Source organism: Capricornis sumatraensis, chromosome 7, assembly GCF_032405125.1.
Source record: "Capricornis sumatraensis isolate serow.1 chromosome 7, serow.2, whole genome shotgun sequence".
NCBI lineage: Eukaryota > Metazoa > Chordata > Mammalia > Artiodactyla > Bovidae > Capricornis > Capricornis sumatraensis.
The window spans coordinates 107,596,878-107,668,012 of NC_091075.1; the positions used below are offsets into that span (position 1 = coordinate 107,596,878).

General features: G+C 53.4%; 1 protein-coding gene across 1 annotated transcript; it reads right to left on the reverse strand.

The window, feature by feature from the left end:
* Positions 1-3,919: 3,919 nt before the first annotated feature.
* On the reverse strand, positions 3,920-44,883 carry WDR1 (WD repeat domain 1). Its single transcript, XM_068975118.1, has 12 exons — positions 44,764-44,883; positions 44,149-44,270; positions 18,393-18,470; positions 17,930-18,010; positions 17,380-17,613; positions 14,216-14,303; positions 12,566-12,722; positions 11,083-11,170; positions 9,144-9,254; positions 7,943-8,116; positions 6,103-6,247; positions 3,920-4,994 (listed from the first exon to the last, which is right to left on the reverse strand). Exons 1-12 carry the CDS (start codon positions 44,777-44,779, stop codon positions 4,888-4,890), a joined length of 1,401 nt encoding a protein of 466 aa, XP_068831219.1. The 5' UTR covers positions 44,780-44,883; the 3' UTR covers positions 3,920-4,887.
* Between the last annotated feature and the right edge of the window lie 26,252 nt (positions 44,884-71,135).

The window sequence follows — 71,135 nt, forward strand, 5'->3', positions numbered from 1 at the left end:
AACACTGCAGTCCCAGGTCTGCCTGAAAGCAAACCAGAGTTAGCAAGGCAAGCAAATGCCTGACATTAGAATTTGGCTGGGCGTGGGGTGCCTAGCCTGGACTACATCCTCCACCCACTACTCCAGCCACCCAGGTCTCTGCAGGTAGGTATGGTCAGAGGACTAATGTTTCCCCAAAGTGGGAGAAGAAATGATGGGTGTTTGGGCCCTAAAGACCACTTGTGCGCCTCCTTCCTCTGAAGGTGAGTCCACAATACAGAAGCAACTCTACCTTAACCGGGACAACAAGACAGGTTATGGAAGGGCCCCAAGGACACCCAAGGACCTAGAATAATCATCTGGAGTTCTTAAGTTCCATAAGGCCAAGAGCCTCCTTCTCAATAGTTAATGATGTTTCTGATGAGGCTGGTGAGGTGAGGAGCGGAACAAATGTGATTTTTTTTGGTATTGTATAAAATGTTAACACTGGAAAGATCTGCATAAATTAATGAACCAGTATTTTTCAAATAGTCAAAGAATGATATAAAACTATGCATAGATCAAAGAAGCATTGAGTGAATTTTAATATAGCAGACTGCATAAAGTTTACAATGGTTTCGATTCCACCTTTCAGTTAACCTTGGAGAAATTTCTACTTCTTGAGTTTTGGTATAGTGTCGAAGATGAATATCTGCAATTCTCTAAAAACAAGTAATTGTCCCTTTTCCAAGTGTGTATCAGTGCATGGCCACATTTTCTTTATAAATTTCAACTAAAAGGTGTATTTTGTAGATTGGAGAACCCAGACATTAAAGAAATTTTCCAAAGTACTGATACAAAGCAATGTCATTCTTCTACTATTTTTATTTGTAGGTTTTGGAAAATATAATTATTTTTCTTAAAGATGTATTAACATGGAATGGGTTTAAAATTGTTAATACTAGATTCATACATCAATAACCATTTTCCCCTTGGTTTTCCATTTCTAATCCAGTGTCGATAGATAAAATTTGATAGATAGTTTTGTTGATAGATGAAGCTAATACAAGCAAAAGCTCTTTGGGGGTCTCTAGTAATTTTCAAGAGTGTCAAGAGACCACAAGTCACTGCTCTGGTTTATATTCCAAGGGGGCAGCTGGGGGTCAGAAGTCCAGGCAGGCGATGTGAAGCTTTAACAGGCTCAGGGTTGCACCCATACTGGGCACATTCATATAGGATGGGACCCAAGACCCAACACTTCTCCCAGTAATTCTTGATTCCAGTACAGGAACTACTGAGAGAAGTATTTTCATACCACTGTGGGCTGGTTTGGTGATCAATACAATGATGTAATTGCAGTGATCAGTGGTCAGCAGTAAACATGGAAAAACAATCTTTTGTAGCAAGGAACTCCATTCCAGCACATTCCCATATATGCAGCACATTCTTATATGCACACAGATGCACTTTTATTAAGAAGAGAAATGCTCCCAAAGAGCCTCATAGGAGCCAACATTCTTCTAATTGAACTTCATCCTACCAACTGAGAGGAAGGCTTGGAGAAGATGCTGACTTGCCCCAAGGTTATACCGTTAAGCCCCTCAGAACTGGGACAGAATCCCGTCGCTTAGTTCAGCTTTCTCCCCACGTCGCCTCTCTAGGGCCAGTGCAAGTCCGTGCTCAGCCCTGAGCTGGCAGCTGAGCGATCGGGTGTGTGCTGCTCCCTCCAGCTGTGGGTCCTTGCCAGCCATTGCTGATTGATTTTGGATCAAGTCAAAGTTCTAGATTTTATTCTCTAGGTCTCCAAATACACTGCAGATGGTGAGTGAAGCTGTGAAATAAAGAAAAAAACACTTGCTCCTTGGAAGAAAAGCTGTGACAACCTAAACAGCGTATTAAAAAGCAGAGACATCACTATACCAACAAAGGTCCGTACAGTCAAAGTTACGGTTTTTCCAGTAGTCATGTACAGATGTGAGAGTTGGACCACAAAGGCTGAGCACTGAAGAATTGATGCTTTTGAATTGTGGTGCTGATGAAAACTCTTGAGGGTCCCTTGGAATACAAGAAGATCAAACCAGTCAGTCCTAAAGGAAAGCAACCCTGAATTGGAACCCTGAACTAGGATTGATGCTGAAGCTGAAACTCCAATACTTTGGCCACCTGATGTGAAGAGCTGACTAATTGGAAAAGACTTTGATGCTGGGAAAGATTGAGGGCAGAACGGGCCAACAGAGAATGAGATGGTTGGATGGCATCACCAACTCAATGGACGTGAGTTTGAGCAAACTCCCGGAGACAATGAAGGGCAGAGGAGACTGGTGTGTTGCAGGGTCAGAGAGTTGGGCATGACTTAGTGACTGAACTACACAGTTCCAGGCAGCTCAGCAAGGCCCTGGGATCCTTATAACCCTCCCAGATGACCAGAGCTGGTCTGCAAGGAGAAATGACACTGGTGCACAAAGTTATCACCCCTGCCCTGCGTGGAGCCCTGAGGGCAGACCCCACACAAGGAATGAGATCTGGAGCTGAGGCTGTGAGCACACATCCTATGCTAAGCTCACAAGGCCTAAGCTCACTGTAAGCTCACAAAGGCTACCTACACCCACCTTCTCCCTCCAAAGATTAACAGAAGTGGCTTCTTATTTCCACATTCAATTGTCTTGTGAAGGCCTCTGAATACAAACACCTCCTGCCTTGAAATGAGTTGGATATTGGGTGTACTCAAGCTCTGCTGTAAAATGTTCTAGTTTCATGAGTGAAGGGACTGAGGGAGGGAAGGAGCCCCAAGGCTGGCTGGCAAACACCCTCCTCCCTCCCTCCCTCTTCTTGGCCCTCTACACCTGAAAGCTTCGTTTTAAATTCTGAGCCTGGTGTCTTAATGTCTGCAGTCTATATGCATTATTCTGTTTTTGGTCATATGTTTGGAAAACCTTCCCACGTGTGGACATAAAAATTTCCATTTATAAAATTACACCAAGTGTCAAACATACTTAGACATGCTTTTGCCTAGCATGTGCTGAAAATATGGATGCCATTCACCATAATTTAACATTTTACGGTGTCCCCCCCACCTTCAATGCAGTACCAGTCTTCTCTCCTTGACCATTATTTTTGTCATTCTAAGGAACACTCAGGCTTGTGTGTACTGTATGAGATTGCATGTTTTCTTCCAGCACTCTTAAAACTGCTGCTTAAAATCCAAAACTTGGATCTACTTTTAGACCCTGAGTCTGGATCTGATGACATGGCAAGAAATTCTTTTTTCAGACCGTTAGCCAGTTTTATCCAGCTTACTTAATAGTCACTTCCCCACTGATGAGGGTACCTGGCCTCAGTCCAAACTCATACCGGAACAAAGCAGTCCTGTACTTGTGTCCTCTGGTGACCCTCATTTCAGTTATTATAGACTAACATTTCTCTTCCACTTTTAGCTCCTTTTTATACATGAACTGTAGAAGCAGTAAGAACAGAAAGGGAAATTTTTTTATTGGGTCTGCAAATTTATAAACGTCTTTATGATGCTGTCTTTCTAGCCAAGAATAAGATAGTCTTTCCATTACTAATTTAAATGCTTGGGAATTTAGTTTTTTTCAACATCGGAATGCATACTATTTTTTACTTCTCAAGGCAGTACCAGAAACGTCACGAACTGCCACAGAACTTGAGCATCAGGCAGGACTGCACTCAACCTGTAGGATACTTTCAGTACAGAGAAATTCAGGTACAGAGAAGTGAGGTGGTCCAGGACACATAGTATTGGGGAGTTGGGGCAAGAGGGGATCCTGAGGTTCTATGCCTTCCCGAACTCCCCAGAGGCTGCATGCCACTGAAGACACCCAGGCCATGGGGGTCCCATGTAGCTTTCCATTCCCCCACCTCCACGTGTCCCCATCACACAAAGTCAGCGATCCACAGTGAAGAGAAAAGATATTTAATAATTTCTGTCTAATCTCTTAAAGCGCTCAAAGTATTTTCACAAGTGCAAGGGGAGGGCCTGCTCTCAGCCAGCATTTTACCAGTGATTCCGACAAACGCAAAGAGACTCCAAATCACCGTGCTTTATATACTTATTTTAATATCCGCACTGGAAAAGAAAAGGAAGGTGTAAATGAGGACGAGTTAGTTTACAGTGACTCCATCTTTGCCTTTTAAATTAATCTGTTCTCTCGAGGGCAGAGAATAGAAAGACAAGAAAAAACATCAAAGCACAAGAGTGAACTGGTGAGCAGGATGCCTCCCGTCCCGTTAACAAAGGATCCGAAGGCCTGGAGGCAGCGCAGTAAACACTGACAGGCATGGATTAAGATATACCGGAAAAAAAAAAAAACAAAAAACAAAAAACAACCCACGATTCCATTCTCAAAATCAAGCACAGAAACTGACAGTGAAACGCGGAGTTCCACGTGCGCCCGTCAGCCTGACACCTGCGTCACTTCCTCCACAGCACTGGCCCTGCTGGCCCCTCTTCTTGCAGGTACAGAAACCGGGAAGGACCCCGCAGTGGGGTAGCACGAGGGGCTGCAAACACCCCGGGAGCCACGGGAGGGTCTGTGTGCTTTGGAGGCTCTGCCTCTGGAATGTTCTGCGCGGCAAGCGGTGGGTCTGAGTCAGGCGCCACACGTGGTTGAAGGTGCCCGCTTGATCTCCCATGTGCAAATGGTCAGGGTCTAAAGCTTTCAGAACTTGGGACAGACGGGATGGCCCAGCGAGCTGGCAGGTGGGCGGCGGGGCCCCCTCCCTCCAGGGGGCGGGGCCGAGGGTGGGCACGAGGTGAGGCCCCTCCCCCGGGAGGCAGGGTGGGGCGGGACCGAGGTGAGGCCCCTCCCCTGGGAGGCGGGGCCAGGGCGGGGCAGAGAGGAGTGACAGAGGCGGAGCTGCGTTCACCCCGCGTCCCTGATTCGGTCTCCGGTCGGTGAGGAGGGCTCCTCAGTAGGCGATTGTCCACTCTTTGACAGAGGCGTCGTGCGAGGTCGTGACCAGCGTGTGCTCGTCCAGCCAGGCCAGGCTGCTCACATGGTGGAGCCGGTGCGCATCTAGGGAGGAGGAGGAGGAGGCGGCTTTAGAGCTCTGCGGCCACGGGGACACCCTGGGCCAAGATCACCCGCAAGGGTCACGGGAGAAACCCAACACGATCCTCCTGCTCAACCAGACAGACCCCTTGCCCTCTTAGCGGGGGAGAGTCTAGGTGATGGGAGGGGCAGTGGCTGGGCTCCTCAGCACCTACACCCGTGCTGGGACCCCTGACACCTGGCGATTAGCAGCCAGCCACCCCTGGCTGCAGCTTTCTGGTACCAGCAGAGTCCTGACAACCACGAACCTCCCATCGGGGGGTGGAACTGCCCCTCCCCCCAGGGGTGCAAGTCTGTCTTTCTGTGCCTAAGGCAACAATATACAACAACACACAGACAGTACACAATGTTAATTCTGGTAGGACCAAGGCCACAATGAATAAAAAGGCTGAGAACACAGGCTAGGGAACCCTTGCACACAACAGCCTGACCTCAGCCCAGTGCACATTCAGTGACCTGTGACCCGCCCCCTGCCACAGCCCAGACCCAAGGACTGGACTTCCCACCCTCTACTCTGAGAGCTCCTTGCTGCATCTTGAACTTGAGTCTTCCTACAAAACCAGCACTCCTTCCTGCAACCTGGTTTTGTTCTGCTAAGTCTGCTCTGCTCCCCACCCCCATCCTGAACCAAGGAGTACGCCTGCCCGCACACCTGAGGACAGCCCACTGGTGCCCCCCCCCCCCGCCCCCTGAGAAAGAGCTCTTGATGGGGGGTGGGGATGGGGTCTGACACAGAACTTTTTTGAATAGTAGAAGATCCCATTTACATTCAACATAAAAGGCTCCCTGTTGGGTAGAGACTGAATGGAAAGGGACGAGAGGCCACATGAGGTGGTGGGAGGTGGGGACATGGGGATAGGAGAACTGAGATCCACCCTGGATGGACATGGTTGCTGGATGGATGCTGGGAACACAGGTGTCCTCTGCATGTCCACCTGGACCAGCAGAGATGTTTGCTGGACGGCCAGGCCTCCCAAGGGGGCCACCTCCCCAAAAGCACAGAAGGGACCCTTAGGCCCTGGGGATGCCTCTCTGGAGCTGCTCGGGGAGCCGAGGTGGGTGGGAACATCACCTTGGATCTTGACCCTGGTCTCAGGGTCACTCAGGGTCCACACATACACCATCATGTCCATGCCACCCGAGGCAAAGTGCTCGTTGTCTGGAGACCAGGCCAGGCAGACGATCTTCGCGTGGTGTCCATAGAAAACGTTGTTCTCCTGGATGTAGATTGAAAAGAGGTGGCAGGTCAGGGTCTGGGCCAGAGTGAGTGGGCTTCATCTCACCGAAGTTCAGGCTTCTCACCAACTCACCAACCCCTCGTAACACCCCCAGGCTGCCCACTGCTCAAAGGCACAGACAGGAGCAGTCCAAGATCAAGCAGTAGCCACCGCACCCCTCCCAGGATCCTGGGACCCTGGGGCTGTCCTCCTAACATGTATCCATGGGCCACACGTGCCCACTTGCCTGCAGAGCTCTCTGCCCTAGGGAGGGGACAGTCAGAAAAGAAGGAATAGAAAGCACGAGAAGGTCCTACTTGGCATGGACCGGGCCCTACGTGTGTATGCACAGAGGAAGTGGCTGCCCCCCAGACACACACCACTGCCCTGGAGCCCGAGTCGGATAGTGTGGTCTGCAGGCAGACGTCTGTCCAGAGGAGCACGTGTCTACAGTGTGTTCCAGCCTCAAGCCGCTATCTTACCAAACAGGTCAATGTGAACAGAAAGTTAATGCTCTCTAACTAAAGGAACGCTTCTACTTCGAGTATTCTACCTTGTTCTTAATTCCTAGATTGACCATGATTTTCAAGTTTGCCTCTTTCATTGTTTGTTGAGTCTACTCTGCAGATTACTCAGCATGCTGTAAACCTGTTATACGCAAATGAAACCACTTAAGATGTGATAAACGCAGGATTTGATAAATGTGCTACTCAGGTGCAAGGAACCTCCTAGGAGGTGGAATGTTCTTTATGTTGACGGAGGTGTGGGTCGCAGTCAGAAGCAAAGCACGAGTATATACTTATGATCTCATTCATTCTTCATTATATGTAAATCTTACAGCTAAAACTAAGAAACCACCAAACTCTAGTCAATATGTGGGCTGATATACTTAATGGCAAAATGTACACTAACAAATTAGATTACTAGATGGGTAATGTGACACAGTAAAACGGTAACGGTAGAATCTAGGTGGCAAATTCTTTGGACTCTGCTCTAAGTTTCAAAGCTGTCCTAAGGGTTGGAAGTTGGGGGTGGGGGGAGGTTGGCTTGGTGGGGGGACTGGAGGGACCCCTCCCCCAATCTAGCCTGCGGTCCAATCACGCCAGCTCCCTCACACCCAGAGGGTGACCGGAGCCCTCTGGAGTGCAGTCTCTTGTGAAACGGGTCTAAGGCTTCCTCATGCCTCCCAGGCCAGTGCCATCGGCTGTCTTACTCAGGGCCGGATGAGCTTCTGGGGTCCTGGCAATGGGGTCCTCTTTCACTCATCCACTGCCCAGGGACCACCCCCTACCCCGAGTGCAAGGCCACGTCTGGATGACCAGCACTCACACTTGGCAGGACTTTAAGTGGCAATGATATCCAAGAAAAAAAAAAACCACCTAGCCTAAGCCCTTTGACAGACAAGGTCCCAGAAGTCACTGGGCAATACCGCCGAGGTGAACCTACCAGCCCAATTTCACAGCAGCCTCGCTCCCACTTGGGCCCCTAACTTTTTGGCAACTTTGCTAGGAGCCCACAAACTGCTGGACAGCAGAGGAAGTCTCCTTGGCCCACGTCATTCATGCTCCGGGAGCAACAAAACCGCATGTCCTGTGCACCCGCCCCATCAGTGATGACCGGGGAGAGAGGCTGTGGGCCCCTCCTGCCATCTGTGCTGCCTGGTGTGGGGCTGGGGCAGGCGGCCCGCCCACTCACCGAGTAGCCGTCGGCAACGCTGAAAACCGTGACCACTTTGCTGGCGTCGCACACAGCGAGGAAGGCGCCATCGTGAGAAAACGCCAGGTCGGTCACGGGGCCCTTGGCCTCCAGGAGCTTGCCCTCGTCCTTCAGCGTGGTGCCCAGGATGGAGTAGAGGCGGACGTTCCCATCCTGCGGGAGGACAGAGGGGCTGCAGGTCACTCCCCTGACATGGGTACCTGTGCCCACAGACAACACGTGCGCCCTCCCCACCCAACTCCACCCCACCCCCGACTCTCCCGAAGCCCATCCTCCTGGAGGGAGGGGCCCAAGTATCCCTAAGAAGCAGTGCTTTTCCTCCCCACCAACCGCTGCCTGGCTTGGCCACATGCCAGCTCAGGTGCCAGGAGAACCACCCCTTTGTCCCCAGGTACCAGAGGACACATCCTACAATCCAGCAGCAGCTCTGGTGGCTGGCTTAGCATAGTGGGCAGAATTACATGAAAAGAGGTTTAATTATCTTAAAATCACATCAAACTGTGGATCCCAGCCTCCCCAACCCCAATTGTGACGTGGGTGTTTGGGTGCTCATGAGACTCCCCTTTTTACAAAACTTCCAGTATGTTCCAATCAAGTGTCCACAGGCTGAGCTCTGAGAAGCATCTATACAGGTGTTAGGTCTCCAGCGAGGGCCCCTCGTCCAACCTGACCGTGCACTCAGCCTCACCATCTGTCCCGTGCCCTGTACCCCATGCCCCTCCCCGGCCCAGCAGATCCCCTCGGGCACCAGGCTTCTCTCCCTGTTCTGTCCAGCCTGTCCTAGCAAACGCCCCATCCTTGTGGGGTCCTGGCACTTCTCTTCAGGGGCCAGGAGGTGAGGGGAAAGAGTGGATGTCAGGAAGTCAGACTCGGGGAACCTGAAGCCCTCTGGCGGGTGCTGCACTGCACAGGTGTGAAGGCTCCCCTGTCCCCTCCCTGTGCCCACAAGGCTCCCCCAACTGCCCCCAGAACCGACACCCAGGCTGAGGGCTTCCCTGCCCTGTGCCCCCAGCACAGCCCGCTCACTGCTGGGACCCTGGTCTCCTGGGGAGGAAGGGGGCAGTCCAGAGAGATTCTCACTTGGGTGGCAGGAGGTAGCCTGGAACCCACACAGCCCTGACCGCCCTCCCCTAAATCACTCAAAGACCCCAGGGCAGAGGGTGTGGGGACAGGGCCTTACCGCACCCCCGACGGCCACTGTCTCACCGCCCGGGTGCACAGCCACTACTTCGGGCTCGTAGCCAGGGTTGTCGATGCTGAAGCACTTCCTCTGGTCCTTCAGCAGAACGATCTGGGAAACAGACAGCGGTTGGAGCAGAGGCCGGGGACAGACAGCCCAGGCCCCATCTGGGGGTTGGGGTTGGGGGGCGGCGGCAGGACAGCGCTGGGGGCCAGGACAGGGCTTCAGCAGCACTAAGTGGGACCGCCCGGGGGCCCCGCGGTGTTACTCCCTCATCAGCATCAATGGTGCTGTCCCCAACACCCGCCCGGACGTCTGTGTAAGCCATCTGCTGCTTCTGAACTTGAATTCCTCCAACTACACACCATCGGGCGTAATGACAGAGCTCTGCTGAGCAGACTGTCGGCGGTTTGTTGTGGGCTCTGCTGTGGGGTGGGGGAGGTGAAGGAGCCCAGGCGATGGGCGGCAGCACCCCCCTAAAATCTGCTACTGAAAACGCACCTGGACAAACATTCACCTGAGTCATCAGCCCGACTCAGGAAGCACCCTTACTGCCCAGCGCCCCCGACAGGGAGAGATGGAGGGCCTCTGTCCAGACTCTGGTTCCAGTCTCAGGGGTGAGACCTGAATGTGGCTGCTCCCTGACAGAGAACTGTGGGCCCCTCCAGCACAGTCTGCGGACCCTATGACTGGCCGTGGGGAGTTCCGGTCAGGATGCCCGAGAGAAGGAGGGGAACAACAGAATGCAAAAGGGCAGTCATCACATCCGATCGCATGGGCCATGGACTCCTGGGAACCTGAGGACGCAGGACTAGACCCTCTACCCACAAGCCCCTTCTAAGCAGAGCCTCGGGTGGCTCTTCCCCGAACCTGTGAGCTCTTCCCAGTGTGACCTTCTAGAAGGGCCCCGTCCAGTCTTTCCCACACTCGCTACGGCGCTCCCAGCACTCAATTCCTCGTGCACCCTCACTGGCCACCCCGCTGTCTACCGTAATTGCTTGGCAGGAGGGCTGTGTTATCTAGGACACACAGGAATCCACGCTTCCTGAAGCAATTAAGCTCCCAGGACAGAGGAGGGGTGGTGGACCCGAAAGACAGCTCTCCGGAGTGGGTCTGTTGCTCGTGCCAACAGGGGCTCCGTTGCACCTGCCTCCTCCACCCTGCATGCTGGGACGCCCAGCCCCACCGACAGACGGCGTCTGCTACAGAGCAATGTTCTGGATAAAGTGTGTCAGGCCTGGGTCTCAGTCAAGGGCGGTGTTTCCGGAAATTTCAAGAAATGGCATGTAGAGACAGACCTTCACCGCCCTGAATGAGAACCCAGGCTGCCGGGGCTGGATGAGCAGAGGCCTCAGAGGCCCGGGTGCCACCCTCCACCATCAAAGGACCTCGGGGAGGGAGGCAAAGCCACTCTCAGCCTCCTCATTTGCAGAGGCAGTACCAACAGCCTGCTGTGTACTTCCTCGTAACCCTCCCTGTGAACTGTAAGGGACGAGAAAACTAAAGCTCAGAGAGGTGAGGAAAACGCCCGAAGCTACACAGCCAAGTGCTGCAGGGCTGGGATTTGCAATGAGTGGACTGAGCCACACTGGCTGTGCCTCTTGTGGGCAGCAGGGGTGAGGGACCACCCCATGCAGGGCATCTGACCCTGAAGTGTGGGCTCTGACCAGGCTGCCCGGGTTCAAATCCCAGCTTTGCCCTTTGCCAGACGCAGCCCTGGGGCAGCTTAGCTTTTGTGCCTCAGTTTCCCCACCTGTGAGGTGGGGATGATGCCAGACTGATAGCACTGCTGAGGATTCAGTGAACACGTGGGAGGCCCTCAGCACATGCAGCAGAGCTCTCAGTAAAGAGGGGGAGAATGGCTGTGGAGGGACATGGGGACCAGACACTGTGCAGCGTCAGTCCGGACCTTCTGGTCAGACCCGGGTGGGAGCCGTACCTGGCCAATGCACACGACCACGGTGTAACCCCCGGGGCCGACGGCCAAGCACTTCGGCTGGACGTCCAGTTTCACGACGCCCTGTCCGCTGTGGAGAGAAGGACGCATTAGTTTCCAGGGGTGCAGGGCAGGCATAGACACACACTCAGTGAGGACCATAGCCTCTCGGTGACGGGTGGGAATTCCACCCGATTGCGGCTGAAGGAGCCTCTGCCGAACAAGACGTGAGAGGGAGGAAGGAAAGACTCCCCGACTCTTAGGAGAGAGAGAAAGTCGAGATGGGGGGCTGGGACGAGGGGTGGCGGCGGCGAGAGATGAAAGCAGCACGTCCCACGTCTGTGCCAAGGGCCGCCCCCCTGTTGCCCTGTCCTGGGTCGGGCCCCACATGCACCGGCCACAGACCCTGCCTGGCACTCCCTGGGTTCAGACAGAATTCAGTTCTGGTCCTAACCTCCCAAAGAATCTGGCTCGGGTGGTGAAGGATCTGCCTGCAATGCGGGAGACCCAGGTTCAATCCTGGAGAAGGCAATGGCACCCCACTCCAGTACTCTTGCCTGGAAAATCCCATGGACGGAGGAGCCTGGTGGGCTGCAGTCCACGGGGTCGCTATGAGTCGGACACGACTGAGCGACTTCACTTTCACTTCTCACTTTCATGCATTGGAGAAGAAAATGGCAACCCACTCCAGTTCTCTTGCCTGGAGAATCCCAGGGACATGGGAGCCTGGTGGGCCACCGTCTATGGGGTCGCACAGAGTCGGACACAACTGAAGCGACTTAGCAGCAGCAGCAGGTTCAATCCCTGGGTCGGGAAGATTCTCCTGGAGGAGGGCATGGCAACCCACTCCGGTATTCTTGCCTGCAGAATCCCCATGGACGGAGGAGCCTGGCAGGCTACAGTCTATAGGGTCGCACAGAGTCAGACACGACTGAGTGACTAGCACTTTCCCTTACCCACCCTTCCACGGTCTTAACCATTCTCCTCCACAATGTAATTAAACAAACAAACAAACAAATATATATATATAACTGGTACTTTTAACAGGATGGGTGAAAATTGTCGCCTTTACTTTTGGTTAATGGAGAAGGACATGGTAACCCACTCCAGTATTCTTGCCTGGAGAATCCCATGGACACAGGAGCCTGGTGGGCTACAGTCCAAGGGGTTGCAAAGAGTCAGACACAACTGAGGGACTTAGCACTTTTGGTTAAAACTACAGAGACATCCCAGAAAAATCTGCACGCACAAACCACTTCTTAACAAATGGTAAACTGAGGAAAACGCCACAGAACTGAGCCAAGCATGGTGCCTCCCAGGCTGGGTCAAAGGGTTCCTGCAGTAGGGTGACCAGGCCGTGGCTCTGCCCTGGGTGCGCTGGTCAGCCCAGGCTCGGTAGCAGCAGCATGGGTCCCCTGAGGGAGACTCTGCCACCAATGGGCTGAAGGGGCAGGGGGGGGCGCATCCGGCCCCGGGCAGCTCTCACCTGTAGTCCCGCAGCGTGAGGTTGGTGTACCGCACCGTATCGTCCATGCTGCAGCTTACCAGCTGCCCATGCTCGTCCACAGTCATCCTGGACACCTGGTTCGTGTGGCCCTTCCCAGCAAAGGAGTCGTTCTCCCCCGTCTCAGAATCCCAGTAATGTGGGGCAGGGGGTTAAGGAAGAGCCTGGCTTCAGGATGTGGTGTGTGCCCCACCCTGGGGAGGCCACGGCCCGTCCCCCATCCTGGGCAGCACATTAGGGAAGGGACAGTGGGCACCAGGCCGAGTGGACCTCTTTGTGCACATTCAGCTCCACATTTCAGGAAGCAGACGTTGTGATCAACCAGCAAGAGGGCACGCAGTGGGAGAGTCCACCCATCTCTAGAACGAGAATTGGGCAGGTCGCAGGACGGCACTGTCCTGCCACCATGCAGTGGCGCCTCTGTCCGAGGGGGCTCAGAAGAAAGCCCTGCGGGGACCCCGCGTACCCAGGCTGATGCCCCCCGACCCCCTCGCTCTCTCTTGCCTGCTGTCCAGCCCAGCACCTTCAGAGGGAGGCGGCCTGCGCCCCAAGGACTGGCTGATGGCCACCCAGGTGCCATCTGGCAACCAGTCCCAGGCTGACCGTCTGCTCGGGGTGCCCGGGTCTGAGCTGTTTTTAAGTTATGAGGCTCTCTTTTTATATCAACAAAGAAGCGTCTTTGTTTGCACTGAGGACAGTTCCCCAGGAAGCTGCGGGCATCTTCTGCAGCTCATAGGTCTCAGGATGGGAGGCCCCCAACGCTGCCGTGGATCCCCCAGGAGGTCAACATCGTGGTGAGTGGACACCAGGGCTGGCTGGGGACAAGCAGGGAGGATGGGGTGGTGCCCGGAGTTGGGGGACACAGGGCAGGACCCCAGTTGTACCCTCTTTTCCTTCTGTTTTGAGGGAGCAGAGGGGGACGTCTGCCCTCCTCCCTTGGGGCTGCGGGGGACTGTTTCCAGGAGGGAACCCTATAAACCAGGCAGCACCATGGAGGTGGGGGGAAGGGCGGGGCCTGGGAAGCCCCTCCAAGGGCAGGGCAGCCACGGGCCAGGGGCTGGGCTGCACAAGGGCAGGCCTCTCACGCAGCCACGATGCCTCGCCGAGCCAGGCCCTGTGGACCACCCTTCCAACACTGGCCATCCTGGAGCAGGGGGGTTGGAAGGGCTGCCGGGAACATCTCAGGGGGACCCCAAAGGCCCGCACCGGGGAACAGGGCGTGGGCTCTGCCCAGCTCTGCTGTCGCCGAGTGGAAGCCACTTGAGGTGTCTGAGCTTTGCTTTTCCCATTTTTAAGACAAGGGGACTCCCCCCAACAGGCTCTAAGTCCTTCCGGATCCTAACGCACATGGATTCTGCTGCTCATGAGGGGTGAGGCCAGGACCAGGTCATGAACAGGGAAGTTCAGCAACCAAGCCCTCAAGGCTGCACAACAAGTGACCCATCAAGTGAAGGCCGTGACCCAGAGATGGAGGGCCCAAGTGTGGACCGGGCCACCTCTTGGCGACCCGGACCAGGCAGAGGAGCCCCATGGCCGCCACCTGGCCAGCCTGGCTTCTGGCCCCATGGCAACAGGAAGCTCCCACATCTCCTGCCAGGGCCCGTGGAGCCAGCGCTGTGAGTCAAAGGATATTAATGTGTCCGTCGTGGCTCCCAGAGTAGATGTAAGACTTGCCGCCGTTTTTATGCACCGTCAGGCACTGGATGGATTTGCTGTGACCCTGTGGAGGAGACAGATGGGCGGGGTGAGCTGAGGACACGCCTGTGTCCAGCCAGTGACTGTCAAACACTCGCCGCCGGCTAAGCCCCAGGGAGAGGCCACGGTCCTCCTGGGCCTGAAACACCACCCGCCGGCCTGGGTCAGCCGCCTCCTGCTGACCCACCCCCTTGATATCTGGGTCCCTCCCCACCCAGGCACTTAACCCTGACCTGCGTGGAGGATGGGGGTCTAGCAGGAGCCCCAGCAGAGTGCCCGGGTCTGTGCAGACTGATCCAGGCAGCCGCCCCTTATTCCCAGCCATAGAGGACAAGCCCCCACCCGGGGCTGGGTCTCCACGAAGGTGAAGGGGCAGTACTAAGGGCCCAACCCTCGCAGAAGCAGAACCCCAGGGCCACTGGACGGCCCAGAGAGTCTCCAACCAGAGACCCAGCTCACGGCTCCAGCTCCGTCCCTGGCTCGTGAGGATTCTTCTCTCCTGAGTCCCCTACCCTCACCAGGGCTGTGATCCCACAACCAGGGTGGTCCCAGGGTTGTGATCCCTCCCTGATCGGCAACAAAAGGCCCAAAACACTCGTCTACAACCAGACGCCTGCTTCAAAGGGGGGCATTTAACCTCCTTTCAAACTGCTTCTGAGATGGAAAAAACCTAAGAGGTGGGGTTTAATCACAGCTCTTTCCCCTCCTCAGAGGTAGCTGGGGCCCTCTGAGCATCGCTGACTGTTGCCACGACATGATGTGTGTACTATAAAGCAGAGACATTACTTTGCCAACAAAGGTCTGTCTAGTCAAAGCTTTGGTTTTTCTAGTAGTCATGTATGGATGTGAGAGTTGGACTATAAAGAAAACTGAGCGCCCAAGAATTGATGCTTTTGAACAGTGGTGTTGGAGAAGACTCCTGAGGGTCCCATGGACTGCAAGGAGATCCAACCAGTCAATCTTAAAGGAAATAAGTCCTGAATATTCATTGGAAGGACTGATGCTGAAACTAAAACTCTAATATTTGGTGACCTGATGTGAAGAACTGACTCATTTGAAAAGACCCTGATGCTGGGAAAGATTGAAGGCGGGAGGAGAAGGGGACGACAGAGGATGAGATGGTTGGATGGCATCACCGACTCGATGGACACGAGTTTGAGTAAACTCCAGGAGTTGGTGATGGACAGGGAAGCCTGACGTGCTGCGGTCCATGGGGTCGCAGAGTTGGACACGACCAAGCGATTGAACTGAATTGAACTAACTGCTCCTGGGATGGAAATCTAAGAGATGGGCTCCTTCCCCCTCCTCAGATGCAGCCGGAGCCTCCTGAGCACCGCTGGCTGTTGCCACAACGAGACATGTATCATCAGAGAAAGGTACACACAGTCCTCAGGAACCCTGAGTTCTTTCTACAGGGCAGTGACCCACCAGGCCTTACCGGGAGTCTCGCCCCATGCAGCCTAGGGACCTAGACAGAACCTGTGAGCAACGAGATGCTCGAGGACTTGGCCCACCCAGTCTCGGGCAGCAAGAAGCCTTGCCAGGAGCCTGTGAGCACTGGGGCTCTCCCGCGCCCCACAGATGAATGCTGTGAGCACTGTGCGCCGCCCAGCAGCCGTGTTCTAACAAGCGGGCCCGCTCAGGTGATTCGATTCTGATGTAGCTTCCAGCTTGAGCCACAGGATCACTTGGGTGCACCTTAAAGTACTGGCCCCTCAGAGCTTCCTATGGTCTCTGACTGCATCCCGACGGGGCTGGCCAGGCATCAAGCCCTTTATGGAAACTTCCAGATGACCTGAACGTGCACTAGGGTTGAGAAGAGCTCATTTAACTCCAGCCCAGTTCCTGGGCTCTCACCCGTAGCCTGATGTCGGCACCAAACACCCCTCGGGATTCACAAGCTAGCCACACAAGGCCTAAGGAGGCAGATGGCCTGGCCTGACCCCTGCCTCATGGGCACGGTCACCAGGAACCCAAGCCCACGAAAGCCACCAGCTCACAGACTGTGGGGTGCACACACGCTGCAGGGTCAGGCAGCTGGCAACCCACGGACTACGGAGGACTGGGCCCCCGGGGAATAATCCCAGCCTCGTCTACACCCAGGCTGCGGGGCCCAGGCGCCTCCCAGAGCCTGCCTGCATGGCCCGAAAGCAGCTGAGCGAGCGGGGCGTGAGGAGGTGCTGACGCTCAGCCCCAGGGCTCAGCCGCAGGACAGGGAGCCTCTTGAAGCCTTGCTGTGGAGGCCCCTCCCTTGAAAGCATGGCTCACCCAGGGCTGCCAGGGCAGGTGAGGCCGACCCTGAGCACCCCACCCCACAGCAGAAGCAAGCCCGTGGGTGGCAAGGGGGTCAGAGGGGGGCCCCGGGACACAGAAGTTCCCAGTCTGGCTGCGATTTCCTGAGATGCCACCATTTCCAGGGCTGAGGGAGAGAGAAGGCACGGCCCCACCTGGACGGGAGACTCAGGGCAGATGCTGACGGCCAGCTGGCCTGGGTGAGCCGTCCCGATGAGATGAGGATGGGAGGCGGGGAAGGGGGTCCTCTCCGTTGCCCCTAGTATCGCTCCCTGCTGCTCACACCGTGGGCCTCTGCCCCTCAGGGCTCCACGGGCTTCTCCAAGTCCACGTCCACTTCCAAGTGCCCACCCTGCCCCAACCACACGGGACAAGTGCCTCCCCACGCATTCTCACGTTCACACCCTGCACATCATCCTGGCCCAGCTCCAAGGCCAGCTGGGCCCCTCACAACTGTGGCCACACCCCGCCACATGCCTCGTCTCGGGGCTCAGCATCTTCCTTGTCCTGCCTCATGTGGGGGACACAGCCGGTGGGCTCCTAACTGAGGAAGGCTGAGCCCCTCGGGACAAACGAGCCCCGTGAGCAGGGGTGAGGGCCGCTGCCCTGAACGTCCAGCTTTCACAGCAGCTGAAGGGGATCTCGGTGTCTGGCCTCTCATTTCTGCTAAATTCACATCCCCAAAGCAACCCACGTCCTGCTGTTCCACTGGGCCTCCACCTCGCCTCTGCTGCCCCTTCTCCGGCCAAATGCCCGCCCTCCCCCCGGCCAGCCCTTGCAGGCCAAGCTGCTCCGTGGCCTGGCCTTACCTTGATGACCCGCAGGGGTTTGCTGGGGTTGTTTTTGTCCAGGTAGTTGATGTAGCCAGACAGGGAGATGCTGAGGAGGTGGTCCTTTTGCCACAAGCAGCCCAGCTGCTGGTCCAGGACGTTGGAGCCCATGGTAAACGTGTTGACGACCGAGTTCACGTTGACGTCCCAGATTTTCGAGGTTTTGTCTCCGGAAGCAGAGAGCAAGTGGGTACTATCAGGACTCCAGCTGATCTACTCAAACAAATGGTGGTCACGGGTCAGAGCATTCCACCGAGGGGGAAAGAGACTCAGATACCGGTGCCTGAGCAGGGAGGACAGCCCAGGAGGTGGTGGAACACGCAGGGCAAGGACAGGATGAGCATCCCGGCCACAGGCCTCTGTGGGCCATGGCACCCTGTCCCACGCGACCTTGAAGGTCTCTGCCAGCGCCCCCGCTCCTGACCCCTCATCTCAAGCTTCCAACTTCAACCCGCATATGGATGATGATAAATGCAGACAGGCCCCACCATAAGCGCAGAGCAAGCTGTTAACACGGGTCTATACTCACAGCATAAATGCCGCCGTCGTGAGCCTTGCTTCCTCCCAGCGCACACACTTTCTCTCCCGTCTTCCCATCATAGATGAAGATCTTTCAGGAAATACAAACATGCGAATCACGTATGTGTGTATGAACACACGTATCATGCGTGGGTGTGTATGCCCGGACGTCAGTACACTGACTGAGCTCCTTCCACTCATCCCCGCTCCACCATCAAGAGGGTTGACAACTGTGACTTTACAAGAATTCATCAAAACTGGATGAACTTCGAGCTCCTTTAAAAGGAGACCGACAGAGAAATGGGACTATCACGCTTTGCGGACACAGCCTCAAACTGAGTCGCATCCTAGGAGGAGAAGGGAGGGAGCTGCCCGCTGAGACCAGCTTCACTGAGTCTGTCTATTCTGAACAACCAGAGGCCCAAGAGATGAACGAACGCCCCTCGCTCCCCACCTCCCGGCCCGGACCTTACCTGGCCATCGGCACTGGCCGTGGCAAATCTGTTCCCGTCGGGAGAGAATCGCACGCAGTTGACGAAGCGGCCATGGTCCTGCAGGAAACGGGATGGTTAACCAGGGACAGGCAGCTCGGGAAAGCCCTCCACGAGCTCTGAGGCCCAGGACCACCGTGCATGCGAATGCCCATCCGCGGGAGCCCTCCAAGCTTGGCAGGAGCCCCAAGTGGACACGCCAGAAGTCTGGCTCAGCCCCTGGCCTCAGCAGGGCCCATCTCTGCCTGCCAGGCCTCCCTGTTGTGACGTACACGCTCCCCAACCTCTGCCGACAGAAACGTGGCCCTCCTTTCGGCTCTGAAGCCCACTCAAGCTCAGAACCCCTACGCTTAGTGAGGCGGCTACTGTGAGGCCTCGGTCCTGAGTCCCTGGAGCCTGGCCCGGGGCCCAGCACACAGCAGGCGCTCATCTGGGCATCTGCTGAACAAACGAGGTTTTAAAGAAATTAAACAGTGGTGATGACCTTCCTGGCAATAAGAGTCTGAGGAGATGTGACCTCCAGAGGTGATTCCATTACCTAAAGGAGTAAATGAAGTCATTCTTTCCTGGGTCAAAAAGGGTTTGCATCAGAGTGATCCTCTGAAAACCCCACAAGCCATCAATCCGAAGTCCACCCCCCCGCCAGCACACATGAAGCAACAGGTGTCGTCCGTTCTCCTAAAGGTGCACAGGTCACCTGCCCCTGGGCCACAGCTGCCCCACCTGCAGGAAAAGCAATTCAACTTAACGCAAATCCCGCTGAGGTAAACCACTGATAGTTTTAAAGCCTGAGCTGCTGGGTTAAAAGGAGTTGCACGTGTTTGTGTATAAAGTTTATGGGTTGACTTGTCCTGAAGAGATGGCTTGAAATCCCAGGACCTGTGAACATGACCTCACTGGAAACAGGGTGAGATGATGGCCCCTGAGGGTGGGTGGGCCCCTACTCAACACCACGGGGGTCCTCCTGGGGGGAGGGAAATCTGTACTCAGCGCAGACACTGGGGGACCACGTTGAAAGCTGTTGCTGAACCACAGAAGACGCCGGGATTCTTGGCCTCTGGAGAAGAATTCAATCTGGGCCAGAGATGAGGCTTGATTGCTCAGAGCTTTTGTGTAATAGAGTTTTATTAAAGTATAGAAGAGACAGACAATGCTTCTGACATCGACATCAGAAGGGGGGCAGAAAAAGTACCCCCTCGCTAGTGTTAGCAACGGAGTTATATACTTTTAATTACTTATTACAGTGAATCAAAAGAATGTCTGGAAGTTATAAAGACCTCACTAAACCCACTCCCATAATTTACATTTTAAGATAATAGGATTAGCCAGGTTTTTTTCCAGAAACTGTCCTTAAGCAGGATACATTATTGTTATATAATGCTAAGGAATGTAGAGGGGAAAAAATTTGTCCTTTTCTCCTCCTCGAGAATTCCAGACCCCTCTCTCCTTGGGGTCCCCTGGACTTATCAACCTGCCTAGGAACTGACTCTCAACATGAAGATGGGGGCAGAGACTGGGTTGCGCACCCCCCCACCCCAGGATGGCCTGTGTTGCCTTTTTTATCACGTCCACTTATCTTGCTTCTCAGGCCAACCTTTCCGGCTCTCAGGCTCGTGTTCTGAGTTAGTTGGAGAACGGCCGTCTCCCAGCAGGCTCGCGATCCATCAAAATGAACGAACTTTCCAAACTGGGCCCTCTGACTGCCCTTCCCCACGACCGCGGCTCACAGTCAGCCCACCACTTTGAGATGCCCTGGGGAACCTTGGGTACCCTTCTCTCCCCAGAGGACAACCAGGCTCCGAGCGGCCCGGGTTCTGGGAACCCAGGTCTCCGGTTTCCCGTGCAGAGCTCTGGCTCTCGGCCCTGGACAGGAGGCAGGCAGGCCGGCTGGCCAGCTGGGCAGGGAGCCCGGGGGTCAGATTCTTAACTCCCCAGGCTCACAGCCAGCGGCCTGCCATCCCCAGGGCTGTTCAGGACGAATGTTGGGAGGGTGTCTCTCAGTCCTCCCAGAACCACCCCGTGGGGATGGAAGGATGGACAGGCAGAAGCTGCTCCTCCTGCACGAGGTCAAAGGAAAAGCAACCCAACCACTGCTCTGCACGCCTGCCCACACGTCTGGTCCTCTCATCCACACCTCTACTGGCTGACCCCGCCCTGCTGTTCTGGGTTCCTGGGTGGTAAGGTGGACGAGGGAGAGGGGTAGGCCAGCCCCCCGGGTCCCTGTGACTGACCCAGCATGCCAAGAGTGCCCCACGGTGAAGCAGATCACGGGGCCAAAGTGGGGGCTACGCTGGGGGGGGGGGCGTGAGGAACATGCTATGAACCAGTGGGACCCTGGGTCACCCTGCAATGCCATCTCGTCCAACTCCGGGTACCGTGGTTCCTTGAGACAACAGGACTAACCCCTCACACACCCAGCTCAGAGGTCAGCACAGTCACCAGGCCTCCCCGCCGCCTGCCTGCCACCCTCAACACCCCCGGCCCTACAGGGACATCACACGTGTGGATCTGTCTGTCATCTGTCGTCCCACCCCTGAACCAGGCAGGCTGCCGGGCAGGGGTCAGACTGGACAGAGCAGACATCCCCCCGCCCGGGGACCAGGCGCTGTGGCTTTAGAAAGTCTCCCTGTCAGCTTTTCCTGCCACTGGAGCCAAGAGACCAGATGAGTGGGAGACTGATGTCTGCTCCTGAAAATAGCCAATTTAAAGGGAGGAACAGTGAGCAGACCATTAACCAGAAAAAAAGGGGGGCTAAAAATAGCCCGTTTCACGGGGAGGGGAGGGGAGGCCAGAGGACAAAGGAGGATCGGGCTGGGGGAAACATCATGGAGGGTTCAGAAGACGGAGCTGGGCTTGGGGGCCCCAGACCCCCGAAGGTCCTAGAGGGGCGGCATCATCCTGCAGGCTCCTGGGGTGCGGGCCACCCAGCCTCAGGCGCGGCCAAGCCAGAGCTCTGGTTGGGGCAGTGTCAATGGACCCTCCCAAGAACCTCCCCACCATAATTACCCCCCACCCACCCTGCTATTACCTGTGCCCCATCATTACCTCCCCCACTGTCATTATACCCATCATTATCCCCCCATCATGCTGCTCCCCCATCACCCGCCGCCCCCCCCCGCCCCCGCCACGACCGAGAAACCCGAGACGGGAGCCACCAGCAGTCGTTAGGTAATGCGCCGAGTCCAGCCACTGACAGGGACACAGAGGCCCTGGGTTCCACAGAGCTGACCAGCCCACCAGCTCGGGTGTCCCCAGAGCCCGCCCGGGCTTCACCGGCCTCAGCGGGGTCTGCAGCAGGACTCCTACCTGCACGCTGAAACCCTGGGCCACCTGCCCCTGATCCACGTCACAGGCTTGCAAAGGAGCCAAACAGCTCAGATGCCCAGGCCCACTGCCCCCACACTCCCTGAGGGTAGCAGGTGTCTCTGTGGTCAGCACCCCAGGAGTGGGTGTCCATCCTGACCTGGAAGGCTGCCTTGCCCCCTTCAGCCCACTGCCCCCTCCCAAACCTGGTTCCCTCTCCCTCTGCGAGGTCAGGACCCTCTGCTAAGTGCCCGGAGGGGCAGCACCACGTTCCTCACCCGCCTCTCCAATCGCCCTGCACAGACCTGCCCAGAGTGACCACTGGACCTGATGGGAGAACGAAAAGGCTCCTTCGAACCCTTAGGCCCCTGATCGTCCATGGAGCTTGGCTTGGTCACCCCCTGCCCCACTGACCTTCCGGCATGACCCCCATGGACACGCACACAGCTTTTTGAAAAGCTGGCATGAGCGTGTGGTGGTTAAGGACAGCTCAGCCAGTGCAAAGCAGGCACCTGAGACATGCTTGAATGCAAAGCTGTTTCCTGCCCTGTCATAAGAACACAGGAAATCACAATAGCCCGGAAACCTCACACATTCAAGCTCAAAGTTTACGTGTCTAGGAAGGTGATACTCGCAATCACAGGAGACCGAGGCTCTAGAAGGAAGTGCAGCTCCTCCCACTGGGTGATGTGTGAGACACTCAGGTGCCAGACTGTGCAGCCCACCTGGGCGAAGGGGAGGCCAGGCGTCCCCTCCTCAGCCAGGGTGTGCTTTACTCTCAGAGGCCTGGGGAGATGCAGTGGGCAGTTTCCAGTCCCAGATCACACAGCCACAGTCTGACAAGCGGGCCTGGGGCAAAGAAGGCCCCCAGTGCTTCCTGCTCTGAGCCATCATTTCATCAGGCACACATACTGTGGAATGGACCGTGGACACAGTCACAGAGGTGTCTGCTCCAGGAGTGCCCACCTGCCCATCCGATGGAGGCAGAAGTAGAGGCTGGAGAAGCGTGGAAACTCACCAAGGCCACAGGTGGCCAGGTGCAGACACACGGGAGCTAGAGATGCTTAGCGGGCCTGTGACCACACATCCAGATGCACCTAGCTCAGGGATGCCCTCAGCAGGCAGAAGGCCCCGTGGGAGAGGCAGGGATGGGCAAGGGCCACCTGCCCTCTTTTCAGGCCACCCGGAGGGCCTCGAAGGGGAATCTAAAGTCCTGGGCACAGGATACTGCTACCCACGGCCTCTGTCGCACAGCTGGTCCCCTGGACTCTGGAGCCACTTCCCCAGGTGGGCTGGGGTCAATTTCGGGGGGAATTGGAATTGCAGCACCTCCACCCCGTGCGCCTGCAGCCTCTCAGCCCATTTCAGGTTCAGACAAACAAGGACGGCGGGCCGGGTGGGAACCTGGACTGTCTGCCTACAGTTGGGCATGACTCAGCTTTGTCTCCACTCTCGCTCTGCCAACAGGAGAAGGTGGTTTAAACAAACCCTGAACAAGAAGGAAAAACAACAGGACCCCTGCGCTGCAGGTGGACGGGCGGCCACCCCACGTGTTCTGTAACACTGCTTTCCATCCACCCGGGTCCAAGCCTCCTGGGAGTTGATCCGGAACACTAGTTACTCCTTTTTGAGGCAGCAACTTGAACTTGACCCCTCTGGGCTCCTCACGCCCACAGCCCCTAAATGTGGTCAGGAGGAAGATGGCAGGAGCTGGAACGTGGACCAATGGGCGGCCTTCATGTTACAGATTCACGCTGGAGCCGTGAGGGTCGAGGCCAGGTATACACGGAACAGTCACAGGCTGACCTGCTGTCAGCCCCTTAGAAGACATTTTAGGAGAGTGTGGGGGACCCCAAGCATCTTCCTATCCTTTGTTTGAGGCCAAGTGAGCCTGTTAGAATCTTCTCCAGCAGAAGCCCAACAGCTCCTCGTGGACACTCACACGTCCACCAGCGCCTCTCCTTTCGCCCCAGCCCTGGGGCTGTGGACGAGGGCTGGCCTCACCCTGTTACCAGGGGGCGCTCAGAGGCAGGGCCAGCCTGCTAGCTGCAGAGCTGGCCAGCTGTGGTGCTAGGCTGCCACCCAGGATCCCATTCTTGGTCCGCAGCCCCTTCTGATCTCTGACAGGGGTGAGGAGCACAGGCTCGGGTCAAGTCTGGAAAGAATCCTGGGTCCACTTACCCCTCCACCACCACTGAGCTGCTGGGTCTAACGTACATCTGCAAAGAGCAACTAAATCCTTGGGTGGGTTGGGGCGGGGGTTGTGGGGGGTGGAGGGAAAGGAGCCCTGTCTACCCATAGCTCAGCCAGGTAAAAACAAACACAATGTGTGTGCGGGGCGTGGGGAGCTGGGCGGGCTAGCTCCACGGGGTGAGCTGGGAAAGCCTCTGGTTGCCACGGAAACCTCCCTCCTTCCTCCGCTGGGCACTGTGCAGGAAGCCCAGCTACTTGACTCAGCATGACTCATCCGTGCTCCAGAGCACCTTATCCCGCTCCGGAAGCATGACCTTGAGCACCACCCCACCACGACCAGCAGCCCCGGGGGCCAGCCTCTGGGAGGTGATGGGGGGTGTCATGAGGGACTCCAGGTTGCCCACCCTGAAGGGCAGAGGAGCCGTGCCCACTGTGCCTCCCAGGCAGCCAGCCAGAGACCCTACCCGGGGGCCCTGGGATAAAACTGACCTGCTTTACCACGAACAGGGAACCTGGAGAAGCCCCTCTGCAGCTGGGCCGAGACCCACATACAGAAATGCTGCCCACGGCCCGGGTCCTGTCCCCAGGACACCCCAGGGGCCCGCCAAGAACCCCCACCACCGTTGGGCCACGCCCTGCCCGCTCTTCATGACTCACTGCGCCATCATCAGAGTTTACAGGACTGCTCGGCGAGCCACTAACATTCTGGACATGTCCCTGGACCTTGGCCAAGCCCAGCTCAGCCGCCTCCAGGGGACACAGCCGGCAGTAAAGGGCCGAGTGTCCTCCACTCTGCAGCTCAGCGAGGTCACGTCCACGTCTACCACCAGGGCTGACGGCCTTGCAGTGTTTTCACAAGAGACCCTGGGAAGGCAGGTCTGGACCGCCCATGGGTGGTCCGTGAGACTCACAGGTGGGCCGTCCGCAGCCAGGTGCCCTTCCTTCTATACTCCAGCCTCAGACTCCCAGGGCAGGGAACGAACCTCGTGGGCCACTCTGAACCAGGGAGGGCGCTGTGCACAGCCCAACTCCATGGCTAAAATGCTCTCATGCCCATGTCCCATGCCCATCTTGCAGATGGATGAAGTGAGGCTGAGAGAGGGTCAGGCCCATGTGCAAAGCTGTGGGGACCAAGGCCCTGCAGTCATTCCTACAGAAGTCTGTGTGATTCCACTCAGTGTTTAGAGCACGCCCCCACAGGCAGAGCACCCAACTCTGCTCACCACGTGTCACCCTTCTGGTGTGACCCTGCCCTCATCCATCTCCCAGGAGGTGCCGGAGGGAACAGACCCAGACATCCCTGGAGCTCACCTCCTCTGCCATACTGGTGGGCTTCACACTGGCACAACCAGAGGGCAGGCTGCCTCGGGCCTGGGCTCCCCTAACAGAGCCCCTCTGGGCCAGGACACTCGCCTGGTCAGAGGTGTGCCCCCTGCCCAGTACACACATGGTCCCAGGGTGAACCTGCTCCCCGCCCACCCCCGAGTGCTGGAACCATCATCCAGTGAACCTGGCATGAATGCTGTGCACGCGTGACCTTCTGCCACCAGCATCTAACAGGTCTAGATTCTGCTGGCTTCATGCACAAGCCACAAAGCTCCCCCTAAAACCACCCTCCAGAGACGCTCACTTACGCCGATCGTGAACTTGAACTTGAACGGTGGCCCCTCAAAGAACGCGGCGCAGTTGTCGTCGCTGCCAGTCACCAGGCGGTACGGCCGGCTCTGCTTGATGTCCACGCTGTTGATGACTTTGTTGTGGCCCGTGATCTCACCCACGGAGGAGCCGCTGTCCCACAGGAAGACGGCTCCGAACCTTCACCCAATGAGAGGAACCACAGGAGAGAAAGGTCAGGCCTTGCCAGGTCACTGGGACGGGCAGCTGTGTCACTAGCGACCAGGGGCAGGGATGCCGGCGGGGTAGCCCTGCTCACGATTGTGCATCACACGTGCTCCCAGAAAGAACCAACACACCAGCAACCCGGCTTCATCTGAAATGCGGGAGAGCTACTGGGAGCGGCCCCAAGGGGCCCCGGGTGACTGTGTCTTACAGCCCAGACTCAAGGAGCCCCCCACGTGAAGATGCCTCAGAAGCACTGGCCAGCCGAATGGCTCAGGGTTCACCAGTTTCACGGCTGATTTAACGAGGGGATTGGGGGAGTGATGGGGGGTGGAGGTTGGAGGTGGGGACCAGGAAACACACCAAGTACCAGCGCCTGCTCGAAACGAGACGCCGCCCTGCAGTCAGCGAGCAGTCGGCAGTCAATGAAAATGTGCTGTTTGCACTGCGAGCTATGACTCAGTGAAGAAGGAATTAAGACCAACAGGGATGACATAAGAGAGGATGGAAGGATGAATACCTATCAGGATACCCGTTAAGAGAAAGCCTGAGGAAGAGAAATGGAGACAAGTTCAAAGTGCTGGACTGCAGCAGCGGGGCTGAGGACGGAACCCCGCCTGCGCCTGGAGCCAGACGCCTGGAGCAAGGTCCAGACCCTGCTGGTCAGCGGCGCTGCGAGGGCAAGCAGCCGCCCAGGGCCACCTGCCCGGCATCCTCCTCCCAAGTAAGGCCGTGTGGGGTGCGCCCACCTGGCGATCACATCTAGCCTTCCCTCCTTGGCAGGTGTGGCGGTGAGGAAGCTTAGGGGAGGAACCCCAGTAAACACTCTAAGGAGCCCCCAAAGTTTGACCTGCTCCGTCTCCCTGTATCTAGAACGTGTGTGGGACAGCACGGGTTCCAGGAGGCGAAGGGCCGAGGATGTCGGAAAAAGGAGGTGCCTGGGCCCGGAGACAAACCCAGGGGGGCTCCCCGTGGTGACACGTGGTCTTCGGATGTGCACTGCTAAAGCCAGCCCTGTATCGAAGGCCCAGCACCCACAGGACTCATCACGCACCCTGCCACCCCCAGTCCGAGCCGCACTGACGTCACCACAGCCCTCCCACCGGGGTGCCCAGGAGAGAAAGCCAAGCAAGGGACATGGACGGGGAGAGGGGGCCGGGGGTGGAGGCCAGACTCACTTCTCCCTTCCTTCCCCGACCACGGCGATCCTCTTACTGTCTTCTGTCCAAGCAATGTCCTTGATCTTCCCAGCGAAGGGCTGGTACTCATACTTCAGCAGGTGCTCTTTCTGCGTGGTGTCCCAGATCCTCAGCTTCCCAGACACGTCTGCGGGCACAATGGGGCGGTGAGGGCCACGCTTACCTCGGGGCCAGGGCTGCGTGGGCTCCGGGCACACCATGTGGCGCTGCCCGCGGCCCCCAGGCTGGTGGGCTGGCCAGAGGCGCAGTCATCCATCAGGTAAGCAGCACTCAGACGCCATCACTTGAGCCCGCTGCCTCTGTGAGGACCAGCACAGGGTCCCAGCGTTTCCCCAGGGATCATGGGCCCTGCACAGGCCATCAGGAAGCCCAGGGACTCACGGTGGCACCCCCTGAACCCTGGAAGCAGTCTGATTTATGACTGTATTCCTTTCCTTGAAGAGGGTCGAACTGGCACACGGACTCAGAGCAACTTCCTTTAACACTTAGGAGCTAAAGATCCTCACTTGCAAAACAGGACAGAGTGAGGCTGTCTCTCCTGTGTGGGCGCTGTACTGACCAGTGGAAATGAGGGGTGCTCCTGTGCCCTGCAGGCCCTGCTCGTAGAGACAGGCACCCTGCCAGCACCAGTGGCTGAGAGCCTCCCGGGAGACACACAGGTCAGGACTGGCAAGGACGACACTCCAGGCGGAACCTGATGCCAAGCTGGTTTCTCACTGCAGTACTTGCGGCTGATCAGTGATAAAGCATCACCGCCTCCCTGCCCGCCTCCACCCTGACACCCAGTTCCCAGCACCAACCCTGACACGCCCCTTCCCAAAGGAGCAGCAAAAGTGGAGTGTTTTACAGGAACTCTCACGGCTAGGAGCTCAGCCCCACGTGGGTCGGGGGTGGCGAGAGAAGTCCCATCCCCCCAGCAGTTCTGTTCACCCTGCTTCCAGGATCCCTTCACTGAACATGAGGTCCAGGGGAACAGCTACTGTCTCCTGTTTGGGTCCACTTGAGGGTGGGCATCCCCTGCAGACGCGACCCCTGCCCCTTGCGGCTCTGCAGGTCTAAAACGCCTCCTACGACTGAACCCGAGGTGGGATAACCAGCCACCAGAGAGCTGTTGTGCCGACAAAGTGAGCCAACACGTGCGAAGTCTCAGACCAGCCCCCAGTCCGCTGCAGTCTAGATGAGTTAGTCTTTAACTGGTCAGTGTGTTGCCTAAGGCTCTGCAGAGGTCACTGGGGACCCCGCCTCTGCGGGCGCACACCCGGGGCTCCCGTCCAGCCGTGGGACAGCTGGAAGGGAACATGGGCTTCCCTGTGAACAGCACGGATGAGGGGGCCCTGGTCTTTGGACTGGTCCAGCCGGACAGCCTGGCACGCTGCCCAAGGTGAGCGCAAAAGCTGACCCGAGCGAGTTAAGCCCCTTAGCTGAACTAACGGGCCGGCAGGGAAAGGCAAGAAAGGGGCAGAGGCCGGAGAAGGGAAAGGTGTACTGCGTGTGCAGGAAGGACACGTACACCAACGCCCGTGCTCACGTGTACGTGTGTGCTCAGATTCACCCATCTACTAGGCCGTGCAGTCCCCGCGCTCAGGCCAGCCCAGGGTGCTACACGGAGTTACAGAGAACACAGCAGTGTCTGCAGCACACATCAGAAACAGTCTCACCCCTGGTCCCCAAGACAGCAGAGCTGCTTTCCCCCTCCCCAGGCTCAGGGGGGCACCGCCTGCCCTGCCCTCAGCTCACTCTCCCCTTAACAGGCCTGGCATCACAGTTCTTCTCCACCACCTGCCCCCCGACCCTGACCTGGACCATCAGCCTCCTCTGATGGGCCCTGCTGGTACATTTAATTCTTTTCAGGAGCACTTGGGCTGGAAACAGACAGAGGGGTTAGAGAACAGGCGTGGCCCCATTGGCTGAGGGCAGCCCTAAGCGGGTACCCCTGGGGACCAGGCCCCTGCTTGCAAACACAAGCACGCATCCACGTGCTGTGCTCACAGGGCCCCAGAGCAGAGACCCACAGTGCACAGGGGCAGACAGGGCCGGGGGAAGGGCTCCCTCTCTCCACATGGCCTCCTTCCACCATCCAGAGAGGGTCTCTCCCCAGACAATAAGCTGCATCCAGAAAAGAAACAGGATCTGCTCATGGTGAGCCTGTGCCCCACACTGTGTGGGGCTCACACCAGCATCACTGTGGTGTCAGGGGTGGAAACCCCTATGCAGCAGCCTGGGAAGATCCCCTAGAAAGGTAAATCAGGCCCTGGAATGGCTCTTCCCTGAGGACCACCAGCCAGGAGCGAGGGTCCCCAAAGGCATACGCTGCTGTCTGGTTTAGGGGCTGGGGGACTGGGCCCCTCACCCAGGCCTTCCGGAAGGTTCGATCCTTTACCTGAATGTGGACCAGCCAAACTTACGGGGATCTAAAGACTCACAGATCTGAGTCTGGATCCCCGACTGGGAGTGACCACAGGACTCCTGAGGTCCCGGGACCCCCAACTCCACCCTGGACATAGCAGGTGCTGGGTAACCCACTTTAGCCAGAGAGCATGGCACCTCTCCAGCTCCATACTCTACACACAACACTATCTTTAGCCCAGAGCACTAATCTCCGTGCAGTGCATGTTTCCTGGTCTTTGCTCCATTCAAAGGACCAGCTTGCTAGAAACGTAAAGCACACCGCCCACGGCCTGCCAGCTAACAGCCCCACTCCACTCACTTCCCCACCAAACCCGGGAGCTTGCACGAGAGGGAAAACGTGAGATGGAGCCTTTACTTCTGCGGACTGTCCTCTGCAACGGCCTCTGTACCAGCAGGCGAGGACTGTGCTTCCTGCTGGTTCAATGACCTGCCCCAGGACCGGAGGGCAGGCCTGGGCTCGCGAGTGATTCAGCAGCCGGGCTGCGGCTCCCAGCACCATGCTGTTGAGCTGCGCCAACCATACTCCTCTCCCGAGAAGACACATTTTAAAAGGCACCAGGGCCAAATCTCGGGCTTTAAATGAAGAGGCATTGTGCTGGCAAGCAAAGCAGGGCCAGCGGGGGCGGGGAATCACAGGGCTAGAGTAAATCATAGGATATAAATTAGAGCAAGTTTTACAGATGGAATTAAGAGTAGGTCTAAACATAAAAATCATTAAGGGCCCACTTCGTGCCAGCTCCTGGCTGAGCCCCACACACACAACCCTGGGCAGCTGGCATCAGCCGTCAGCGAGCACGCCTCTCACCCCGGAGTGTCCCAGAGTTTCAGGGACAGACACCCAAGCACACGCATTGCTGCCTGGGGTCCTCCCCAAACCAACCTGGTAGGAACTAAAGCTCCGGTTTACAGACAAGGCAGTTAAATCAAGGCCCAGGAAGGTGAGTTATTTTAAGGAAGGTTTGCACAGGTAGGAGGACTTCCCTGGAGGCTCAGCGGTAAAGGAGACTTGGGTTTGATTCCTGGGTTGGGAAGATCCCCTGGAGAAGGAAATGCCAACACACTCCAGTACTCTTGCCTGGGAAATCCAAATCCCATAGACAGAGAAGCCTGGCGGGCTACAGTCCATGGGGTTGCAGAGATAGACAGGACAGAGCGACTAACCAACAACACAGCTAGGAAGGGGCAACCCCTACAGGAACAACTCGACGCAGCCTGCCAGGCACGGAGAGGGCAGTGCAGACGAGCGGCCACCGGTATGTACGATCCCTGCCCTTCTCCACTGGCCATTAGTCCGTTCAGCAATTTGCTCACTTCCATCCCTCTCCGGGGGGGAACTGACAAGGCTCACATCAGCTCATCCACTCGGCCCTTCCTGGGGCCTGAGACCCGGCTGGACGCAGGCAAGGCTGCCCGTCAACACCTGCTGAGTGTACGAGCCGATGAATGGGAGACGCGGGGGGAGCCAGTCTACGTTGTGTGCCCCGCCTTCTCAGCTGTAGACATGACCGCATCGGGGTGAACCCGCCTCCTTCACCACGGTCACCTCATGTCCCTCCTCTTGCCCAGCCTCCCACCGAGTCACACGAAAGTCCGGCTGGAGGGAGCCAGGACCCCGACCGCCCAACAGAATGAGTGCTTGCCTGAGGCCAGAGCTGTGCTTGGTACAGGGCAAGGGGCAGCAGAGAAAGGCTACACAAGGCAAGGCTACAAGTCAGAAACACACACACACACTCTCATACATAGAAACACACACACACTCACACAGACACACACACTCACAAAGAAACACACACACAAAGAAACACACACTCACACAGAAACACACTCACACACACACGAGGCAAAGCTACAAGTCAGAAACACACGCACACTCACACACACGAGGCAAAGCTACAAGTCAGAAGCACACACACACATTCACAGAAACACACACACTCTCACACACACAGAAACACACTCACAGAAACACACAGACACACACACTCAAAGAAACACACTCGCACACAGAAACACACAGAAACACACACACAGAAACACACACACACTCACACAGAAACACACGTGCACACTCACAAACACACACACACGAGGCAAAGCTACAAGTCAGAAACACACTCACACACTCACACACACAGAAACACACACACAGACACACACTCACAAAGAAACACACTCGCACACTCACACAGAAACATGCACACTCACACACAAAGAAACACACACTCACACGAGGCAAAGCCACAAGTCAGAAACACACACACACATTCACACAGAGAAACACACACACAGAAACACAGACACACACACTCACAAAGAAACACACACACAGAAACACACACACACAGAAACACACATACACACGAGGCAAAACTACAAGTCAGAAACACACACACTCACACACAGAAACACACACACACAGAAACACACACACAAAGAAACACACACACATTAACACACACACTCACACAGACACACACACAGAAACACACACTCACAAAGAAACACTTGCACACAGAAACACAGTCACACACAGAAACACACACACACACACAGACACACACACTAAGAAACACACACACACAAACATACTCACACAGAAACACACACACAGAAACACACACACACTCACACAAACACACACAGAAACACACTCGCACACACAGAAACAGTCACACACAGAAACACACACACTCACACACAGAAACACACACACAAACACAAACACAGAGACACACACACTCACAAAGAAACACTCGCACAGAAACATACACACTCAAGGAAACACACACTCACAGAAACACACACAGAGACACACACACAGAAACACACACACTCGCACACAGAAACACACACGCAGAAACACACACTCACACAGAAACACTTGCACACACACAAACACACACACACACGAGGCAAAGCTACAAGTCAGAAATACACACACACACATTCACACAGAGAAACACACACAGAAACACACACAGACACACACACACTCACACAGAAACACACGAGGCAAAGCTACAAGTCAGAAACACACAGAAACACACACACGCTGACTCACTCACACACACACATTCAGTGGGCTTTGACACATCACAACACAGCTGCCCTAACGGCTCGTGAGCATCCCGCTGACCTCTGAGTTGGAACCAGCTGGAACACTGCCAGCTACAGCTCTGGAAAGGGGCTTCGCGGTGGCTTACACTTCCCACTCTGCCCCACCCTCCAGGACCTTCCTCCCTGCCTCCTTCACCCAACCCCCAACCTTCCCAAGCCAGGCTCCCAGGACTCGGGGCAGAGGGTGGGGTGGGCCACATCACATGCAGCCGGAAGCCACGCGCGCGGACAGACAGGTACCTCCGGAGGCGATGTAGAAGCCGCTGGGCGCGTACTTGGCCACCACCACCTGGTGGGCGTGCTCCGTGTAGATGTCGGCAATGGCCGGATTCTGCAGGGAGGAGACCAGAATGAACACAGGCAACCCAGAAGCGGGCAAACTTGCTTTCCACTCTCCGGATTAACGGAGTTGGGTGGGAAAGTGACCCACGGACACACACAAATACAGACGCCAAAACCTCCATAAGGAAAACCCCAGAAGTACGCTTACCTGCCTGGGTGACAAGAATTCTAGGCAATTTAACTCCTTTATAAGATGCGAGGTGATTTGCTTTCTTTTGGTACTTGCCAAACAAATACGTACTTTCGAAATACACATGGGACATAAAAGTTTCCTTAGGAAAAAAAAATCTATGACTCTTTTCTCCCACTTGTAGGGGGCTGCCGCCTTCTCTGAGTCCAGCTCCCCAGAGCGAGTCTCCCCCGTTCTGAACCAGCTCTCCCCAGGCTGCCAGGTGGGGTCTGACCCAAACCGGAGCCTCTGGCCTGGAGAAGCAGGAACACAGAGGCGGGTAGGCAGCTGGGGGGCCCTTCCTCGTTCAAATCCCTCGATTTGGGAAACTCCCTTTCGTGGCTCAAATCCAAGGCTGGCTGGACTCTGCAGTGAGAACTGGGCCAGCATCGGAGATCAGGAGCAGCTCTCTGGACTCAGTCATCAAGCTTAAACGTACAATTTATCAAAGTCGATCACGGCACTCCCCGGCACACACAGCAAACCTGAGGCCCTGTGCTCAGATGCTCTGTCATCAGAGCCCAGCGTCCTCCCAGGAGGGCAGAGAGAGCCAGGCATCTAATCCCCGGACACCCGCCGATATGCGCTGCGGAGCCAAGTGCCTTGTGAAAGGAGCAGCTACGGGCTGTGAACGCATCGGGTCCCAGGGAGGCTGCTGCGGGCGCATCTGACCCGCCTCCCCAACTGCCCCCACCTCTTCTGACCACCTCGCAGTCTCCCCATCCCCGTCTCTTAATGCCCCTCAACAAGGCCAGAGGCCCAGACTCTTCTCAGCTTCCTAGCCACAGGACCGCCCGCCCCCTCACCCAAAGAGTCCGGAGAAGCATCCTGCTAAGTGCCGTCTCCGGCAACCACCCTACCATTCCTGCAAGCCCCCCGGTCTCCGTAAATGCTGTGCCCTCGCCAGCAACACCTCTCCCTGCCTGCTAACACCCACTTATCAGGCCTGAAGAGCCATCTGTGTGAAGCCTGCCGTGACAGCCCCTCTCTCTCCTGTGCCTGCAAAGCATCTAACAGGACACACACCACGGTCCGTGGCCCCCGTATCCCTCTCGTCAAGCTTCTCTTTGACCTGCTCCATGTGCATCTATCTCCTTTAGCCATCACAGCAGTTAGCAAACGACAGATGCTCAATTATTTTTTTTTGGGGGGGTAAAAGTTTACACAGTCCTTTTACCCCTAGGACTTAGTGTCACATGATAGAGTAGGTACTTAACATATGTGGTTCATACATTAATCCAATGCAGAATAAACATAAGCAAAAAGTGAAATCAGAGAGACATCAACCATCTAAAGATACTCTGAATGGCAAATAAACCCGTGCAAAGGTGCTCAGTGTCATTAGCCTTTTGGGAACCGCAAATCAGAACTACAGTGAGAAACTACCCTATACCCAGGAGAGTCAAGAGAATTAAGACTGACGTCACCAAATGGTCGCAAGGATGGGTGGGGTACAGTCTGGAATGTTTATCTACTGCTGGGGGGAATGTATAATAATACAGCTGGAAGAGCTGGGCTGGTTATTTATAAAGTTAAACATAACATTTATGCAAAAACCCCACTCCTAGGTATTTACCCAAAAGAAAGAGAAGTGCGTGCCCACAAAAAGATACACATGAAAGTTCATGACAGTCCCTAAGTGGAGAACAACCAACCCAAAGGTTCACCCCCAGGTGTCAGGAGAAGCAAACTGTGCTGTCCACCCAGGGGAACACTACTTGGCAACAAAAGGCTACAAACTGCTGAGGCCCCTCAACCACAGGAGGAGCCTCGAAAGCCTCACACTGAATGACAAAGCTGGATGCAAAGGAGAACGCGCGGCAGGAGTCCGTTCTGATCAAAGTCCAGGAAAGGCCAGCCCACAGGCCACAGAAAGCCGGTCGTTGGGGCTGCCAGGGCCTGGGGGGTGGGGGGCAGGGTGGAGAGGCCCATGGGAGTGACTGGAAAGCTTTTAATTTGTCAAAACTCTAGTTGTGCGTTTGAAACGGATGGATTTTATTGTCCCTAGATTACCCTGCAATAAAACGATGATGTGTAGGATCCAGTAAACGTCCGTCCGAACCCAACCTGCTCCTTCCCAGGTTAGCCCTCTGGACTGGAACGTTCTAACAAGGACAACCTCCCTCATGGAGAAGCTGGCGAAAGCGGTCTGTGGCCCGGTGGCTCCAAGGCCCGTGTTCTGAGGCTGACGGAGGGCTCTCAGGCCCGCATGTAGGCACGACAGGTAGGAGACCACCCCCCAGGGGAACTCATGCCCACGGTGATGCCCAGCCCGGCCCTGCCCTTAAAGGGGAGCAGGAAGGGGGGGGGGTCACGTGGAGAAGTGGAAGGTGAGTTAAACAGTGGCCCTGGGAGGCAGTCCTGCCCCTACAGATCCTTCCCCTAAAGCAGCTGGGGCGAGTGAAACCTCGGGTCAGTCCGAGCGGGCTCTCCCGGCGCCCCCGTCCACATTCCCAACACAACTGGGGGCGAGCTCTCCAGGCTGAACACAACAAACAGAGTCAGCAGCAAAACCCTGCCCCCAGCTCCCCAGCCAAAGGGGACGCCTCCCTGTCCCCAAAGCGTCTGTGACCGCCCAGGCTCATGGCAAACCCAGCCGTGCAGGGCTGGGGCGCCCCTCCCCTGGGACTTCCTTCCTGCCCTCCTCCCCCCACCCCCCTCATCAGGGGACAGGGGCTTCAGGCAGAAACCAGAAGGAAGCCTTGGCATTTGAGGCCCGTGGATGCCTAGCGGATGTGGGTAGAGCCTGCGAAAACCTCCTGTCGTCTCGCTGGGTCCCCAGGCGCATCCCAGCCCTGCCCCCCACCCTCCACCGTTGGCGTGTCCCTCTGCAAACCCCACTTCTGACCCCAGGCCTGTCCCGGCCCTGGCCCTGACCCGCTCGCTGTTCAACCCTGCCCTGCCCTGCCCTGTGATCCTAGGCTTGTCCCAAGTCCATCCACCTCATCTTCCCACTCTGGCCAGATTCCAGTTTTTCCTGCCCCTCCTGGGACCAGGACAATACCGTGACAACATCTGAACTGACCCCTCTGCCTTCCACTAACACACCAGGCTCTATGTCCGGACTCTGATCACACATTCAGAGGACCCTGGACCATTCCCACCTCCCACCTGTGTGTGGAGGCCCATCCCCAGCCCAGCAAATGAAGCATTCTCCCCCCATTCCTTTCCACACGTGGAAGGGAGAATTCCTAAAGCACCCCCCGCCCCCAAAGGAGCTTTCACATTCCTTTGTCCTCTGAGGCCAGAGGTCACCACAGCACTTTACAGGTAAGGTTAAGGGGTGGCCCCAGCCACAGGGCATGGCAGCTTTGCCTCGGCACGCCTGGAATCCTGTGGACGTGTCGCCACATCAGTGAAGCCACTGGACACAGCCCTGCTCCTCTGGAGCTGCTGATGGCCCGTGGCGGCCTCCTCCAAACTCCAGGCAAAGTGACCTTTGGGAGGATTAAGTTTCCAGAGCACTGGCTTTCTAGACACACCCAGTTCCTAAAAGCAGGCCCTAGAAACCGACCTGCACGGCGAATGTGACCTGCGGGGCCCTCTGCTCACGGGGGACCCAACTCAGTGACTGCCAAGCAGCTCCACAAACCTCTCTGCTTCCAGACCTGCAGAACTGAACCCAGAGGCTCAGTCCAGGGTTCAGCCAGCCCATCCCGCTCGACCTTGGAGGCTCCCTCTCTCATCCAGAGGAAGCAGCCCTAAGCCACAGTCCAGAGTCCATTTTCCATTCTGCCCCTGCCCTCCTCTAGTAGGTCACTCGCTCTGACATTCTTCCCTTCTTTCGCTGCAGGCTGGAATACCTTCCCTACTTCCCAGATGACCTTCTCCGAACTACCTTCTAACGCTTAGGCAAAGGCTCCCCGCCTCCTCCAGGAAACCTTCCCTGATGCTCCAAGGTAGAAATGATCTCTCCCAGCCCAGAAAGCCCACACTACCTTCCCTACCCTCCCACCCTTATTATTTGCTACCTTGGACATATGTCATTCTTACACTTGTAAAGCTTCTCACCAAGTGGACCCCCACAGAGGGCAGAGCCCAGGTCTGATTCACCACTGCAACTCTGACCACTGCACCCCCACCCTCTGAAAAGACTGGGGCATGCCAGTCCCCAGCAGCCATTTTTGAAAACACAACCATCATATGCTGATGACTACTCTCAGACAGCCGGGGTGACCCTTCAGTTGATTCTCTTTGAAACCTCACAGTACCTATGGGTAACCTTAGGACCCCATTTTACAGGCAAAGAGGTGGGGCAGAGAGTCTTGGAGGGATGTGCCCAAGTAAGTGGGGGGGACTGGGACCTGAACTCAGCTGAGCAGCCTTGCTCCTCTTGGTTCTTCTCCATTACCTACGTCTGGAGTCACTGTCAGCCTGACTCCTAACTCAGGGAACAGAGGTTTGCAGCGATGGAGACAGCTACCCAGCCACCCACCTGGAAGTGTATAGCCTGAATGGAGGTGGGTGGGAGTGGCCACGCCCAGAACCTTCCTTCTGGCTCCCTGCCCAGCCCCCACCCTGAAGCAAACCAAGCCCTAGAACAGGGGCCCCCGGGGGGACCCCCATGTGAGAGTGGGCACACCACTCCCTGCTGGGCCCAGCATGATGCCACCTCCCTTCCTGTCCCTCTTTCCCTCTGCCTGCCCAGGGCCTTCAGAGGAGTCAGGAGGGGAGACTGTGGGGGCTAGGGTCAGCCCCCGCCGTGTAACCAGGGACAGGGCTGCCGCTCTGCTGCAACCGTTTCTTTGCCTCCCTGCCAAGGGCAAGAAATGGTGGCTCAGATGGTAAAGAACCCGCCTGCCAATGCAGGAGACGCGAGTTTGGTCCCAGGGTCGGGAAGATCCCCTGGAGAAGGGCATGGCAACCCACTGCAGTATTCTTACCTGGAGAATCCCATGGAGAGAGGAGCCTGGTGGGCTACAGTCCATGGGGTCGCAAAGAGTCAGACACGACTGAGCAAGCACACAACAACAAAGGATAAGACAGACACCCAAAGCCCACAGTGAGTCCGCAACAGTGCTGAGAGGACACAAGCTCAACTTCTGCCCACCTCCGTGCCCCTGTATTCCCTGCCAGACTCCCCCCATCTCTGCTGTCTCAACCCCCCTTCCTGGAAAACTCTTACTCACCCTCCAAAACCCAACTCAAAAGTGCCCTTGCTCCAGAAACCTTCCTCGAGGCTCTGTGACACAGCTGGCCCTTTCCTCTTGTTCCCAAAATGCTGAGGACACGCTTCTTTTACAGCGCTAACCTGGTGAGTTAGGATGTTACCTACCGGGGTTCTTCGCTCACCCCTGCTGACATTTCTGGGGAACTCTTTGTTGCAAGACAGTCCTGCGCATTGTGGAATGTTTGGCAACGCCCCTGGCCTCTGCCCACTAGATACCAGTAGCACAAAAATGTCCTCAGATATTGCCAAATACCCCTCAACAGGGTGGGGGTGGGGGCAAAACTGCCTCTCATTGAGAACCACTGATTTAACCTTGGGCACCAAGGCTACTGGCTGGGCTTGGCAGGACGAGGAATGTGTGTGGGAAATGTTAGGACCGAGGGCTGCACGCAGCAGCTGACGATGCCTTCATCTTCGAGCAGCCAAATTGGCCTCCCTCCTGCCTCACGTGAATTCCCCAGGTGGTGAAGAATCCCTGCCAATGCAGGAGATGTGGGTTCAATCCCTGGGTGGGGAAGATCCCACCGGGGAAGCAGAATGGCAACCTGTCCCAGTATTCTTGCCTGGAAAATTCCATGCACAGGGGAGCCTAGGGTGCTACAGTTGGTGGGGTCACAAAGAGTGGGACACACCGAGCATGCATGCACCGGCCTCATACCTTAGCTACAGAACAGTCTCTCCACTGACTTGACTACACGGCTCATCTGTTGAACCTTTTCGTGGTTCTGGTGACCTCGGGCCAGGGCTGGGCTGTGGTGGGGTGGCCTGACCCCCAGCACCAGAGTCCAGCACCCTCTCCTGCCTGCCTATAACTCCCCCCACCCCAGGGCTCCGGCCACAAGGGTCAATAACCTGTGCGGGACTCTCCTGCCAACCCTGCTCCACCTGACTGGTCCCTTCCTGGGCCCCCAGCTGCTCAAGGTCCCCTGGGATGACACCTCCTGGCACATTTCTGCCTCTCGGCATCAGTCCTGACTGTCGGTTTCCCCTGGATTCGGTGAGCTCCGTGAGGACAGGCCTTTGCTGGGGAAGTGTCCAGAGCCAGGCCTGGGCTCCACTACAAAGCAGGTGCTTATATACACCTATAACAGGATCAAGTCGGGCTCAAGCACAGGAAGTGGAGGGGGCAAGGAGGGTGGGAGAGAAGTGGAAGTGACCCCCTGAGCCAGCTGACACTCAGGGTGGGGGGGGCTCCCAAGATACTGGCAATGGGTGGACACTAACATCACAGCACAAGCACCTGAAGATCATTAGCCCAGAAGCCAGTGGAGCACGTCCCCACCCTTCGGGACCCCTCAAGAGCTCTGGAGCCTTCTCTGAGCCCAGCATCCTTGCTTGTTAAAAGGTCAGACCACAGGACCCCAGAGCTCTCCTGGCCCGACCCCTTGTCTGTGCTGCCCGCTGGCCTTCTGTCCAGGTGGCGATCAAACACGCCACCTGCTTTTGTCATCAGGCGGCCCGTTTCAGTCCCACCCAAAGCAGCGAGCTCCACAGGCAGGGGCACTGTCTCCGTGCTGCCCATAGAGCACGCAGTCATCCTGGGCAGGGGGCAGGGACTTGAGGCACGTGTCATGGGACAGAAGGGACGAGGTCGGTCCTCCGCTGGCCATCTGTCCCTTCGTGTACACGCCCCACCCCCACCTGAAGGGGACGCCCAAGGTGGTCCTTCTGCACGCTGACTGGCAGTAGGTCACCCCATGGGAAAATCAGCGCTCAAGTTCAACATCCCCTAAGCTGGCCTCCAGGGCTTCCCAGGTGGCCCAAGTGGTAAAGAACCCACCTGTCGATGCAGGAGGCATGGAGACGCGGGTTTAATCCCTGGGTCGGGAAGATCCCCCGGAAGAGGGCATGGAACCCACTCCATGGGTCACAACGGAGTTGGACATAACTAAGCACGCGGCACGCACGCCAGCTGGCCTCTGCCCTGCTGACGATGAGCCCACAGAGCCCGTACTTGAAGCACAGAAACATCAGACTGCTACAAACACTACACCCCTGGAATTCAACATCACATAATCATTTTCCCCACATATGTGCGTGTGTGTGTGTATAGTGGGAAGACCCCCCAGAGAAGGAAATGGCAACCTGCTCCAGTATTCTTGCCTGGAGAATCTTCATGGACAGAGAAGCCTGGCGGGCTACAGTCCATGGGGTCACAGAGTCTGACGCGACGGAGCGACTACTGCACACACATATAGTACATCCTAGCTCTGGAATGTAGGGACTGCAGCTTTGAAAGCAGGCCCCAAACCTGCCTGTGTAGCAGATCTGCTGGCTGCTACTGGCAGCGGGCACTCACTTGCCAGAGCCAGTTTACAGGGAAGTGATCCCAGGCGGTTTAGAACGTGATGAGGCTCCTTCACAGCCACTGGGAGCGGGGAGGAACCTTCCAACTACACTGCGGGCGCGGGGCAACAGGGCCTCAAAAGTACAAGTGTATCAGGCTCCCTCCTTCTGGAATGTTCCTTTCTGGATGGCCATCTCACTGCCTGCTTTTAACCCGGCAGAGAATTTCCTCTCCTCTCTTAGGTGTGGCAATCAAATGTGTTGAGAGAAAAACAGATGAGATACGCTCTTTGCCGCCAGCTTGAGAAGTGCCATGATGCTGGGTTCACAAAGCAACTTTGAAGGCAGCAAAGTGAAGGACAGCTGTGGCTCCAAGTGAAAGGTTAGCAAGGGCCTGACGCCTGCTTGGTGGGAATAAAGGTGGTATCTGGCACTCAGTCGTGTCCAACTCTCTGTAGCTCTCAGGGCTCCTTCGTCCACGGAATTCTCTTGGCAAGAATACCGAAGTGGGTTGCCATTTCCTTCTCCAGGGGATCTTCCCGACCCAGGGATCGGGCCTGCATCTCTTGCGTGGCAGGCAGATTCTTTACTATCTGAGCCACCAGGGGAGCCTTTCTTACTTCCATACAGTAAACCTTCTGTGGCTGCCTATCATCTCCGCCACACAGCCTGCCTTTCAATCAAGAAGGGACTTACTGAGCACCGGACTACGTGCCGGGCGCTGTGCTGGCTGGGACACGGCAGGTGAGAGTGGCTACTCACCGTCTGGCTCCTGGAAGGCCAGGATAGGAGGGCCACTTAGGAGGTGAAGCTGCCACAGCAAATGGGCAGCGAGCCATGCTGCTATTTGAGGAAAGAATGTGCAGACAAGGGACACAGCAAGGCTCAAGTCTGGAGACCCACACGCAGCAAGCTCCAGAGGGGGCGTGGAATCTGGGGGCCTGGAGCCCCAGGGAGGGAAGCTGGCAGTGAGGAGAGGTCGGGGATGCAAGGCTGGACGACAGGGCACCATCGGTCTCGGATGGGAGAGCCAAGGAACAGCTCGACCCCGTATTTTAATAACCGGTCCAGCAGCAGTGATGAGGGCAGGCTGGAGGAGGGCCAGGGAGAAAGGCCAGTTTGGCCTTTGGTTTTTGCAGTCCAGGCGAGATAGCATGATGAGGGTGGAAGCAGTGAAAAATCCGTCAGATTCAGAAGTCTTTGAATGCAGAGGCAATAGGACTCAATGGAGAACTAAATATGGTGTGGAAAGGGGAAGTCCAAGGCTGGGGCCAGAACAGCTGGCAGAGTGGCGGTCGCCATTCTGAGGATGAACACGTGGGAAACCCAACTGTGGGGAGGGCGTGTTCAGTATAAGCCGCCCATCAGACGTTCTGTCGGACATTCCCCAATCTGGTCCCCTCCTCCCTTTCGTGTCTCTTCTGGACTCAGCCTGTATTCTAACCAGACTGAATTCCTATTTCAATATTCAAGAAAGTAGTGTCTTTTTTTCCCCCAGGAATACTCTGCCCTAACAAAAATTATTCCCACCTTGACTTGAACAGCAATGGTCCGCTCCCATCAAACAAAAGCCTAAATGCCTGATGGGACTTCTTGAACAGGGTGGGAAGAACACACCTGCACCCGCTGTCTTGGCCCTGAAGACACTTAAACAGATGGGAAAAGTAAGCAGATGCGCCCTCCAAAGAGAACTGTCAACTCGCTAAGGATGAAAAGCTCAGAAGAGGGACTTCCCTGGTGCTCTAGTGGTTGGGAATCCATCTTGCAATATGGGGGACGTGGGTTCGATCCCTGGTTGGAGAGCTGGGATTCCCTCAAGCCTCGGTGCAATTAAGCCCTCATGTTGCAACTACTAAGCCAGGTGCCTCAACTAGAGAGAAGCCCGGGTGCTGCAACAAAGACCTGTCGCAGCCAAAAATAAATAAATATTAAAAAAAAAAAAAAAAAAAGCTCAGAAGAACAAGCAAGCGGAAAACACAATAGGTTCCGTAAGTTAGGGAATGCCTCCTGCAAAGAGGGTGCTTGTCCGTGACCGTAAACAGCGTCTCCATTGGAAGCGGCTCCGTTTACTAGCTGCCTTACTACTACCTCGCTGAGCTGGACCCCTGTTCTGAGCAGTGGGTCCCCTGGGTGGGTGGAGCGGGGAGGTGGGGAAGATGCAGTTTAAAGGAGAAGCTGCAGGTTAAGAACCTTTCATGGCACCAGACACACAGTAGGTCTTCATGGGCAGGCTCCCATCTGGAAGTGAGTATAGCCCGCCGTGACGTGTGTGTGCCTTGTAAGGGGCAAACCTAAGCATTCATTCCGCTGCCCCGTATCCCTGAGAATGCCTTCACTCGTTTTATTTGATAAACTACAGTATCTATCTACTCAGGGCCATCTCAACTCTTCTTTTCTCAATATCTCAGAAGCTCTCTGGAGACCTCTGGATCTTTACGATCTAAGTCCTTGCCCATGTTTTCCCCAGTTCTGAGTGAATCGGGATCAGCTTTCGAGGAATCTGTGTCTAGCAGAGGAGCTGTTAGCACCTTCAAAGCACATTCACACACACCCACCCCTTCAAGTGAGGGGCCAAGCCATCCTGGGCAGGGCAGAAACTGCCAAATGGAGCTTTGTCTCCCAGCAGACTGCTTGGGGGTGGGGCGGAGAGGGGTGCGGTGGCAGAGCCAGCAGCATCTCAGACCTCACAGACAGGACACCAAGACCACAGAGCCCCTGCACTGCTTCAGCCAGCTCTGAGGTTCAGAAAGCAAGGCTACCTCCAGAGGGAGAGTTCCAGTGCCCCAGGGGTAACCACCCACATATCCTGAATTTAAGCTGACATCCCTTGAGGGGGCATCACCAATCAAAGCCATTCACTTACAGACTGTGTATAAGCCCCACCCAGGAAGCTCAGGAGAACCCTCCTCACCCCCAGACACTAGGGAATGGTCATGTAGGTACCTCCGGCTTCCACCCCCACCCACCACTCAGTCCAGGCACGGCAAAGATTTCAGTGTGTAATCTCAGCAGTGGGGAGACTGACAAACACACCGGGTCATATCGATAATTACAGAGAAGTAACGGAATATTTTTGAGGATTTCCCAAGGAATGGGCTCTAGAAGCCTTCTCAGCCTGGGTACAGGAAACCTGTGCAGATGATTCATGGGGATAAACTGGTTCCTTATTTTGCAGTGGGGCTCAGACCCCGCGAAAGGGAAGACCAGGCCGGAAGGGTAGAGACCTGGGTGTGAGCCCCGCTTCTGCCACACTGGGGGACCGTGGGTGTGCCATGAGTATGGGTGTCCGCCCGGCATGCAGGGTCTCCCTCAGGGGGGCCCAGGCCAGCAGGGCAAGCCGGGGAGCCCCAAGTCATCTCCATTTTACAGATGAGTAAACCGGGGCTCAGAGAGGCCGAGTCACCAAGCACCTCAAGGGTCAAGGTCCCATCTCTCAAACCCAGAGCCCTTCACTTGAAGGGAACTAAATCTGAGCCTCGGCTTCCCCCACGGAGAAAGAGACTTGGGTCTGGATAAATTTGCAACTGTCTCCCTGGGCTTCCGAGGTGTGGTCCCCGAAGCTGAGGGGGGCGTGGCGTCCTCGCCCCAGGCCGCCGGACCGGAGGGGAGAGGGTGCAAGGGGAAGGATTCACCCCAGAGCTGGGCGGGTGGTCAGGAAAAGAACCGGCATCCGGGCGGCGGCCGGTGGAACGGGGTAGGCGCGGTACTCACGTCTATGTTCCTTAGGATGACGCACTTGCCATTGGTGTAAAGAAAATTGTTGCCCTTGGGGTCGCCGCCGACGATTTTGGAGACACCCCTCTCCACCTGGGGGAGGCTGGCGAACACCTTCTCTGCAGAGACACAAACGCAGCCAGGCACCTGAGGGCCAGCCCCACGCCGGGCTGAAGGCGGAGGGGAGGGAAAAGGGGAGAGAAAAAAGGAGAAGGGGGGGCGGCCCTAGACCGGTCTCTGCCGGTCACCTGTTGCCTCCAACCTGGAGGGGCGGCCGCCACTTTGAAGGAGCGCAGGGGACGGGTGCGACTTCCTGGTCCGCGCGCTCCCTTAACCAGGCCCTGCAGGGAGATACGGGGGCTTCCGCGGGGCCCCGACCGCATCGCCAACTTTGGGGCGCCCTCCTCGCCTTCCCCCGCCGGCCAGGAATTGCCGCCCGGCGCCCCCGGGAGGGCGGCGGAGCGCTCACCAGCCGGCTCCCGCACCCCTCCCCCGCGCCCCGCGGACCTCGCCGGACCGCCCGCACCCGGCCGATGGCCGAGGGGGCCAGGCAGGCAGGCAGGGCGGGCGCCCACCCCCGGGGCGGGGGGCGCACCGGGCCGCGGCACTTACTGATCTCGTACGGCATCCTTGCCCACTTGTTACCGCGCCGCGCTCGCCAGAGAGCCTCCAGGGGCCGCGCGCGCCGCGAATCAGACCTGGCCGAGGCCGAGCCCGGGGACAGGGGCCGAAAGGCGGCGCCGGGCGTGCAGGGCGCGGAGAGGGGCGGGGGGGGCGGTCCGACGCCGGGTCTCCGAGGCCGGCTCGCGCCCTGCCCTGCGCGCTGCCGCTGCGGACGCGCCGAACCCGGAAGCGCGGCCCCGCGCGCGCGGCTCGCCCCCCAGCTTTGACCATATATAGTCAAGCGCTCGGCTCGGCGGCTGCGGCTCCGGCGAGCCTGCGCGGACCTGGCCGCCGCCGCGCCCCTCCCCCTCCCGGCTCGGGCTCCTCCCCCTCCCCGCTCGGGCCCCGCCCAATGAGTCCCGCCTCCGGAAGTGACGTAAACCGCGACCGCATGAAAAGGCGGCGTGGTCAGTGCGGCGTATTAGAATGCGCCTGGGAGCCGGTGGGGGAAGGTTGGGTAGTGGTGGGGAAGGGTGGGCTGAGGAAGTTGGGTTTTTTTTTGGTGAAGTTTTGTGGGCGCTGGAATCACCAGAGGGCCAGGATAAGGCTTATATTTGCGTAGCGGGCGTTTACTGAGCTGCCAGCCTTTCAGCCCAGTGGGCGTCCTGCTTGGGTTTTGCAAACACAGAAGTAAATCCTTTTTCTTGCTTTCTCTTTTAAAGCATGTTTAACTGGTAGTTGCCCTTCCTCGCAAAAAGCAGCTCCAGGAGGAGTTTTAGGGATGTGCTTTGCAGGGCCCGAGCTCTCTTAAAAACTTTCGAAAACTAGGAACCCAAGAGCAGAGGGGGGAGGGATGTAGGTTCTAAAAAAAAAAAAAAAAAAAAACTAGTGCTTATTTCCTATTGAAAGCAGAAGAAAGGGGGAACTTCCACATGTAAGGCTGAAGCAGCGGCTCGTTGCCAGGGGAAAAGCAAGTTGGGTACTGTCTCGGGGTTTGCAGGGACGGGTAGAGGAGGGGTAAACGTAAACTCAAAAACCTCAGGGTGACCCTTGACTTTTCTGGAACCTACTGGAAAAATTTTTTATGCTTAACCTTTACTCATTTGAAACTTTAAAATTTTTCAACGTATAAAAATAGAAAAAAACCAGGATCTTGGCGTCAGACATAGGAATCAATGTACTGATCATAAGGAAGTGCTCGCGGTGGAAGCTTCCAGAGCAAGGTGGTCAGTGTGTCTTTCTCTCCCAGGCCAGGCCTGTGCGACCTCCTGGGGTCCATGCTATCCTTGCCTCTGGCTCTCGGGAAATCTTTCGGAGTTGCAGGGGGCATTGTACCTGGGTTGGCTCTATTTTTGAATTGCATCCAGGTTCATTCCTTGTGTCTTTACTGAATAGTCCTGCAGAGCCCTGAAGGGGCACCTGCGTGAACACAGGTGTGTCCTATCTGGTCTCTAGGCATTTGCTCCTACCCTGCCCCACCTTCATCTCTGCTCTTCAGGCTGCAGCCTGTTTTAAAACTGAAAATGAAATCTGTTCCTTACACTCAAACCTGTAGGTGCTCAGTCTCAAATGTTCAAGGCAGAAGTCATGAAAATGGCCTACTGAGCCCTCTGTGCTAGGTCTCAGGTTTCCATGAGACTATCTTACTCTCCACTTTCAGCTCTGCTCTCTCGTTTATTTTCTGCAGCACCTCACCTTCCTGGGTGTTCCACGAATGCCCCAGCCTTGCCCCTGCCTCCAGGGCTTCTGTAACCTCTGTTGGCTACCTGGAATTACTCAAAAGTACTTACATGTGTGTGTTCTTTATTCAGGGAAAATCCCCTACCCTGACCACCTGACTGAATCGAAACCTTCCAACCCCTACAAATACCTTCTTGATATCCCTGTTATTTGGAGTGTGTCCCTGGCACAGGGTTGATACTCAAATGGCTGACTCCAGACCCCATGTGCAGTCCTCAACTGAAAAAAGTATCTGTGAAGGTAGTCTTGTGAACTGAACCACCCTAGAGATGTTGCCGGAACAAAGGGGAAAAGAGTGGTCTACAGGTGGGGGCTGTAATCTGAGAATTGGGACTGGGATTAAGATCAGGTGTGCTAACTTTTCACCCCTCAGACATCTGTATAACGGAAGGACTAACTCTAAAGCATTGACCTTAAGCCCTTGAAAGCAGATAACCCTTATGCATGGGGGTAAAACCTTAGATTCGATAAATGAGACTATACAGTAAGCTTAGTTACCCTGACAGGAAGCTAGACTCTATAGCTTAAAAGGAAGTTAGGTTGGTCTGGGGACTTGAGTTTGGATGGGGGTTAGGGATGCTGGCCTTTGCTATAAAAATCGGGTCACAGCAAAACATGAGTTGGCAGGGAGTTGCAGGGGTTGGAAGAGGGACATATGGGGTGCTGTTTCCCTGGGGTGTTATGCCCAGAGTCTGAGTCCCCAAAACTGAGAATAAGACATCCACAGCAATGCAAAAGCATGAAGGGGTTTTATTTCTAGCTCGAGCTAGGGCTCCCGCCACATCCAACGCAGTGGAGTTGGAGCAAGGAGCCCCGAGTCAGATTTACAGATTTTAGAACAGAGTTGGCAAGGGCTGATTGGCTGCAGGAGTTTCCTACTATTTACTAATTGGCTAATCTTTATTGGCTGCAGGGGTTTCCTGGTATTTACTAATTGGCTATTGGCTGCAGGGGGATGTCTTTTACGTCCTGATAAACTCAAACCAGGTTACGGGAGTATGCTGATTAGACAAGTCCTGGCATCTGCAGGGATGACCTCACTGGGCAATGACTCAGCCTTTCCCGTGAGTCCTACCTTAGTCCCTGAAGCCTATCATGGCGTTTGTTAGGTCCCAACAGGGTGATCCCAGCTTGGTTCATCTCAGCTGTAAGGGCTCAGCCATTCTTGAGTTGGTATCAGCTGTGACTCGCTGTTACTAATGCCCCTTGGGCTCTCCCACTCCTCACCCACACCTTTTAATAAAAGTGTCAATGTACTCTTGGTCTCTGGGGACCCTGAAACAACTGTACCCCAGTCTGTGCTGTGTCACCAGCCACTTCTGAGCCCCTCATTTCTGAAACTGCCTCCCTGGCACTTCAGAAGTGTCCCAGAGACACATACTAGGACTATAGCTAATGCCAACTGAGACCAGGCAACCTTGCCTTCTCCCATTGCACGAGACGGCTCCTCCAGGCTGTCCCTTCCTGCAGTGATTAGCGGCCCCATCTCTGGCTATACTGGCCAGAAAACTCATCTACCCACCCACAGCTGCCACATTCTTCACCTGGACTCTTGGATGCCTGAATCTCTGGTTAATATCCTGCCACCTCCCACTCCGGTCTTTTTTCTCTCCGTAGACAGCAACAGCCTCTCCAGGCCCTAGGGTGCCCAGCCTGGCTCTCAAACTGCTCTCACCCTGGTTCTTCTAGCTCAGAGCCTGCCTTAGGGTTTCTGCACCTGTTTCCAGGCCTTTCCTGATACCGCACAATTTTAAGGCCAGAGTTCATTCAACTAAAATTTTAACTACTTGGGAGCAAAGCCCTATGATATGGGAATAGTGGTCGGAAGTACTTTCTTAGGAATACCCACATCTCTGCCTGGGGAGACTTCCAACTGCAGATAAGGGTGAGACAACCCCTTTCTTAACAAGCGGCAGTCAGCTCCGAAGAGCCTTGCTCAGACTCTGTAACCCGCCAGACCACGGCCCCTCACTCTTGCCCGCCTGGCTCCTCTGTCCATGGGATTCTCCAGGCCAAGAGTATTAGTGGGTTGCCGTGTCCCCCTCCAGGGGGATCTTCCCGACTCAGGTATCAAACCTCCATCTCCTGCATTAGCAGGCTGACTCTTAACCACTGAACGACCTGGGAAGCCTAAACTGTACGTAAACAGCATTTAACATGTGCCTGCTGGGTTAATCCAATTTGCCTGCCCGGCCGACATTGTAAACATCACAACAAGGACCATGTTTTTGCAATACTTAAAGGGTCCACCAGATAAGCGTAAGGGAAGCTGCCGATATGCACTCTGGAGAGAATGAGTCACGAGAGCATCACCTGAATCCACACTGAATTCCAAAGTGTGTAAAATAGCATCTCGTAAAAACACACCCTTTGGGGCAACTTCTTCAAACTTTCTTCAGGAAACCCCCTAGGCTGGCTTTGGGGGAAACTGGTTGCAGTTACCTGAGTTGGGTAACTTGGAGAAAAACCGTTCATTTGGCTCCAGGTATGTGTATGAGGAGGCCTTAACCTCTCCCCTTCAGTTCTGCCAGCTGCTTTGTAGTGGAAAAGGCTCGGAACGTGTGGCCCTGTTGTGAAATCCAGAGTCGTGAAACACACCTCTGAGGACACTCAAGACATTGGAAATACAGTTCATGATGCCAGCAGGTCCAAGGGGAATCAGTTCCCAATAAGGACCCTGATGTTTGAGACTTATACTCCTTGCTATGTGACTGGTTACATGTTAGCAACCTCTTTGTCTTATATGACTTGAGTTTTACAACAAGCAGGTGCTAGGAGAACAATTAAGGTTATGGGGGAACAATGATTATACGTCACGGGGATGTCTCCATGGTTAAATCTCAGGGGCAGCCTGACCTCAACTAGTCTCCCTTTGCCATCTATAGGGAGGGAAGTTTCCAGGAGACCTGGTTTTTGTTAGTAACACTTTCCTCATTGCTGGGCAGAGTTCAGGCCCAGTTCACATCCTGTCCTTAAGAGAGAGATAACAGGCTTCAAGATGGAGCCACTCCTGCTTTTCTCATAGTGGCCCCAACAGCCCTACAAGGTTCCACTTCACCCTGGGCATGCTTGACCTCAGCATTTGTTGCACGCGAGCATGGAAGTTGGGTCTAGAAAAGCCCTGATTAAAAAAGCAACCTGAAAGGCTGTGGCCACTTCCTCCCTCTCGCTAGCCCAACTCCAGTGTCTGACAAGGCAGAGATAGGGTATCACGTGCACTCAGTTGAACTCTCAAATTCTACGTGCGAGTGTGCTGAGTCGTGTCAGTCTTTGTGACCCCATGGACCATAGCCCCCCATGCCACTCTGTCCATGAGGTTTCCCAGGCAAGAATACTGGAGTGGGTTACCACTTCCTTTTCTAGGTGGTCTTCCCGACCCAGGGATCGAACCCACATCTCTTGCATCAGCAGGCAGATTCCTTACCACTGAGCCACCTGGGAAGCCTGCAGCCCTTGTCTCTTCCCTAAATTGGATCTGTACAGGAGGTGGGAGGCTGTTTTTAGCTTTGGGGAGAGACAGGAGAAATTGGATGGGTGTTCCAAACTCCTGCTTGCCCACTTTCAACCCTAGTGTTCTCATGTCCAGGCTCCCAAGGAAGGGATCTGCTTCCTGTCTTGCCCTGGGCCCTGCAAGAGGGCTCCGTGCCAGGTGCAGGAATGAAGAACGGGGTGGGGGGCAGGGTGGGCACTTACCCGCTCCAGGAGCTCAGGGTTGGACTAGCCCACCTCTTGGAAGAGGTAGGAATGTCCCATGTAGTAGAGTAACTGCCCCCTGACCCATGACGAGCCCTGCCCTCTTTAGAAGTCTTACTTTCCTGGGTCCTTTGCAGCCTGTACGCAAGCTCAGGTAAGCCCCACTCAAGAAGCACCTGTTGCCTACCTTAAGCCAGCTTGACGGCCATCATCTGTTAATCAGCTCCACAAGCAGGCCCTCGCTTCCAAATCGCCAGAAAATCGAGTTCAGGCTGGGTCAAGTCTGCCCCTGTTGTGCAATGAGTTTCATTCTCCTGATGAACGCAGCAAGCCAGATGCTGAGCTTCGCAGAAGAGACCAGGCTTATTCAGGAGGCCCCCGAGTGAGGGGTGAACAAACTTCAAATCTGGTTCCCTCCCCGAAGGTTGAGGGGCTTGGGATGCTTGCAGGTGAACAGTAGATGATGGTAGAAGGTGCAGGAGAAAGGTAATTGGAGTAGAAAGGAAAAATCTGTATCTGAGTTGACATGGTTCATGGGACACATGTTCAGAAAATAGCAACATTCACGTGATCTGAGTGTTCTTGTGATGCCACAAGGTCACACACTCAGGCAGGTCCCATTGAATAGTCAGTGGTCTCAAGTGATCTGGGCAAGTTCCTGAAAAAAACAACTTGGGCAACTCTTCACTGACCCATGTCAGGTGTTATCTTATAGGGGGGTGGTCAAAGGACTCTTGTGACAAATCTAGGCTCCAGTGACCCCTGGAGGGGATTCAATTTGCAAGAACAATTACAGAAAGCTTAATAAAGGCAAGTTACAACTTGGACAAGCAAGTTGGCATTTAATGGATCTTGTTCTCAGTTTCCCATCCATCTATAGTCCAATTACATTGATGGGGGATTTTTTGTAGAAACCAGTGCCTGTGACCAGCAATTTATGTCAGTGACTGTTGAAACACCAGTGTTTGCGTAAATATCAGCAACTTTTTTTTTTGCCCTTTATTTTAAACTTTACACATCTTACTAAAACATTCTAATACTTCATTAGCGTGGTAGGCAGGATCACAGGCACCTCTGTGCAGAGGAACAGACCACCTATTACAAATACACCATAGGGGTCACTGCTCTCCCTTGAAAGAGAAGACTTTCTGGCGGTATTTTTAGTCCTGTGGATTATTCCTCTAGCTACGGGTTCTTTTTACTCGATTTCCCATGAGGTGGATTTTTGCGGGGATGGGGTTAACCCTACATTCACTAGAATGGTCAGTTACCCATTCTCTAGCTACTGATAACAGGAGTTGCTTGAAGTCACTATATTCTGTGCATTAAGGCTACAATAAATTTTAACTATGAATGGGAGTGGGGGGATGGTAAAGTCCCGTGAGGCAAACTTAGCTTTGTGTCAGTTTCCCCCTCCTGTCCTGGAAACCTGGGGCTGTACCCTTGGGCTGCTCTCCTAGTAGGGAGAAGTATTGAGGGTGGGGCCATGACAGCAAGATCTCTGCCTTTTGTCCCCCAGGCCTTTGTCAAAGAGGCTTAATAATTCAAAACCCTGACCTACCTATATAAACCTTGTATGAATATTAATATCTGGAATATATAAGTTCTTCCAAGGCAAGAGCAAGACGTGAGTCCTCAAGTGAGTGTGTGCTTGTTACTGGGTCCCTCCCCGAGCTGCGCAGATGAAAACAAATGTTTCACAGGCTGTGTCAGAGCTCTGGGCTTTGCAGCCAGGTGAATAATAACTGCTGTGTGTGTACTCAGTTGGCTTCAGTTGTTTCCAACTCTTTGCAACTGTATGGACTTGTAGCCTGCCAGGCTCCTCTGTCCATGGAATTCTCCAGCAAAGAATACTGGAGAGGGTTCCCATACACTTCTCCAGGGGATCTTCCCAAACCAGGGATCGAACCTCAAGTCTCCTGAAGTTTCCTGCATTGCAGGCGGGTTCTTTACTGCTGTGTCAAGAGGAAAGCTCAACTACTGTGTTAGGGGTTTGCAGTTCCCTGCAAACTGTGGAACTTTGCATACGGAAGACTTCCCCTTTGAGGTTATGCCCGATGGATGTACCTCTAAGAACTTGATCACTACATGGGTTACTAGATCTAACAAACAGAGCTCAGGGAAAGATATATCCTCTTCACTCGTTTTTTTCTGTCATCACTTCATAGACAACAGCCTGCATTATCTGATCCTTCTAAGGTCCAGGTGAGCCAGCCTAATTTCAGAGACTTGGGCCTTGCAAGATGTCTCAAGATAAATGTCTGAGATCAAGGCATTGACAGGGTTGGTTCCTCCTGAAGGGCGTGAGGAAGACTCTTGCGTGCCTGTCTCCCTTCTGGGACCTGCTGGCAATTGCTGCCTTGTGGAAGCATTGCCCAACCTCTGTCTTTATGTTCACATGGCAATATCCCTGAGTGTCTGTACCTCCTTCCCCCTCCTAAGGATAGATCAAGGCCCACCGGATTCCAGTATGAAGTTGTCTTTACCCCTGCAACGGTACTATTTTCAAATAAGGTCTTATCCTGAGGTACTGGGATTAGGACCTGGATGTATGATTGGGGCATGAGGAACACAATTCAACCCTGCATAATGCAGAAGACTGGACCTGCCCATCTCACCTATCATCAGCATCCTTTCCTAAGCCCAGAGTCCCAACCCCCTAGCCTCTGAGCCCCTTGGAGGGGAAGGAGGCAAGATGTTTGACATTCACTGACAATAGCATTTACACCATAGTGTTTACCACCTGTTCTGGAGTAATTGCCTTTGGGGGAAACCCCCAACCAGGCAGGTGTCCTACCAAAGTATCAATGATTACAAATGTTGCTCTCCAGCCCATCCCCAAGTCTGATTCCCATTCAAAAATGCTCAACTGCAGCTTAAAATGGCAGCTCTTAAAATAGCCACCAGGAAATTTGTCATATTAGGGGGTTACTCAGCATCTTGTGCTGCCCAGGGATTTGTGGCCCAATTCCTTGGCCTGGCTGTTGTGGCCATACGAAGTACTTCTGTGTCCAAGGGTGGATGGAGAGTGGTGGTGGCCTGTCAGGGGACGCTCACCTTGAAGGGATCCAATATGTTATTCTCTTGTGTGCCGTTTCTCAAGGACTCGCTCTTCTTTATCAGTTCCTGGAAAACAGGAGCGAGCAGAGCTGCGTGCAGTTCTCAAGACTGAGATCATACGAATGGGCACCTGCTTGAATTCCCTTCAGTGACCCCCTTCAGTGACCTTTCACTTAAAGGTAGTCTACTCAATTATGTCCCTCTTACTCAGGATATGGAATGCTTTCTGGCCCTTTAAAGATTGTTATTTGCTTGGCTTTGTTTTTGCTCAATTTTTTTTTTACTGCCTGAAGCTGCCTTGTATAAAGATATATAAATGTGCATTTCTACAAATAAAGCACCCTTGTTTCACTCGAGACTTGGGTCCCCTGCATCCCTCTTCTCGTCGACTCCAGTCCCCAGGTCCCGGTCTACAAAGACCATGACAGTGGCCACAGGTGGCTCTCTGGATGCCCCTGGCTTGAGTGTGCACCTGGAGGAGCCCTGGGCTCCTTGCTCCTGGTCAGGTGAGCTCCAGTCCCTGATGATGGCTTTGGGACTGGATAATGGCCTCTGTACGCAGACAACATGAAGCCTGCAGAGTTTAAGTCAATAGATCCAAAGGGAGATTGCGGAGGGTGAGGCTGGTGTTCAGAGTCTGAGCTTCTCTCTCTCCAGAGTTAATGGCATCAGGCAGCACCAGTAACGTATATCTGGGAGGTGCTGGCATCTAGATATAACTTCAAACAAGGCTTTCAGTCTCTTCTGTGCCTGTCCATCCCACTGAAGCCCTGTGTATCTTCAGGCTGAAGTTTCTCAGGAGGTTGGTGCATCTATGTCCCTTTGAGATTCCTAAGACTGGGGGATGCTGTGTTGGCCACCGTGGAGACTATGACATGCAGGGGAGAGAACGTGGGCCCTTGAGAGTCTTTCTCCTGTAGGATGGAGACCGAGTAGGTCAGGCAGCATGATTTCTGCACATTGACTACTCACCTGGTGTCTGCCTGGTATGCTGTGGGTGTTTGAAGTGATTCTCAGTTACAGAACCACTAGAAACTTCTAACAGTGCTAGGATTGAGAGAAAAGTTTACATGGTGTCCATGGGAATGCCTAGAACTTGGAATTTGTAAGTGCTTACTCCGAGGCAGAGTGAGCCATCGGTTGGGTGTCAGTTTGTGTCCCAATAGTTCAGGACTGGTTCACAAAACTTATCTCCCCTCCCTTGGGTTGCCCACCCCCAACCATTCCACTATCCAGTGCCAAAATACTGATACTTGAGTATAACCCTTGACTGGGGGGAGAGGGAGTGGAATCGGGCAAACCTATCTGAATATTTCAAAACAAAATCTTGGCCTGTGGCAACTCATGGGCTCATGCTTGTTCAAAGATCCATTGCATTAATGACGGGCACTGAAAAGTTAAATACAAATGGGAAAGTACTCTGGGGGCTGGTGCACCCCAGGTTTTCTATCCCTTTGTAAGACTTTGAGCTCATCATGGGAAAGCAGCATAGTCTTGCTCAGATAGTTGTTAGAAGTGCATAACTTGGTGGAAAGGCATGTTGGGTGCCAGGGAGCTGGAGGTGCTATAGAGACATAGGGCATATGAAGTTCCTTATTTTCCTAAGGCATGAGAATGTCTTCTGGGAGAAAAGGCCTTAACACATTATTGACCAGGAGAGTTTTGTAGAAACTGATGCCTGTGGAGGTCAGTTACATAAGTGAATGTTGAAACACCTATGTTTTTGGATTAATAACAACTACTTTTGCACTTCATTTGAAATTCTTGTCCGTGTCTTACTAAAGCTTCTAAAACTTCCATTAAAGCGTGATAGGCAGTAGAGCAGGCACCTCTGTGCAGGTCAGTGTACATCTGTTACAAATACACCGTGTTTAACTTCCCCTGGAGGAGCAGACGCCACACGCTCTGGCGGCATTTTTGAGTTCTCTAGATACATTACAATGTCCTGTAATACATTTTTTATTTTACCTGGGAGTTGACAAGGTTGGGTCCTTGGGAAGGGCTGTTTTAGAAATGCCACAAAAGTCCACCGGATGGGGGACTATCACCACATTGGTCCTTTGTCCATTCTGTGGCTACTGCTAACAAATGGCTCACTCATTGTCCTCTGCCTTAAGGCTACAGTAAAATTTGAATTTAGCTTACAGTGTGTGAGAACAGGGAGTAGAATAAACTTGATGTACAGGCAGTGGGAGTTAAGGGTGAAGAAAGGAGCCCAGTGATGCTTGGTTTTTAGCTTGGACCACTGGGGTGGTGGGTGATCTGGTCACTTAAGCTAGGCTATCAAATGGATGACCTGACTACATGCTTTGTAGTGGTCAACTTGGGCTCCCAGGGGAGGAGTAGAACAGCTTGGGGGTGGTTTTTCAGTCGTGTCTAACACTTTGTGACCCCATGGACTGCAGTATGTCGTCCCCTTTTCCTCCCGCCCTCTATCTTTCCCAGCATCAGGGTCTTTTCCAGTGAGTTGGCTCTTCACATCAGGTGGCCAAAGTATTGGAGTTTCAGCTTCAGCATCAGCCCTTCCAATAAATATTCAGGGTAGATTTCCTTTAGGATTGAATGGTGTGATCTCCTTGTACACCAAGGGCCTCTCAATATGTCTTCAGCTCCACTATACGGAAACATCAATTTTTCGGCACTCAGTGACCTTTATGGTCCAGCTCTCACATCCATACATGACTGCTGGAGAAACTGTAGCTTTTGTAGATGGACCTTTGTCAGCAGAGCGTCTTTGCTTAATACTCTGTCCTAGGTTTGTTATAGCTTTCCTTCCAAGGAGCAAGCGTCTTTTAATGTCATAGCTGCATTAGGAGCCCAAGAAAATATCTGTCGCCATTTTCACTTCTCCCCCTGTTTGCGTGAAGCGAAGAGACGGGATGCCATCATCTTAGTTTTTTGAATGTTGAGTGTTAAGCCAGCTTTTCTCAGCTAAAATGGCAATTCTGCTAGGCTATGTAGGACTGCTAGGACCTGGTGTTGGAGACAGACTCTGCCCTGGCAAGGGTGTTTAATCAAACTGCAAATAAATGGATTACCGGTGGAGGAACTGAGAGGAAGTCTGTAACCACTGGAAGAGTCTGAATTTCGATGAGGGAAGTGCTTCTCCACCTCTTACATCTGTCTGTAAAGACTTGGAAGTGGCTTGGGAGCGTCACTTTAGGGTTCACGGAACGCAAATCAAGGCCAAATTTTTGAGTTTGTTTTTGTCTGGGAATCCTCAGACTCCTGCTTGAGGACCTGGCTGCTGGCTCCAGCTCTTGTGTCGGATTCATGACTGCGCTGAGTCCCTGCAATACGCTTCTCCTGTAAGCTCACCCAGCCCGGGATTCTCCTATGGGCCCCAACCTGACATTGATTCACTTGCCCTTGAGGTTTCTAGAAGGCAGTGCCCTGAAGGAACTAATAGCCTATAGATAAGCCCCTTTTGCAGTGGTTAGAGCTTGGTGGGGAGACTATGGCTCAGACTCTGCACTGGCATGCAATTAACTTCTCGCCAAGTGCATCATTTAATCCACCTGGAAAAGAGGGTTTCCTGGTGTGTCTGGAGAAAGACAAACTTGCTGCTCTGTATGCAGACACGGGCTGTGTGTAGAAGGGAGGGCTCTGTGCCCGTGTTGGCTGAAGTTTAGTCTCTTAATGGTGACAACTGGCCTAAACCTGTATGGCCGTGTGGACTTGGAACAGCTGGAGTATCAAATGTGGCCTTGATTGGAGTCCTGAGGTGTCGGGAGGCTTTAGCTGGGTTTAAAACAGGAAAGGGCTTTATCTAACTCGAGGCACATGTCTGCAACCTCAGTCTAAGTAGAGGTCAGGACTTGAGCAGACTTTCCTTTTTCAAGGAAAAAGAGGGGTCTAAAGAGGCTTTTGAAAGCAGGCAGTGGCAGAAGAACAAGGCATCAGATCTTGTGGCCCAGAAGGAGCCGAACTAGCTGTTATGTACCGGATGGGTTTCCCTGATGCCTAGGGCCCCTCTTGCTGGGGCTATGCTCAGTGGAAAAACTCTGACTTAAGAGTGTGGGATGGAAGGAGTGTGGCATAGTGGGCTCTAACAGAGCCCTCCAGGGGTTGAGCTACCATTCGTCCAGAGAAAACTGCTTGGGGATGTGTTGCAAACTTTCACAGATTGCTCTCTGCTAGAGCAGGTGAGCAGATCTAGCAGCTGCAAGGCCTCACCCTTAAATCTTGGCCTCCTTGGCCCAGGACTTGACTCTTGTCCCTTGAGTAGCTGGGGAGCTGACTCGGGTGTGTCAGAGTAGCAGCCGTTTATCCCTTACAGGTTCCAAGCCTCTTCCAGAACCCTGTGTCACGCAGGGTCTTCTAGGTTATAGTGATAAGAACCAATAGGCTAATGGTGGGGCCTGGCTGTGGAATTCAAACACAAGAGCCTTGCTGGATCTTTGAACATGACCTTACTAGCGTGGGAGATGAGTGCAACTGTCCTGTAGTTTGAACATTCTTTAGTACTGCCCTTCTTGGGATTTGGGATGAAGATTGACCTTTTTCCAGTCTTGTGGCCACAAGAGCTCTGTTGTGAGGGTCAAACTGCAGAGATGGCTTTAGCGCTTGTGGTCCAGCCTCATGAGACCTTCCCAAAATGAAGTGGGCCCCCCCAGCCCCTCCCCCGGCAGCACCTAAATCTGACCAATGGGGAGGGATGGATAGGGAGGGTCAGAGACTGAACCCTGGGAGAGGTGGGTCAGCTGGATAGGACCAGGGAGAAGGGCGCCAGCTGCTTCTCCTAGCAAGGCCCTCAGCAAGTGGCTCCCTCCCACCACACCCATCCAGTCCTGACTGCCTGGAATCTAAAGGTGTCAAGGCAGATCCTGTACCAAGTCCCGCACCACCACCCCCCAACTCCGGCCTGAGGAATGTCGAATCTCTGAACTTGAACTCAAACCAAGTTATTCCCTCACAGGCCTCACCCAGAAAACACGTCTGGAACTGCCAGGGAATGTAATCTGACTTTTTAAAACTTTGTCATCCAGTTTCACAGGAGGATTAGTATTCTGACTTGAGGCAGGTGGGCCCAGGGGCCCTGAGGGGTGGTGCCGAGGGCTAGGAAAGGCCACCCACAGTGGGTGAGTGCAGAGGCTGGGGTTTGTGTGGTGGCTGGGCGAGACTCAACAAACGGGTACTGAGCTCACTTCGCTGAGACTTAGCATTGCTGTGTTTCCCCTAAAACAGAGTGAAGGGGATGTCATCAGTGAGTGTGGTAGGACCCCGCTGACTTCATAGTAACTAGCTGAAAATGGGGGAGAGAAGACTTGGGAATGACCTCTCCCATCCTTGATTTTTCTCACATGCATATATTTGGGAAACTTATCCCAGGACAAAACATCCACAGTTCACACACTGGGATAGAGGATAAGCAGTGTCCTCTGCTGGGTGCTCAGCTCCCCAAGAACATACAGCTCAGCCTCTAAACTCACAAAGGAGGGCATCCTAACCTGCTGCCCTCTGACGGCTGCACTCTGGGGCCTAGGACAGGCTACAGTCTGATGGGCTTCCTGGATCGCTGAGAAAAAAGATCAGGGATGAGAAACTTGAGTTTGAGGTAATGCCTGATGTGCCCTGGTAGGTGGCAGGCCTGACTTAGGGGGACTTTGGCCATTGGGGGGGGGGGGTGGTGCTGGGTGACTGGGAGGTGGTTTGGGGGAGGCTGTCACTCAAGTGGATGTGGAATTCTTCCCACATGTCTTCACAGGTGCAAGGCACCTTGGAGCTTGCAGTCAGAGCAGGACAAAGAACCTTCTTGATAAGGATTTTTTTATACCCAGGAAGTTTGCCCTGCACGTGCAGATGTTAGGGGCCTCACAAGGGACATTCCTTCTCGTGGTCCAGGCTGGGTCAGCCTCCTTCCGGAGAGGTGTGGAAAGCAGCTTGCTGTGCTGGGAGACCATCTCGGGCGGTTCCAAGTGGGTCTGTCATTTCCTACTGTCCACAAAAGACCACACACCAGGAGCCCGAGGGATGCCTGCCTTGGGAGATGAGCCTGGTAACAGGATGCAAGGCCGTAACCTGGGAGCCTGATTATGTCACTCTCAATGCCCCTGCCTCCTAGTTGCCATTTGCATGGTACTAAATGACCTTAGTTTTAGCTTTTCTGAATTACATATATATATATATATAATTTTGCCAGACTTGTATACTAAGCAAGCCTGGGGGAGAGGCTGGCAGTGTGAACTGCAGCCAGGATCCAGAGGCGGGTACTTCTGGGGGGCTGCCCTGTGGATGTTGGGGCCTTCCTTGGAGCCAGTGCCCCAATGTGTGTTTGAATATTGTGATGGTGAAACTAAAGGGCTTGCTGGTGCCTGTCAACTGATGTCAAAGCCGAACCATCTAAGCTATTGTCTCTGCCAGATGGGAAACTCCCTGAGGGCAGGGAGGATGTTTTGACTATAGGGGTGTTTCTGGGGCTCAAGCGTGCAGTTTCCTTGGAGCTTCACGTTTTAAGAATGTCCAGCTCCAGGGGTGTTGAGTGCTCGGGTGTGGCCTCTGATGTGACCCACCTTGGGGTTGCTTCAGGATCACACTGGGCCCTCTCTGCCGTCTCGCTTGTGAGCTCACCAAGAACCGGCAAGCAGGCTTTCTTTGGCTCCTTTAGTTCCTAGTAGGTGTTGGTGCCACCAAACCTGAGCTGCTCAGGCAGGACTGAGCCTGCACTACTGCATGAGATGGTGAAAGATGTGCCTGGCCGGGCAGGACCCGCCTGCTGGACCCTGGGGGCTGTCCTGTGTGCCTGAAACGCTTGGTTACTGTCTGCAAGAGCTACGTTTCTTCAGGGTTCCGTTTCTTTAGCTTTCTTATGTCCAGGTACTTGTACGAAGTGTTGCCCCCTTAAGTGGAGGTGAAAGATGTCTGAGTTACTGAGAATAAGGGAAAGCATCTATCAAGTGTGGATGCTGCCCTGATGCCCGAGAGTCACCAGACTGGAATCCTTAGCCTGATGCCCCGCAAGCCAAATGCTGAGCTTTACAGCAGTGGTGGTTGTTCGGTTGCTAAGTTGTGTCTGACTCTCTGTGGCCTCATAGACTGCAGAATGGCAGGCTCCACTGTCTCCCAGAGTTTGCTGTCTCATCCTTTGCCACTCCCTGTTCCCTTTGTCTTCTTTCTTTCCTTCCCAGCATGTCTTTCCTTCCCAGCGAGTTAGCTCTTTGCATCAAGAGGCCAAAGTATTGGAGCATCAGCGTCAGTCCTTCCAGTGACTATTCAGGGCTGATCCCCTTTAGTTAGGGTTGACTGGTTTGAACTCCTTGCTATCCAAGGGACTAAAGAGTCTTCTCCAGAACCACAATTAAAGCATCAATTCTTTGACTTTCAGCCTTCTTTATGGACCAACTCTTACTTCCATACGTGACTACTTTTGGCGAAGTGATGTGTCTGCTTTTTTAAAAATTATTTTAATTGGAGGCTAACTTGTTAATATGCTCTCTAGGTTTGTCATAGCTTTTCTTTCAAGGAGCAAGCATCTTTTAATCTCATGGCTGCAGTCAGCATCTGCAGTGATTTTTGGAGCCCAAGAAAATCCATCACTGCTTCCACTTTTCCCCCATCTATTTGCCATGAAATGATGGGAGCGGGTGCCATGATCTTAGTTTAAGTTTCAGATCAACTTTTTCACTCTTGCCATCACGAGACTCGTTACTCTTCACTTTCTGCCATTAGAGTGGTATAATCTGCATATCTGAGGTTATTTTACCTGACAGTCTTGATTCCAGCTTGTGATTCATCCAGCTGGCATTTTGCATGATGTACTCTTATGAACAAGTTAAATAAGCTAGGTGATAATATAGTCTTGTACTCACTTTCCCAATTCTGAACCCGTCTGTTTCGTGTCTGTTTCTGTTCCATTGCTGCTTGAACTGCATACCGTTTTCTCAGGAGATGGGAGGTAGTCTGGTACTCATATCTCATCAAGAATTTTCCAGTTTGTTGTGATCCACACAGTCAGTGTTGGCAATTTGACTTTTGGTTCCTGTGCCTCTTTGAAACTCAGCTTATACATCTGGAATTTCTTGGTTCATGTACTGCGGATACCTAGCTTGAAGGATTTTGTGCACAGCCTTGCTTGTGAGCTTTACAGCAGTGGTTGTTGTAAATCCTTTCCTGGTTTCTCTGCAGTGTGCAATACTGTCTGGCATTTTACCCACAGAACTTTCAGATCTTGAGTCCGTCCTCTCAAACCCTGCTGCTGCTTTTGACTAAGTTACTGGAACTCTCCGAATCCCCTCATTTCAACGGTCTTCACGGCATCTTCACCAGGTAGATACCTTGTCTCCATAAGAAGCAACTTCTCATCCGTTACATTGTCGCAGACTGCAGCAATCTAGTCGCATCTTCAGGCTCCACCTCTCATTCTAGTCCTCTTGCCTAGCTGTCATCTCTCTAGCTCCTTCTCTACTGAAGTTTTGAAGCCCTCAGTCACCGATGAAGGTTGGAATCGATGTCTTCCTAACTTCTGTGAATGTTTATTTTGACCTCTTGCCGTGAATGACAACTGTTCTTCATGGCATGTGGAATGATGAATCCTTTCCAGAAGGTTTTCAATTTACTTGGCCCAGATTCAGAGGAATCACTATTTATGGCAGCTATAGCCTAATGAAGTGTACCTTAATGAGACGTGAAAGTCAGAATGACTTAATCCACAGCAGCAGAACAGATGTTGTTAGCAAGCATATGTAACAACATAATCTCATTGCATCGTCATCAGAGCGCTCTTGGGTGGCCAGATCCATTGTCAGTGGCAATAATACTTGGAAAGGAATTTTTTCCTGAGCAGTAGATCTCAATAGTAAACAAATACTCAGGAAACTTAACAGAATGTGCTGTCATTCAGACTTTGACTCTGCCTGAGCTCTGTAAATGGCACTAAAACCCACTCCAGTGTTCTTGCCTGGAGAATCCCAGGGACAGAGGAGCCTAGTGGGCTGTCATCTATGGCGTCACGCAGAGTCGGACACGACTGAAGCAACTTAGCAGCAGCAGCAGCATAATTAAGGGCCCTATGACTTTGAAATTGCAGGTGAACATTGGCTTCCACTTAAGTCCCTAGCTGGATGAGCCCCGAACAAGTCAACTGGGCCTTTGAAACTTGGAAGCCAGGTATTGACTTCTCTTCAGCAGCATGAGGCTGCTTTTCTGCATTTAAAAATACTGGCTTGGTGTAGCCATGTTTATTAGTGATCTGAGCTAGATCTTTGGGATAACTTGCTACAGCTCCTACATCAGCGCTTGTGGCTTCTAAGTTAAGGAGACAATTTAAACTGCCTGAACTGAACTCTGCCTGTTGGTTTAAATTTCTGAAGCTTCCTCACCTCCCTGACATCGCATCAAAGAGTTAGGGCCTTGCTCTGGAATAGGCTTTGGCTTAAGGGAATGTTTAGCTCGTTTGTTCTAGCAAGACCAGTAAAACTTTTTTCTCCGTGTCAGCAATGAGGCTGAACTTTGTGTGTGCACTGGAGTAGCCCTTTCGTTTCCTTCAAAAACTTTCCCTTGGCATTCACGACTTGACTGGCACAAGAGGCCTACCTTTCAGCCTGTCTTAGCTTTTGTCGTGTCTCCCTCACTAAGCTTAATCATTTCTAGCTTTGGATATAAAGTGAGACAGGAGACTCTCCTTTCCCTTGATTAGTGGCCATTGTAGGTTATTCACTGGCCTAATTTCAATATTTCATCCTCAGGACACAGCAAGTAAAGGGGGGAAATATGGTGAAACGGCCAGTTGGAGCCATTGGAACACATCTCTGGTGCCATTCATGGCATCCCCGGTCACCATACCAAATACAATAGTGAAGAGTTTGAAATATTGTGAGAATTCACAAACTGTGACAGACATGCAGTGAGCGCATGTTGGAAAGCAGTGCTGATGGGCAGAGTTGCAACAAATCTTCAGTGTTTTAAAAAGATTTTGAACTGAAATGAAGTGAAGCGTACAGACAAGGTCTGAAGCTACCCTAGGTGGGGTCGTGTCCTGCCTCCCGCCACCTGGAGTAATGGAGTCCACGTGGTCATCTGTGGCTGCACCTGTCTTTCCTGGTGAGAGAAGTTTCCAGAAAGAGCTGTGTGAGCCATGGAGGCCTTTTATGGATAACTTGATGCAACTGTTGGGGGCCCCTGCTGGTTGAGAGGTTGGTGTCCCAAGTCCTCTCTTCTGAGGCTCAGCCTCAAGTGCAAGCTGTGTGCTCACCCACGTGGCCGTGCAGACTGGGCAGGGTGTGTACTGCTTGGTTGCTTGCCCTCTCCACCCTGGCACTGAACATGGGGGCATCCTTATAACCCCTGGGCTTGTGCCCCTCAGAGTCCAGAGAGTCTCCAAGGAGTTATTTATAGGAAGCCCTTTGGTGGACTTATATATAACAAGGACTTTAAGTATCATCTTTTTTGGCTATAATAGACTGAAATTTATCACTTCTCACAAGTGGCAGTGAGTGGATTTGGCAAAATCACCACCTTACCTGGCTTGTTAGGCCATTCAGTTTCGCTCTCGTAATGTGGGTATATTTTATAGTATCAAAAAATTACCCTGAAGCTATCCTTGGAAAGCACCTGTCAGCTTTGTCAATTTGGGCTGGGCTTTGGGCTTCCAAACTAGACTCTCCTTGTCTATGACTCAAGGGAAAGTATAAATGCCACTGTGCCCCTCTATTTCTGACCCTTTATTGTCTTACTGCTTAGGAAAGGAATGAACCATAGAAATGACTTTATTCTCTTATTGCATTTGAAAGTTTAATGATCTCATTAGGAACATACTTAGACATACGCAGCTGTAGTGAGCATAGTGTAATCTGTACTCGGAATGCCGCCTTGACACTGCAATTTGCACTTGATCAAGTGCTTTCCAAGCCTCATCAGAGGCAGTGACGACATTCGTGTGTATTAGAGGTAGTCATAGAATGATGACTGTGGCAAGCAGATGGCCCACGTCACTCATTGGTCTGATAGACAGCGTAAAGACCATCTAAGCAGGGATGTTAGTGTCAAGCCCAGGTCACCACAGCCATCCCCCTGCAGACTGGATCTGGGATAGGACTTCTCCCAAGTCCTGCTTAGCTTGATGTGACCTGAGTGCCTTCATCGTAAAGAGACTGCATTCTTGACCTCCCCAGACAGAGCGTGCACGGGACTCTCCAGAGACCCACATGTCTCATCTTAGCGCATCTTACGGCCTGTGAACAGCATCGCTGGCTCATCTAGCTGCCCTAGGTTCAATGTGGTTGGGAGCTCCTTAGGGGTCTGTGACCAGAAGATCATGTGAGCCAAGCCAGGGTCAGCAGAAAGGATAAAGCGGGAGGAAAGGCGTGCCCAGGCCTACTGTGATGCTGAGTAGGTTTTAGGGCTGTCCCGAGATTTCCAGAGTCTAGATTAAGTTCTCGGTTGCAGGAGCCTAGCATCTCCCCTGGTAGGCTTTAGCTCAGTCGTGTCTGACTCTCTCTCTGCAGCCCCATGGACTGCAGCACTCCAGGCTTCCCTGTCCATCACCAACTCCTGGAACTTACTCAGACTCATGCCCATTGAGTTGGTGATGCCATCCAACCATCTCATCCTCTGTCATCCCTTTCTCCCCTCACCATCAATCTTTCCCAGCATCAAGGTCTCTTCAAATAAGTCAGTTCTTCGCATCAGGTGGCCAAAGTATTAGTTTCAGCTTCAGCATCTGTCAAGCTTCCTCAGGCATCTCATCTCCAAGTCTGTTGTGAGGCCCTCGGGCCACCAGGTGGCGCCAAAGGACACCCCTCCGGCAGCTGCTAGGTGGGAAACTAGGGTTTTGAGGGCGTCAGTGGGGAATGTCCTCTGCCTTGACCGTCTTTGCTTTTTGCACTATTTTCCTTCAGATGAACCATGATCCTGTGTTGAATTGCCTCACCCTACACCAAGCTCACCTACCTTTTGAAACGTAATTGATTCCATTCCTGCTGGAGAGCCCCAGGGTCCTATGCTAAAGCAGGTAAATAAATTTCTTCTCAGAATCCTGTAGATACTGAACACCTTATGATGTCACTTCACGTGGCCTCAGGTATAAATTTTCATCTTTAATGAGACATTCTTATTTACAAATGTTAACATTAAGCCAGCAATCTCACTTAGGAAACATGATTTTAAAATTGAACTTGGCAAAGGCACCAGAAATTGTCAAAGGACACAAGAAGCAAGTAGTTAGTCTTTTCCTACAAATTTAAAAAGCCTAGCGTGACAAGTCACAGTAATGAGAGGTAGCAGTTGGCCATGTCTTACTAGACATCTAAATCTTTGACATTTTGAGTATTCAAGGTGTTAGAGGTAAAGCATAAAATTCTAACTTCATGACTCAAAAGATATGCAGCAACTATTTGTCGTAATCCTAGCGGTCTAAAGCTTTCACTGAAATATACTTTACATATATCAAACATCAGTTAACATATCCAGTAGTCCACAACTACTTTTCATATTGCTAGGTTTTCAGGAGAACCTAAGTCTTCCTTCCTAGGTTTCTCTACCATTGAGCTGAATTTTCTAAGCTGATGGTCCAACTTGCCAGGCAGCTTCCTCTAGGAGGAAGATTCTGTTGATATGAAAACCAGGATTGAAATTCCAGCCCCAGATGCCCAGGTGGAAATTCCATACCTCAGGCCTGGCTAGGAACCTGAGGGACGAAGAGTGCTTATTCCAAGACCTTAGCAAACAACTTGATGTTTCGTTAATGGCCTAAGGGCACTCCAAGCATATTATTGGCAAAAATGTAAGGACAGAATATGTTGTCTTGACCTCCTAAAGAGATGTACAAAGGACAAGCAAGAAAAAAAGAACTCATGAAATCTTTACAAAATATTAAACTGCTTACTCTGTAGTTAATACCATCCGCTTTACCTCTAAAAATGTTAGCTTTCTTCTGTCACGCTTGGCTTAGCTGGTGCTCTTTCTGGGGACACACAAGTTTGTCTTTTGGTGTGCTGATGGGGAGACCAGGGATCTGCTATCTCAGATGCATACTTTGAGGGGGAGCCTCCTGCATCAGACTGGGAGGAACAGGAAGGACCCGGGGACAGGCCCGGGACAGCGCTGGTCAGTGCCAGGGAGCCTGAGGCCACATGCTCCCTCTGTGTGACCTCCAGCCTTGTTCCATGGCTGCCTGCACTGAGAGCCAAACTGCTCCCAGAGAAGCAGAGACGTGACTCTGAAAACACCATTGGGGAGAGTGTAGCTGAAATACACTCTTGGGATGGGCACGGAGGTTGAAAAGCCATAGAACTGCTGGGCCTGAAGGAATGAGGCGGCTGGGAAGCCCGAGGTTAACGTGCCAAGAACTGGGTTCCTGGTGAGGTCTCCTGGCTTACAACGACCGTCTTGTTTCAATAAGGTAGAACGCAAAGGAGCTCCGGTCTCCTTCCTCTTGTGTGTGTTTCGTCCCTTCGGTCGTGTCTCTGTGACTTGTAGACTGTATCCCGCCAGGGTCCTTTGTCCATGGAATTTTCCAGGCAAGAATACTGGAGTGGGTTGCCATTTCTTCTTCCAGGGGATCTTGTCAACCAAGAGAAGGAGCCCACGTCTCCTGTGTTGGCAGATGGGTTCTTTACCACTGAGCCACTTGGGAAGGTCTCTTTCCTCTTAAGGTTACTAATCCCATCACGGGGTCCACCGTATGACTTCACCTAAACCAAATTACTTTCCAAAAGCTCCACCTCCTAAGACTTTCATATTGGAATTAGTGCTTCAACATGAATTTGGTGGCAGGGGGGATAAACCTTCATCCCCAACCTGACCATAACCCCCACAAGCATCAGACATTTTAGTTGGGTTTTCCCAGAGAGCCAACCGTGAGACGAGGGATTTGGGCTCAGGTAGGTCACCTGGCAGGTGGTTCCAGGAAGCATAGGTGAATAGTGAGGAAAGCAGGACGAGGGAAAGAGAAAGTCAAGGTTGTGTTAGAGTTCACGATCACGGGAATGAATCTGGGGCTCAGGCCCATGGGAGAGCCTCTGTACGGTTCTGCATAGCATGCTCCTGGTAACACTCCCATGTGATGGGGTGGTTGACAGTCACTCGGTGACTCTCTCCCATATTGACTGGGAGGTGGGCACCCTCAAGGGCGTTAGCTCCCTTGCGGTTTCCATTTTGCAGCTGAGCAAGCTCCCGTGGTACCAAAGAATGGAGTCAGGCAAACAGATGCTGACGTAGAGGCGGGGAAAGCCAGGGATGTCCTGGCGAGGTCTTCCAAGGCTGCATCGCACACACCTGATGCTGGACCCACAGAATGCATTGCCCTTTTTTGCAAGCACTTGGGTACTGAGCACTGCAGCTGCCTGACTTTGAGACAAGTCATCCTGTCCACTTGCTGAGAATCTCTTCTTGATGAATCACTGTCGTAATTAAAACCAACTTAGGCTGTGTCTATTCCTATAGGTCCTTCTACATGGCCTCTTCCCCAGACCACCTTGTCTCTAATCTTGCTGCTTCCGGGATCCTGAGCGGCCAGCCAACACATCTGCTAATGGATGCTATTCTGAATATCCTTCTTGGACTCTCACTTCATAAGTGATCCAAGTGTACTGATTGAATGTACCCCGCTGGGAGAATTTTCCCTCATGTCTTCTAGGGTGTCCTCTAAGGAGTCGTGGGATGGCAACAGTCCACGAACAATTCATTGTTATGTATTGGATGAATGCGTCTATGAACCAGGGCTTTGCTTTTCCCTCTGGGTCGCCTGGCTCCCTCTATGAGGTCTCAGGGGTGAGCCAAGAGGTATAAGTGCAGCAGAGGTAGGGGATGACGGGGTGTGGAGCCATTTGTAACTTCAACATGCCCTTAGACTGGCTTGGTACTCGCCACACACACACTACTACCTGCCTAACCCTGGTGGTGCCCACTTGACCTTATGCTTTTTGGCCTTATAGCATCCAACTCATAACGGGAAGTTGTAAACCCATACTTGATGTTTCATGATTAAGATTCAATCTCCGCTAGTCTCAGTAACATGCTGGGAACTGATTACCAAGTTATAAATCTTCTATGGGCAAAAGTATGATCTTATTCTGCAGTTGTAGGCTTCTGTGGTTACCTCCTGCATACTGGCCATAGGTTTGTTCCAGAGTACAGGATTCTTCTGAATTTCAGATCTAATAGTATGATGCCTCTGATAAGGTGAACCAGAAAGATTTTTCGGTGGAAAGTCAATATAACCAAGATTCCTGTTGAGTCCTCCAGGGACTTGCCATCCATTCCTACCATGGGCAAGGCCAACACTGAGATCTGCCAGGTGATGTTTTGAGTGGCAAGGCCACAGGTGCTCAAAACTGGCAAGCTTTGGAGACCAGTGAAAAATGGCTTGGGGACATAATCTCAAGTGTGTCATGCTGTTTTCACACTCCAAAGAGGCCTACTGATTTTGAAGTTATTCTTCATGGTAGGAGGTAAAAGATGCAATAAATTGTCCTTCAATTAGGAATTGGGGTCCCTGCATGTCCTAAACGCTTATTTTAAAAAAAGGCATCAGTTTACCTCCCACTTTCTTGCACATAGACCTTTAGGTCATAACAGTATAATGCCCATTGGCATAACAATATAATGCCAGTAACAAAGGGGACCAGCTGGATCTTGGGCATGCCATTAGGCCCCAGTCTTCTTTACTGATGACTGTGTTGCAGATGTGGTTTTGGTGTGCTCATGAGCAGGAAGCACACGGTCTTTCTACTGTGCCATCTTGACCACTCTCACCACTAGTCAAGATTTCTGTGGGTGATATCATGGTAGAGATCGGGAAAGTTGACATAACCTTAGGATGAGGCTGTGAATGTATACTGCTGACTTTCCCATGAGAAAGCAAATTGATCCTCAATAGAGGATGGAGTAATATATTCTCTAGATTGATAGGTGCATGCTAAATGCCGGAAATAGTGCTCTTGTTATATCCCCCATGGCAGCTGTGATAGTTCACTATCATGGGACTCCAAATGTTTCATGGAATCGAGGAATCACAAAGGCTTCTGATCAAGTGCAGGGTGACTTCTTTTTCATCCTTACTGGCCAAGTGAGCAGGCCAGGAAAGGAGGCCTCTAGTTGGTCAACTTGGACCAGTAGTTGCTGCCGCCAGCACAGCAGGTAGGGATGGAAAGTGGTCGACACACAGTTTGGGGGGAAAAGAAACTAGATAGATAATTAAAGTTTTAAAGATGGGACTGGGGGACTCAAGACCTCTTGGGTCAAGAGCCCTGTTCCTTAGAGCCGCATCACCTTTATTTAGTATCTTGGCAAGCAGAATATATCTGTGTTACAAGGAAGTCAGCCCTACTGTGTCCCTAGTCACATCTCCCATTTTATTGATTACTTTAAACTATCTTTTTCATGTACAAGGGCTATCACCTAACTGGAGGTCATAGACCCACATGTGTCTTGGGAAAACATCTTAGTGTGTGCACAAGCAGTGTTCTGAACTTGTGCTGACCTGGCTTTTTTTTTTTTGCTTACAAAGTAGATGAACCATGAAACCTTTAAGTGAAAGTGAAAAAGTGAAAGTGAAGTCGCTCAGTCGTGTCCAACTCTTTGCGACCCCATGGACACTAGGCTCCTCCATCCATGAGATTTTCTAGGCAAGTGTACTGGAGTGGGTTGCCGTTTCCTTCTCCAGGAAACTTCCCGACCCAGGGATCGAACCCAGGTCTCCCACATTGTAGATAGATGCTTTCCGTCTGAGCCACCACTTGATCTTAGCCAAGAAGCGAAAGTAACCAGACATAAAAAGTCACAAATTGCATGATCCCATTCAATTTAAACTATATAACAGAAAAATCCATGACTAAGAATGAATACAGGGGTGACATGAGATGAAAGGGCAGTGGGCAGTGAATATTCATGGGCATTGGTTTCTTTCTGGAGTGATGGATATGTCCTGGAATTGTATAGCTCGGGTTTCACAACTTTTTGTATATTAAAAAAAAGACAATTATATACTTAATATTAATGATATATAACTTACTTTAATAAAACTTTAAAAAAGCAATTGATTTATGGAATACTTCATAAAAGTTTTACTAAAAGAAAATTAACAAATGCATACATTCAACATGGTTAAGCCATTTTATAAACATACTATCATGTTCCATTAAATAACATTATGCTCAGGGACAGTGAGGTGGTATTCTTTGACTTCACATGAGGTTAAAGACAGCAATTTCTTCCGAAGAATTTCAGATATATGGTCAAGGAACTAGATAATTTCGTGGGAGACCTAAGGCAAAGGAAAGGCTTCAGAGGGGAGGTGGAAGGAAGGAGGAAACAATAAGAGGGAACTCCTCACACACTTGTCCCCCAGACTGTAGCAGATAGAATGAAGATCGAGTTTGCAAAGATCTATCCTCTGATTAGGGAGCTGTAGAATACTAGGAACATTTTCTTTAGATCAAAAAAATATCAGCCTTTACCCTTCTTTTGAGACCTGACATGGTAGTGAGGTTATTTGAAGAGGGGCGATCAGTTTGCCATGAGTTGGTACCCAGAATTGATTGGATCCCTGCATGGTTTGAATGACTCCAGGTCAAGCTTTTCTGGACCTCCCTCTGGTTAGGTTCTTGGGTTGTAATGTTCATTGTCTATTTCTAATCCATGTGGAAACATGGGAACCTGGATAGTATCAATAAAGTTTATGAGTCAGATATAGTGGTGCCATCTTAAGCTACTGGGTGTGTCTCTTTGGCTCACCTGAGTTTTAGCGTTGCTTGACATTTGGTGAAGGGAACTGCAACAGCAGGAGAAAGACTCCTTTAGAGGGAAGGAAGGGATTTTTCAATGGAAGGCTTGTGGGTTTATCCCTTCAGGAAAGGAGAACTTTTCTGCTGGCTTCACTTTTAAACATGAAGTACTGGTCCTGGCTGGGCTGGATGAGGAAAAGGGCTTGTTTGCTGGTCATCAGCAATTCC

What these genes read in the sequence shown, in the direction of transcription:
- WDR1 (XM_068975118.1), bottom strand. An exon ending in TGGTCGTGTGCATTGGCCAG is followed by an intron (nt 9,255 to 11,082) that starts GTACGGCTCCCA and finishes TCTGTTTCCCAG; the next exon opens with ATCGTTCTGCTGAAGGACCA. An exon ending in GCGTTGCCGACGGCTACTCG is followed by an intron (nt 6,248 to 7,942) that starts GTGAGTGGGCGG and finishes ATCTACATCCAG; the next exon opens with GAGAACAACGTTTTCTATGG.